General features: G+C 41.2%; 2 protein-coding genes across 2 annotated transcripts in view; both read right to left on the bottom strand.

Moving 5' to 3' along the window:
• Positions 1-70, bottom strand: part of irx4b (iroquois homeobox 4b) — a 7,471-nt gene extending 7,401 nt beyond the window's left edge. Inside the window, exon 1 of the mRNA XM_012870878.3 lies at positions 1-70. This exon is cut by the window's left edge and continues 456 nt beyond it. The gene's annotated coding sequence lies outside the window, so the exon portion shown is untranslated.
• A 37,216-nt stretch (positions 71-37,286) lies between these two features.
• irx1b (iroquois homeobox 1b) lies at positions 37,287-41,327 on the bottom strand. Its single transcript, XM_012870874.3, has 5 exons — positions 41,088-41,327; positions 39,536-39,781; positions 38,492-39,218; positions 38,150-38,210; positions 37,287-37,656 (listed from the first exon to the last, which is right to left on the bottom strand). Exons 1-5 carry the CDS (start codon positions 41,325-41,327, stop codon positions 37,608-37,610), a joined length of 1,323 nt encoding a protein of 440 aa, XP_012726328.2. The 3' UTR covers positions 37,287-37,607.
• Between the last annotated feature and the right edge of the window lie 30,762 nt (positions 41,328-72,089).

The raw sequence follows: 72,089 nt of genomic DNA, 5'->3' as shown, positions 1-72,089 counted from the left end.
AAACTCACCCAATTAATTCCCTCCCAGCTTCAATTCAGCCCTCATCCAAGAGGACAGCTCCATGCCACTCACACCCATTCCCCCAGGCGCAAATAGAGCGTGATCAATTCTCCAAATAAACACTCGCAGCTACATGTTTGCACGCATGCCCACATTTACAACTCTGCATGGCCAGAGGGGCGTGGGGGTGGGGGTGTTTTGGGGGGGGGGGGGGGATGGAGATCATGGACGTGATGCGTTGACACCACATTGACACAACATGATTGATGACTACAACCTGATATTAGCATAATCGTTTTGCCTCTGTAGTTTAGATAACTTGTCACCGCTATGAAATCTCGCTGTCACCCCCATATTCATGAGTGGGGGGAAATTTCAGGTCTCCCCCGAGCAAATTAATCAAACAATAAACAGTCTGTGCGTTCCCTTGAGTAAGCACCTTTAGCAGCTGAATGGCTTGTCATGTTTTTAATAACTCTTAAGATGTGCAGGGGAAGTGGAATTGCTCTTTCTTTAATCTGCTGCGTTTTAGTTTTACAGCGGTCTCTGTTGAACGGGAGAGCTAAATGGTCAAAGTGTGAGAGACTCAAAATGCACAAATGTTCATGTTCTGTGAAAAATTTTATAAAGTTATTGAAATATTGAGGATGCAGATTTTCAGCCAGCTGTTACTTCCACTTATTGAGTGCAGAAAATGGCAAGGCTGAAATATCTATTTTATATCAGTTGTATATGGCATTACTAACTTAACTAATTTAAAGATTTCAATCAATCTATCCAAAAAATCGCCCTTCAGCAATGCCACATTATTCTGAAGGATCCTTGGACATTCCAAAGCTGGAAAGACACTGTAGTCCCTTCAGGATGCTCTAGGTCTGCTTTCAGAGCGATGGAACACCTCAACCTTTTTCTAAGCCTGAACCCGACCGTCAGACGGAGGAAGCTCATGATCTTTCAGTCATAATCCAGTCAGAAACCAGGCTGGAACAGCAGAGACATGATTACCGACAATAACCAAATCTATCCATATCCCATTTCCTCAGGCCAACATTTTGGTTACAAGAAACCAAAATATGTGAACTACTTCATTTAAAGAGGAGACTGACCCCAGACCTGGAGGCAGCTATCAGCATCTTCATGTTGAGAAAAAGTGGTCTCAGAAGAATGGACTCCCAACTTGACTGCTACACACTCAAACAATTTTTTGTTTGTTTGTTTGTTTGCAAGCTGAGGGTTGGGACTTGAAGATGCCAACATGACCACTTCATCTGCATAAAGTAAAGCTCACCACCTGAGGTTACGAGAAACCCCATTCTCCCTGACTGCTTTTTCAGACCATTGCTTTCCTAAGACCTGTGTGAAAGCGAATCAGCTGCATTCTACAGGCTTGGCTTGTACATGACCTTAAAACGTTAGGGCTGCAGCCACAAAGCCCACGTTTCCGTCCTGGCTGGAGGCTTAGACTTGGGTAAATAGATCGTCTCCAAAGGTCTATGGCCGGTGACAAGCACAAAGTCTTTTCCATAGAGAAATACATGAAATTTCTTATATGACCATACAATAGCAAATGCTTCTCTTTCGGTTTGAGACTACACATTAACTGAGGCTCTGCTAGCATAGTAGACAGGTTTATGTGTTCCATCGTTTTGTTTCTGGCTCAGTATTGCTCCTAATCCCGCTGGCCTGGCATCCACCACCACATGTGTCTCTGCATCTTGTTTGAAATATGTTGCTGCATGGTTTTTCCTGAAAGAATCATGTCATCCAATGTGTTCTACAAGGGATGCCTTGTAGAACTAGTCCAATGATGTGTTGGTATGTCGCAGGTGCAAATGAGATACTAAAAATCAGTCTCTTATGATGCCATGGTCCTGTGTGTGTTACAAAAGTGGAGAGTAACCTGGACTCTGGCGCCAGCTCTATTTGATGGTATCCCTACTTCAGATCAGGTTTTGAGAATACAGTGGCTTCAGTCAGGTCCTCCAGTATTTCATCTATGACAGGAATAGGGTACCTTTCTTTCACTATGGCCTCGTTTACTCTTCACATGTCCACACACAGTCTAGGCTCTTTCTTACCATGCACCACAACTAGAAGTGATACCCACGGTTTACTATTTCAGTGACATCATCTCTCTCAAGTTGTTTCAGCTTCTCTTCTGCTTGTTTTCTCACACTGAAAGGTATCCTGCGAACAGGTGGTGCGACTGGCTGTATGCTATCGTCCACATGCAGCTTCAGCTAAAAATCCTTCAGTTTTCCTAAACCTTGAAAATAGTCTTTGTATTTGTCCTTTAGCTCGGCTGTGAAAGCCATCACGTGTTGTGCCTGGACTGTGTTCACCTGTTCGATGGGGCCAATATGTAAAAGTCCCAAATTATTAGCAGCGTGTCTGTCTAACACACAGATTTGTGCCTCTTCGGTCACTTGGATCGCTGCCGGGACTGTTTCCGATGTCTCACCGGCTTTGAATTCAGCAGTGAAAACACCTTTTACTTAATATGGAGTTGTAGATATGGACGATATGGATAGAATCTCTTTGTTGGGTGCTGTAGCTTGATGTCACCCTTTGACTTCAGCTGCTTAAACTTGGATTTCGTCACAATGATACATGAAGCTCCTGAATCTATCAACATATGTACTGGCTGGCCATTTGCTAATATGGAGAGCGTTTCTTCAGCAACACAATTGTCAACTGTAAACACATGGTCATCTTGTCACTGGGTCCTTGTTGTGTTACTGTGGTTGTGACTGTTTACTTTGTGTGTTCTCTTTGTCTTACACATCTTTGCAAAATGTTCTCTTTTTCCACAGGAATTACACTTTTTCTTCTTTGTCACTGTGCACTCATGGCTCATGTGTCCTGCACGTCCACACCTGTAACACTCGATGCATGGTTCATCAAGTGCTGACTGATTTTGTGTTTCAGGGAATCTGGGTCTTACAAGTGTACCTCTGTCTTCGTCACGTTTCTTTTCCACGGCAATAACTGTTAATTTCTTCATCCTTTCTGCCTGGTAATCTGCTGTCTCCATCACGCTTGCAGTTTCTTGGAGCACTGGGAGTTTTAAGTCTTTTTCTCTTCAACAGCCGTCTGCGCAGCGTGTTTGACGAGCATCTGTCAATTACTTGATCGTGTACGAAATCGTCTCTGTTGTCCCCAAACTCACATGTAGCTGCTAACTTCTTTAATCTACACAGAAAAGTGTCTACAGACTCTCCTTGCATTGGTTCTGGTCATTTGAACACGTCTTTCATAGGGGATATTTTTCTGCGGGGTAAAATAAGCATTCGACTTGTTTACTGCACCGTCATAGTCAGCCCCGTCTGCCGTTTCATCCATAGTGCAGAATATGTCCTTGGACCTCAGCTCCTGGTAGGTGTAGCAAAAAAATGTGTTGTCTCGAATTCACCATGTCACTAAATAGAGTTCAAAACTATTTAGTCACTTTTGCCACCAGACGGCGACATTAGCTGAGTCGCTCGAAACCTCAAAACAAGTTATCGGCGGTATTGCCATGCTAACTCCGTTCACTTCTCCTCTTCCTCCTCGTCAGATTGAACTTTGCGCAGCAACCGGTTGTCTTTTCCTCCTCGTTCCATTTTAGATCCTCGTCGCCATTAGTAATGTTTCCCTACTTCTGTTTAACATTAATAATCAGGCTCCAGTCAGACAGTCATTACCATGCTTTTTTATTATCTCATACTTGCTCACATACCTCTCACGTACCCGAAGTTATCATGAATATGTTCGTATTCCCAGACACTCTTAAGCCATATTGTGTTGTAAAGAATGGAACGGAAAACACAAACATTAATATCCCATCAGTTTATAAAACCCTTATGGAAATAAAGTGTGTTATAACCATAAAGCTCACCCAAAACACATCAGCAAAGCTTTGTTTCAAGAGCACAAGCGGGAGCTAGCCTGGAAGCTCCAGGTCTTTTTACTCGGTCAAACCTTAAAACAAAACAGTAAAAGCACATTAAAAGTAAACCATTCTTAATTATTATTCCCATACGACTATCCCTATAATTTCTCTGCCAAACCTCTGCCTTTATCGCTGGTTGTGGCAACAGCGCAGCTGGGGTGAAAGCAGAGCTGGGTTCTCCAGCTAAAAACTGTTCAGGCTGGTGGAGAGGAAGCTTGGCGCTGCAGGGAAACTGCAGGCTTTCCTAGCACGGCTGTGTTCGGTGCTGGGGAGGCTCCTAGCTTGGTCAAGCTGCAGGAAACCGCTTCACACAGTTTTGGCTCAGTTTTCCTGCAACAAGTGAGAAAAATCACAAAAGCTAGTTTAGGTAGAGGCTGGTTCCTTACTCCTGCCTCTGATTATGCAGGAGACAAACTGCAGACTTAGCTCCGTTCCCAGTTGAGCACATATTTGTGGATATCTGAACTCCATTCGGAGCACGGTGGCTGTCTCCGAACTCCATTCTGGTCCACCGCAGAGGAAGATGAGAGCGTCCCACCATGCTGCTTAAAGCAGCGGGTGAAAAGAGAGCATTTTTTCCGTGGCCAGGGGCCTTTATACATTGGGGCCCCTGCTGTGAAAAAAGTCACTTGGGAAGGGTGACTTCAGCAGTCCCTTACATTTATTGTGGCCTTAGATCAGCCTTAGAGACTGATCTTGTGTTACTTTCCTGTTGGCTGATTTCACAACAAATGTCTAACATTAAAAAGAACACTGACTGCACATGTTGGTCTTAATGTGTTGTTATTTCCATGTTGTACACAAAATTGCTGTTTATGAAAACTGCTTTTAACTAAAAATTCTTGTGGGGTGGACTGTAGTTACTTCAACTGTATTTACGTCACAATGTGCAGCTTTGGTTGTAATTTCAAAACTAAAGGAAATGTTTTTACTCTCAATCTTTTCTGTCAACTAATTTGAGTCATTTTACTAACCACAGCTGGGGAGGGAGCTAACAAGGGTTGTGGGGTTTAGTAAAAGGCTGAAATCAAATACTGTGACAACTATTATTCCAGATAAGCTTCATAAACAGCTCACTAACTAGAGAAAAACGCGCAGAGCGGCGTCAGAGGAAGGCAACGTTGGATGCTCTCCTGCAGGACTTCAAGCAACCCCTTCCCCACGTATCTAAATGTGATCCATTTGAAATGAGCCTCAACACAGAGGAAACTACCAACACTCTGGGTAGGTTATCTTTAAGTGTCCATTTTCCATCTACTACAATCAATGTCACAACTCGTACATCTGTCAGCACATCCAGCGCCTTGGCACAGTAGCTGGAAGATTTCCTTCATCCGTCAACTATTGAAAAACAAGAAAAAGCAGACTGTCATTTGCAGGATATAATTCAGATGGCTGTAGTTATCGATGGGAGCAAAGGAGCAAGAAACCTTCTCCCCACAACATCACCGATTTCAGTGACATTCATCTTGCAAAGTTTGAACGTTTCTGTAATAGCATCAGCCTCAAATTAATAACTGAAGATACATACTTTAAACTGAGAAAGAGGTTTGTGTTTCCGGTAACCAAAATATCAATTACAAAAGGATGGAGTTGAGCTCTGTGGAGATGTGTGGATCTCTGGGACCACTCAGCCAGATTCTGAACACACAAATTTTTAGATGTATAGAGTGTTGTGCCACCAGGCCATTGGCAGAATCCAGGTTGAATTGGGAACAACATGTAATCTGAGGATAAATCAAAATGGGTTGTAAGCAAAGGAATTTCACACATCCACGCAGAGACAGCCTCTCTCAGCAGGGTGCCATGAAGCCAGACTACATCTCACTATCTTTTTCTTCTTGCCGGTGGACTCTCAAGGAGAGGTTCTGTCCTGCCGACCAGCCGCCATGCGAGCTTCATGGGGCTCAAAGACTCACAAGCTGGGTAAAATGTGCTTTCTGTGAAACTTATTTCCCGTCGCTTCAATTGAGCGACAAAGGGGGGGAATTCTCGTTGTCCTCTGTGGAACGGAGGACCTGACTGGCATCGGAGAACTGACCGCCCAAGCAGACTGTTGCAGGAAACAGACTCCAGACGGAGCCAGAGCAGCCAGAACAGGACCCCTTTTCCAAAGCCGAGAGCAAAATCTGGACTGAAATCGCCTTCTGCATGCAGGGAACTCCAATACGACCCGCGGCCTGCTCAGACCGCGTTTCGGCTAGCTCAGAGCCGCCTACCCACTGTTGAAATAACCAACGTTACCTTGGAGTACTGCTTTCCCTTGGATGCCCAAAGTTAACCAAACTCACAAAGAGGCGGATCTAAAGTTTTTATTATTTTTTTAGAACATATGCGCGTACAACCTTCCTCAACCCTCCTCATCCCCCCACAGAACAAAAACCACAAACATAACTGATGAAAAAAAAAAATATATATATCCTTGTATTTCTGCTAAATATCCTGTAAGCAGAAACAACCACAAAAGACATAAATAATCACTCGTCAATACTTTCCAAGATAGCAGTTCATTAAAGCCATTTACTTATCCCAATATTGCAGGAGAGGAAATAGTTCCAAGATTTCTTAAAATGTTCTATGTCATTATGTAGCCTAGCCAGCATTTTCTCATATGACACTATTTCCAACATTAATTTCAACCAGTTTTTAACATTTGGAACAGTCGAAGATTTCCATAGTCTGAGGATTGTCCTGGCAACCGCAACCGTTCCCACCTGCACCACAATTTTTTGATGCTTTGACATCTTAGGCATCACTGTTTGATCCCCTAACAAGCAAAGTCTCAGTGACATGGGTATTCCCAAACCTATCCACTTTTCAATGTGTTGTAATACTGCTTTCCAGAATGGGGAAATGCATTTACATTCCCATATTGCATGTATAACAGTTCCTGATTCCGTTTTACATTTCCAACATAAGTTATCCGCAAGTAGGCCCATTCTATGTAGCCTAGATGGTGGAAAATAAAACGTATGTACCATCTCATAATGCGCAACTTTCCCTCTCGATTATTAATATATTTCCCATTATTTGAAAGTATTTTTAACCATTCTTCATCACTAAAAAAGCAGCCAAGGTCCCTCTGCTAGACAATCCCCAGACCTTTACATATATCTTTTTGCATGCTATTAAACAATTTATAAAATGGGGATGCCTTATACTTAACTTTACTTGAGCCCATAAATTCCTGTATTGGATTATCCTTATGTGTGAAATTATCTTTAGTAATACAGTCTCTAATTTGTAGATATGTTCAGAAACTATCATTTTTTAAATTATATTTCAGCATGACATTTGAAAAAGACATAAAAATCAATGATGATCTGCATACAAATCATCCACAATGCGTATTCCCTTCACAAGTCATTGTTCCCAGTAAACAGGTTTTCTTCTAATACAGATGGATGGATTAAGCCACAATGAAGAGTACAACTGTTTTAAATGCGATACCCTACATATTTTATGCATCTCCTTCCGTGCTAATTTGGAATGTGCTAATATTGGATTTGTGGGAATAAATTGTTTATTATAGGTTTTACCATGGGAAAGGACATCTATTGGTCTGAAAGGGTTCACTAATTCTTCCTCAATATTCATTCAACTCAGCTTTGTGTCTCCTTTTTAAAAATATTTAAACAACCTAGACATTGAAAAAGCGAGATTATATAGTCTTACATTAGGGAGGGCCATGCCCCCTATGTCCCTTGCACACCATAAATGATTTATTTAGAAGGTTTACGTAATGCAATCTTCGAACTATGTCATTGCCGATGTAATTTGAGTGTGTTTTTATCATTATAACAAATGTTATCTCCACAAGGGTTTTATATATGATGGGATATTGATGTTTTTGTTATCTGGTCCACTCATTATGACTAAAATAAAGTAGAAGCTTTTAAAGTTAGCGCTGAATGTCCGCTAGCATAAATGCTATTAGCTTTCGCTTTCCCAGATATACAAGTACGTGTCATGGTGCAGTTCTGCCTGCTGCACCATGGACATTTTTTGGCACCTTTCTCCTTTCATAGACTCCAGATTCCATGCTCCACTGATTAACTACACCTGTTATCCCCCAATCAAGCCAGAACTCAGCACACCTGTCATCCTCCTTCTTTAAGCTCCCTTCAGGGAGCTCTTCCCTGTTGGATCATCTGCTCATTACTGCTCATTATTGCTCACCTCTGCTCTCTTCACTCAGACCTCGTCCTGCCAGTGTTACCTTTGTCTACCTGCCCGCCTGCCGATAACTCTCTCTCTGCTGTGCTGCACTCTAAGAACTTTCTGCGGTGCTGCTGCTTCTGCTGCAATACCTGCACTCCAAGAACTCTCTCTGCTGTGCCACCAGCTCCACCTCAACCCCATTGCTACCTACCTGCTCTGTAGGCTTCCTGGCTCCACAGCGCAGCACCCGCAGTCCTATTGTCCTCTGCACACCCACCTGCTCCTGCCATCTCCTTCATCCTGCTCCAGTCCAGTATAGATTGTTGGTCTCATCCTCCATAACCATCTCTACAATAAAACCACCTTTAAACGCATCTCTGTTTGTGGTTGTGTTCAGGTTCGTTCACGCATTATTGACACTACGATTCGTTTTAAACATAAGGTTTGTTTTGTTCGCTCCATCATCGTTCGATACAATGAGTGTTATTACCACATTAATATGGAATGTTGATTTAGAGGTGTTTTGTTTAACTTTAGGATTAGCCGATTTTAGCGACCGATCGCTACAGCGACCCCTAGGCTCCTGGAGGTGTAATCGCATTCATAAAATTGAGTTATGGTAAGAGGGCTTCTGCGGCTGCCACCACTGAGGTGGGGCTTTGCCGTTGGCCGCTTCTTGTTTGGCCTGCCCCTGCTCCTGGTATGTGTGGACAGGTTCAGAGCTGGGTCCCCAGGTTGCTAGTGACCTGATCTGGGCCCCGGAGGGGTGGCTGCTTATGTGCCGGATGGGGGTTGCACTTGCCGCTGAATGAGACAGAGCCTCACCAAGCCCCAATGAGCATGACCCCATGATCATTGGGGCTTGGTGGGGTGGGGTTATGGGAGGGGCAGAATAGGGTCTGGAGTTAGATTTGTGTTATTCCCAAGTGGACTGTGGGGGCTTGAAAGATGGGTGCACCTACCAGGACCGCTGCTGCCTGGTGTCCAGGCTGCACCGCCGGTGGACTCACTTTGCTTACCTGGCCAGGGTTCTCCCAAACAGCCACTGCCTAGAGGAAGTAATATAAGGAATCCCCCTGGTGTCTTTGGGGATCTCAGTGGGTTGCCTGACCTTAGTCGGCACTTTCTTGGTGTGGGTGGGACTAGCAGGGCCCCATAGCATATTTAGCACCACACATCAACAGGTTCTTGAGTTTTGGGATGATGGCCCTTGCAGGCATGGGGAGAGCACCATGCTGTGCCCCACCACTAACAACAACACAATTGCAAGAAAACCTATACTGCTGTTCATCTAGTCAGCTGGGCACTTTCATGAACGCCGCTGACGTCACCGGGCTCTTGGGACTTGCAGTCCTGACGTTACTGAAACATACCCTGTCTCTCTCCAGGCCCAGGATGAAAAATGTGGATTGGAGTTTATCTTCTCAGACCTGTTAAAAATACAAGGCTGTATCTCATTGTAAAATAGAATTGTGTAGTTCAGAGACAAATTTCTCCTCTGTGGGACTGTAAAGGAAAACATTTATTAACAATAAGAGAATTATTTGCAATCAACAGCAGTGAATCTCATGTTTTAACTTTTACTGACGTGAATGTTTTTGTAGCAATGAAAAAATTGTGTCAGTACAAGTTGTTTATCTAGTCCAGAGGTCTGCCACCTGCGGCTCTGGTGCCTAAACTAGCTCTTTGGACCTTCCACTACGACTCTATAATCTAGATATTATAACAAATTTAGGTCTTAGCAGTTTTGCTTGACACTAAAAACACCAGTAATATTTTTTATACTTTTTGTCATTAGGTTGGAAACTATTAACCTGACTCCGCCAGATGGATTTGCTCCGCATATCCATCTGGAAACCGTCCATTGAAGTAATTTTGGGAAGGGGCGAAAATACTGGTTAGCTGATTGGCCTATGTTGGTGATAGACAGGCCAAATAAACCAATCAGATCAACGAAGCATATGACGTACTAACAGCGACGACGAAAACACAACCACAAGCTCTTGCCGAAACCAGTCGGGAGAAGAGCAAAAACACCTTTTCCTCTGAGAAAAGCCTCCAGAGCAGTGTTTTTCTCTTCTTTCAGTGAAGAAATACTCTGTAATTCCGATAAAACTTGCTCGATAGCCACGCTAACGCTAGTTTCATCGGCTGAAGCCGCCATGTTCTTTAGACTGAACTGTCACGCTTCTCGTTGCGTCACACCTCAACCCGCCTAAAAGCCAACGCTGATTGGACGTTCGTTTGGTGAACTGCTCCAAATTTTCTTTAACGGAAAGTAGCCAGACTGATCTGCGAGTGAAACCTTGAAAGCTCGCGAGATCATGATGGTCTCACGAGGCTAGGAAACTATGTGCTTTTTAAACATTATTTTCCACCGACATCAGCAACCCATAGAAGAACATGTGTACATCCTGTTAGAATTGACCTTTGTGGTTAATTGTGTTTAAAGCTATACTAGTCATTTACTTGTTATAAACTGTGGTATAATTAATATTAGACATGATTTTTAACTGTGTTTGAATAGATAACAGATATATACTGGTTAGTCTGTGGTTAGACTTCCATTGTATTCAACATTGTATTTTTTTGTGTTCAGACACTATTCATTGGCCTGGGGTGAAGAGTAGGAATGTTGAAGGTCTCCTCTCTAACTGTAAGTCTGTTGCAATTAGATACACACTTGAGACCAATACACCCACATACTTTTCTTGTATATTCCCCTGAATGATTGTGTGCAAATACTGGCCTGCCTACACCATTTGCACAGAGCCAATTAGATCGCATTGCATCCCTAAGTCTAGCATATTGTATGGGGCGCACTGGGACCAAGAAGATAAATATGTGTTGTATTCTCATTAAGATACTTTTTCCATGGATAGAGTCCAGCGCTTTATATGTGCCAAAAAAAAATTAGACTTTGACTTCTGAGAACTTAAGACTTTACCCTTTCCTGGGGTTGACAACTAAAAGAACTGGGCAGTAGATAAAGCTAAAAATCCTCTTTTTCAAATGTTTTATGTTGTTTTAAAAATAATAATAGAAGTAAAAGTGTGCTTCTTTTAAAAATATGTCCTGCTGTAGAAAGAGATGCCTTTTTATCCCGAAAGATCCGGTAACAGTTGTGGCTCTAAACAAGCTTTGTATAGCTGGACTGAGGGGAATATTTGCTCTCTTGGTTGTAAAGGTTACAGACCTCTGGTCTTGTCTGCCTATCTTTGATTCAGAAACTACCAAACCAGGTTTAGTAGATAATGAGGTAAGTCACAGAATTTGCTGTAGAACTGCTAAACAAGGTAATGGACTTCCTGCCTACCAATTTTATTGATCCGCCATTTTTATTTCTCTGACATTTTGTAGTCCAATCTGAAGGACGCCGAAGGGACAACTGAAAAAGTCCAAATGTTTGGTTGTTCATTACGCTTTCCCCCAGCATTCTACAAAATATGTCCAAAAGGGGTGAAGTGGAACACTCTGCAACCTGGAGGGGGGCGCGGAGTAACGTGACTTTAGATTTAAAAAGACAGCTCCAAAACGAGTTGGTCTCAGACGCACCTCAGACCAGGGGGGGGGAAAGGGGGAAATGTGGGTCTAAATTAACAAGGAATTCAGACCAAAGTTTTGCAGTTTCACTTTATATAGACTACAGCAGAATTATTTCAATGTGAAAAAGAATAACTCAAAAGCATATGTCCCCTTTACATTCTACTGTAATTTTATTGATGGTGAGGTTTGGAATCGCTGTCATATTAAGGACCCTGTTTGAGCAAAGCTTCGACTTCAATTTTGACTTCAGAGTACTTTGACATACAGAGGAATTAATGACCACCTCAATGACTGCAAAGTACCCAAATTACCCCACCACCGCAATGCTTGACTGTTTGTATTAGCTGATGGTGATGTTATGCTCTGCTTTGTTTTAGGGCACCTTGATGTTATAAATGTAATGTGCCAGACAGAGGACCCAAAATTTCAGTAAGGCACCGGTTTTTTTTGAAGGTTTATTTTAATAGAACCACTGGTGGGAAGGAGGAAACTGCCGGCGGCCCATTCAGGAACCACTGCAGTGAAAGCAAAGTGGTTAGTAGATGCTTAGGAGTCATTTTTGCAAGCAGAAAATTTAGAACAAAAGCAACTAACCTTTTCAGAAGCCAGGCAGGGATTGTAGTTCTGTGAAGGGGTTCCTTAGACGCCAGGTGAATCTGGCACACAGTTGCTGTGAGAGTGAGAACATTAAAACAGGCTTTGTAGCACTGTAGCAGCATCAGGCAGACTCCGTAAGACAGGCTTGGGTCATAGACAGGAGGATGGAGACATGCAGGTAAATTGTTAGGCAAGGAGCATTGGTCAAGGACAAGACAAGACAGGAAAATCCAAAATAGGTGAACTTGATCGTTTTCAGGCAGCGAGGACTGCTGGACATCTACTATCACAGGTCTTTCAACAATCAGGTGCTGTCTCCGTGTTGATTCTGGTATATAAAGGCGGAGGAACAGTTGGAGGTGATGAGCTTGACTGTGGTGCTGCCAGAGGTGGGTCACATCTTAATCAGATGAACGTTAATGATATGGAGAGGGGAAACATGGAAGCATACTGACAGACAAACCAGAATCATAACAATAATTTGTGGCCAAACATCTTTACTTTTGTCTCATCTGTCCAAATGGCATCAGAACTCCTGTAGTTCGCTTAGATAGCGCTGCGCAAGCTCTTTGGTGTAAAGATCAATTAGAAAGGGGATAAACAAAATGGGGAATTGTTGAGAAGTTACAGAGAAACAGACGAAACATGAAAACAAAGGGGAGTTGAGCAAGAAGCTTTTCGTGCAAGGCTGCAGCGTTAAAAAGTGGATGAGGAGAAAAGGCTGCGTCTAAAGAGACAAACTTGGGGAGCCAAAGAAGTCGTTAAGAGCCGGGGGGATCTGAAATGGAGCGAAGGGATGTGGAAAGGTAAAAGGACAAAATATTCCCAGTGCACCCAGAGTGAGGCTGGAACAACAGAGCTGCATCACCAGAAAGCATCTCAGTCCCCACCGGGGACGGTGCATCTGTGTACCAGTCCTTGATTGACATTCCATTTGTCCCGTGAAAGGTGCTCAAATACCGAACATGGACTCACTGTCTTCCCCCTCATCTGTGTTCAAAGCTCGGAAATGAAGTTATCTCCGCGCACTGGCGTTGCACGTCTTCACACAAAACATATGTCATTCAAAGAAAATGGCAATTTGTTTAGCCGCTGACAATGAACATGATTAGTTTATTCTTGGTCTGCTGGTGTTTTTACGGCAAAATAACTTGTGAGGTTTACGGAGATGAATAGTCTGCAGATGGAGTTTATCTTCCACGTTTTTTTTTTTCTTTCAGGTTACTACTACCCAAGGATGGAATATACTGCTCACATTGCACACAGAGGTGCACAGATAATGTTATTTCCCTCTTTTTGAATATTCAATAAACTACTTATATATTAAAATATGGTCTGTTTATAAATTTATGGCATTCCTCCTGTATATATTTCTTAAGGCTCTGCGTTCGTTAGACCGTGATTATTTCTTTCTGATCCGGCTCCCCTCACATCAATCATTCATTCTAGATGCTCCGCAGGAAAAAAAAAAAAAAAAAAGAAAGAGGGGAAACACATTCTTTATTTTCTTCCTTCCTGCATCCAGCTCCAGCTATTATACAGAGGGTGGGGGTTAATGATAGAAGCGTGTTAATGTGAGCGGCAGAGGAGGGATAGGAGCGCTGAAGAAAGTGTTTGCAGGAAGGAGCCAAACAACTCCAATCACAAGTTCCTTCAATCACAGCATGTCTGCGTTTGGGCATTTTCTACCTTAACTCTGAAATCTATGCAATTTTAATCTGTTTAACATGTAGATGCTTTTTCAGCCTCTGTCTTGTTCCTAGCTATTTCACCTTAAAAAAAAAAAAAGGGACCGGGTACAGCCTAAACTAGAGGGAGACAGCATCTTGGAATTTGCGTGAATGGTTGATTTCATTTCGGGTGGGGGTTATTTGTTTGTTTCTTGGTTGTTTTCTAGGATGAAACCAAGTACAATGATTTCTCTTCATGTCTAAAATCATGCAAGTTAAGTTCATTTTAAATTCTAAAATGACCCTTGGATGTGAGTGCGTGCATGAATGGTTGTTTAATATGTCTGTGTTATCCCTGTGTTGGACAGCAAACCTGTCCAGGCCAAAGTCCTGCCACTTGCCCGTTAAAACCCTAGGAAGAACAGATGGAAGTTTTTTTGTTTTTATAATTTGTAACGCTATGTATTGGGTTTCATCTCCTCATTCTGAGCTGGAGATGAGAAATAATTTTTCAAAATCCCAATTGAAAAACTTTCTTCTCAATGCTTAGCGGTAAAGATGTTCGAATTTAAGATATAAATCACAACATAATGGGTGAGATAAAGTATAGGTAAATGTGGGTAAAGTGACAAAGTTAAGGGGCAACCTCTCCAATTTAACTCTGTCTATTTTGCCATCAATTCTGGCCAGCTTTCCTTTCTCTGCTATACTGAAGCATCACCATACCATGTCACAATCATATTTCATTGTAGGGATGATGTGTTCACGGTGATGAATGGTGTTAGGTTTTTCTTTTTTTTTTATAACAGCATCAGACATGTTACCATTTACTGTTTTGTAGCGAAGGAGACGCACAGCGTAACGTTATTATATGTTGACGTTGGCTGTAATAAACAGGAAGTAGAGGTTGCTAACTACCATGGACCACAGATCAGTAACGGAGCGAGGCTTAAATGAATGTGGCGAGTTTTTTATTTTTTTTTATTTTTTAACGGTTGTGACTTAGGAATGCTCTCTTCGTTACTCCGCACATACCTGTCGTTGCTCCCAGACCTGTTTTCGAGTGTTATGGGAATATCCAAGAAGACCCCAGCAGCGGAAACAGCTGATCAGTCATGTGGGCTAAACGTCCGCTATGTCAGAACTGATTTGACAAATGTGTTTCCATCTCCCCTGTAGCGTATTTACTGTTTTTCGAAAAAGGCAAAAACCTCCTCAGGTGAGCGTAAAAACTTTTTTTTGCCAAATTTTATGAGTTAATTCGAATTTTGCTATTTTCATCAACCCCTCCTGATGGCGGGTATACGCTATACGATATTTTCAGTCGTTCTACTCAGATACATCTCAAACTGTACAACGAAACCGCAGGGTTTGAAAGTTCACTGCTCACGATATCTGTTCTTACACTGTGTGGCCTGATGCGATCTGACTGCTCACACTGTACGTCCAAAAAACACACTCTGCCCCGTAGAGAGATGGCGCTACTCAGACTTGTCTATCCTGAAGCCAAATGTAGACAGTAGAAGAAGAAAAACAAGGAAGTGTCAGTGCTCAATGTTAAATATAAGGCTCACAAGAACGAAATGCGCTGCCTTGGCAATTCTACGAGTTGCTCCTCCGTAGTTTGACTCCATGTCACACGTACCACCACCATGCTTCTCTCCACTTGTTAGGATGCGATCAGAATTACCTCATGAGGGCCGACTGAATTTCAAATATGTTTAATTTTCATCCGATTGGTCGTGAGAGGCTAATCGCCTCTTATTACCCCCTCAATACCCCCCGTATACTGCATGACGCAAGACGCACGATGAAGCAGAAAATTCTTGCACGACTGAAGAATCAGCCCAAAAAGGGCAAAAAAATCGTACAGTGTATGCCCAGTTTAATGCGATACAAAATGCACATTAAAAACGGGAGGGAGTGACGGTATCTACCTACGTCACCAAGTTGCTCAGAGATTCTGGTACATAAAAAACAACATTTGAGTAAAACATCTGCAGCTATATGCATTTTGATGACATTTCTAGCAAACGTGTGCATAATTTTTTCCTATTATTCTTTCAGGAAGTGTAGATAATATTTTGTTTAGTAGTTTTCCTAACCCCATTCCTTACCCATTTGTTATGGTTGTTTCAATGGAGGCTGCTATGTTTTTTGTCTCCAAAGCTTTTATGGAAAATTATAAGAAATACAGACCAAGAGTCTGTTCATAAGTCATCAAGAATGTTAATCAACACACATTTGTAAAACAGACTGCCGGGGAGGGGGGGATACATAACTCAGTATTTATTGTTTTTTTTTTTAAAGAGATACATCTTCTTTCTTTTGCCATTATTTATGTTGCATGTAAATCAGAGGTTCTGATAAACAAAAACTGATGTGCAGAATCAACAGGCAAGTGAGTATGTAATTGAAATATTTTTTAAAGGAATAAAGGTCACATAACTTGATACATTTATAGCTATGGGGTGGTCAAGGGTTCTGTTCTTTGTGAACCACACATCAGTCTCTCACTCGTGCAGTCCTTGATGGGACGATCTTACCATTACACTTTCCCTGACAAAAAAGCAGTTTAAAGTTCATTTGTGTACAGTGTCTACAAACAGGGACAAAGCAGACAGAACATCTTGAAGAAGCGTAGATCCTTTAGTGTCTGTAGCATGATGCTGGAGATCTGTGATGTTGTGTAGTGTGTTATCTCTTCTGCCATTATCTGTTGGGGCAGCATCAGATGCAATTGGCTTGAAGCATTAGAGTAACTGACTTTAAGAAAACTTCTTGCACTTCTAAAAACGAAATCCGGCTATTATCTGGGGACTCATCTAGAACCTCTGGAGATGACTTTAAATGGAAATATTCTTTATAAAACGAAGAACATTAAGGACAACGCTGAGCAATCTTCATCAGATTGTCATACAACAACAGAGTGTCTTCAGTGAAGAGGGTTGTCCAGATCCCCTGTAAGGCAGACCGCTATAGGAGATCATTCCTGCATGCAGCCATGCACAGCCTACTAAAGAAACTCCAATAACATGAGTTATACCAACATTTTATTTCCCTTGTATATTAAAAATATATGTTTTATTAAATTTAATCAAAACAAATTAATAAGTAAATACACATTACAGTGATAATGCCATTTTCACACAATAAATGATTAAAACTTGCCCTTAATTCAAAAGGACCATGCAAAAGTGTTGAGCACAGATTGATCTGTTGTGGAGTTGACTGCATTTTCACTTGTGAAAGGAAAACATTTTCACAACAATTGTAAGGTGAGGCCTGCACATGCTCATTTTTGCTTTAGTATTGTGTAATTCATGTGTGATTAGTTCAAACGAATGAGTCATTTTTGTGAACAAAATAAACGGACGGACGAATGTGATTTGGGATAGATAATAGTGATTGATGTTACAGATTTTCTTTCTAACATAATCTGGAATTTTATATCTTTTTCATAAATTCGTTTTATCCAAAAGCCATATTTAGAGTTGTATTTTTGTTCCCTTTTCAATTTTAGCTGGCTGACTTCCAATTGCTAAAACTTTAAAATAAGGTAAGGAGAGAGCCTGAAATGTCAGTCTGATTATTACCCGTTTTAACAGTAAAGAAACAAAATAGGCAATTCAAGGTCTACAAATAGCACTCTTAGTGTCACTAAAGCCTTGCTTATTGCCTCTTTTACATGTAATGGAAATGCAGGTAAAGCTCTATAAAAAGCTAACTAAATGTGATCTAAACCATGTGTATTGCCTATTTCGATTCAGTACACTTAAAAGAACAGCTGCTCCTTTGACTTGATCAAATGTAAAATAGTGCCTAAACTTCCAGCTTCCGAACATGTTTGAATTTGCAAGGCTCTCCTCCCTGCGAAGTCGCTCTCCCTTGCTACTATGTCTGTGTGTACAATGCATGTGGAAGATCCGCTCACTTCAAGGAGCTTTAAGAGAGATGCTTACTCTAAAATCAACCTAAATCATTCTCATTTGTCACCTGGGATGGTAGTAACTAGTGTTGCGCCGATGCCATATTTTGGCCCCGATACCTGGCTGTGCATTATCGGCCGATACCGATTCCATACCGATACCATCTGTTTGATATTGATGTGTGTGTGTGTATATGAAGTTCTGCATACTACTTGGCTGTAAAATAATTACCATTGTGGCTTTGTCAAGCTGCTACCTTTGTGAAGCAGGAAAAAGACAAATACAAAGTGAATCCAGTAGAACTAGTGAGTGTCGGGGGAGAGAAGGCTGCGTGACATACAAATATCAGTGCCCTGTTTGTTGGTACTCGCCGATACCGATACCACCATTTTAGTGCGGTATCGGGGCCCCGGCCAATACTGGGATCGGTATCGGTGCAACACTAGTAGTAACATTCCCTATAAACAACTGGACCTCTCCATCAACCATGTCTTAGTCAACGGCAAACAGGCTTATATCAGAGGCAACTGGACTTTCGTTTAGTTCCTTCTGAAAACGTTTCAACACCTATCCAGGAGTCTTTGTCAATTCTGGTGGCTCGCACTTGAGCAACCTGTAGTTGGGATGCTGCTGTTTCAAAGCACATAGAGGTCCATCCTCCAAGGCGCATTCCAAGTCAGAGGCAAATCAACGACCCATCCGCCACTATCCTGGGTCGCTAGAAGCTATTGCCTCTTTCAATCCTTCTGTTCTCCCAGTCCAAAATCTGTACGCCATTGTCGTCAAAAGAGTGTCCTTTGTTCTTGGGGTGCAAGCGGACTCCTGAGTCTTGCCCCAAGCTGCTGGCCCTCCTGTTCTGTGCCATGTGTTTTTCTAGCTGTTGTTGAGTTTCTCCAGTGAGACTGAGCAGTCCTCCCTGCATTGAACCGCATACACAACGCCGCTCAGCTTTGGTTTGAGTGTTCTGTCTTTGGAATGGACCAGTTTTTTCTGCAAGCTGCAAGCTTGTGGTTACCCAGACTGGGCCTTTTGTCAATTCAGCCAACATAGCTGGTTGAAAAAAAACAAAAAAACAACAACAACACAGCTTCGAACACATAGGATAGAACAGAGAAACGCAAGAACATTGACATTCCGTATGTGTCAGGCATTTCTGAGAAACTCGGGAGAATTTTCTCCAAACACAAACAAACCGAATAACACCCTCAGACAAAAACAAATTATGGCATAAGGCTTTAAAGTCTTTCAATCTGTATTATAAATTGTATGTGCTGTATGTGCCGTTGTCAACAGAATTATGTCTGCTTGTGTACCAGAAACAAATAAAATGTGCACAATGTATCTGGCTTTTGTCCCAATTTATGACCACTCATATGAGCAGAATCGGCCTTAATACCAGGAAGTGGAGAGGTAACATGAGGTAAGCACAGTTTTCGTCGTGAGAATGATGCTGAAAAAGAAAGACAGGGGACAGCAAGCAATGAATGCATCATGAGGGATGAAAGTAGCCCCGTTCCTTTCGACCACAATGCACTGCCTGCAGTGACGGCCTCTTGTTAACCACAAACGCACCACCTGAGAACAAGTGCAAAGATGCCTAGACAACACAAACAAGCCTGCCAACACCGAGCAACCTGTCTGACCACCAAGCAGTGGCCATGCCACATATGCATTGCTCTCCCCCCCTCGTCTAATAAGAGCCTCGTGGCGGAGCCGTCCAACTCAGAGCGAGAGGCTATAAATGCCCTGGCCTTCCTCATCAATGATGCAGGACACTGGAACAGAGACAAGCTAATCCTCTTAGCCGCTGCGCAGTGTGTGCGCTGGTGTCTGCGTGTGTTAAAAGAAGCAGATGCAGAATAACGTTGAGGCAGAGAGGGAGGCAGGTTTAGGCTACAGGCAGCTCTTAAGAGTGTGCACAGTTTGGAGTTGAGCCCTGGGAGGCCAGCAGTATTCCTCCCCATCACTTCCACTTCATTACTCCGGGAGCGGACATGCATTATTCAGCTCCGCAAGCCTCAGTCCATGGGGACCGATAGAGTCTTCAACAAACACTTTAACTTACCTTCATTTGCTCATAGATGCTCTCTGATTGTTTGGCCATTAGTGTCTCTTGAAAAGTATTCACACCCTCTGAACCACTTTCATAGCTCCTAACGTTACAGCCACAAACGTTGGTGTGTGTTACTGCGGTCTGATGTAACAGACCAACACAAAGTAGTGAATCATTGAAGTGGGCGGAAAAAGGTACCTGGTTTCCAAAATTTCATACAAATAAAAATCAGAAAGGTGTGCAATTTGTTTACTTTACCTCTGAGCCAAATTCGTACATCTTTCACTGCAAATACCAACAATAGTGTTTCAGAATTGGTTTCTAAAGACCAAACTACTGGTGTTAAATGTAGAGCATCTGTAAACATCCCTTTCCAAGTCTTATCACAGATTCTGCAATAGATTTAGGTCTGGACCTGGACTGGGCAATCTAAACGATTCCATTTGAGCTCTGCCTTTATGTTTAGCATCATTGGCCGGCTTGAAGGCAAACCAGTGTCAAGGCTTTTTCAGACTCTTGAAATGTTTTGTTTGTTTATTCCCCCACGGGGTGGATGGTCTGTTCAGGGTGACATGCGACGATTGGTGTCTGCCACGCAAAGTTAAAGGTTGCATCTGGTCAGAGCACCTTCTTCCACAGGATTGCTGTGTTCCCTGCATGTAATAACCAATGTGCAATGACTAATGTGCAATAATCTAATTAATACACTGGGCCACAACCCGTGCAATAATCCTGATGTAGTGACTTCTGCTGCTATCACCACCTGAACATATGTCAGTACACATGTATGTATGTATGTACAAATGTATACACGAATGTATATGCACATATATACGTGTAGGCACGTATGTATGTAGGCATATATATATATATATATATATATATATATATATATATATATATATATATATATATATATATTTATATACATATAGATCACTATGTATGTAAATAAGACGTCATATGCCCATTCGTATTTCTTTTTGTATTTTTTGTATCCTTTTTGATCCATTGTATATATGAAGATTCACTGTATATAACTGAATGCACCTTTCCTACTCTGCACCTTCTTGTATAAACCGATGTGGCAAGTGAATATCTCCATTGTGAGATCAATAAAGCCTATCTTATCTTATCTTATCTTATCTTATGACTTGTGACAAACTAAAGACAGGACTTAGCCTGGTATTCTAACAATCTTTTTTTTTTACGCTTAAAAGATTGAATTATTTTGTTTATTAATAATGTTAAACTATGTGTTTAAATTTTCTTTTACATAAAAACTTTGTTTATTGTTTTGTTTGCCAAAAACGTGCAGGCCTGTATTTACCTCTATCCATCTTCCAATCACCTCTGACCAGCTACCCTGTCCCTAATGCAAGAAAAGCATCCCCACAGCATGATACAACAACCACTATGTTGTACTATGGGGATTGTATGTTCAGCATAAGGTTAAATGTTACTTTTTTCTCATACATAGCATTTTGCATGTAGTTAGGCAATGTTTAGTCTCACTTGACTGGCGAACCTTCTTCCAAGCTCCCTACATGCAATAAGAGAGAGTGCAAAGAACCGGTTCTATGTGAGCTTCCTTTAAACAATGTTTAATATGTTCTGCTTACCACTGTTACACGAAGGTCAGATATGTGGACAGAGTCTTCCACCTGAGCAGTGGATCTCTACAGCTCCTCCGTAGATACCATTATCCCATTGTTGATTAGTGCTTTCCTTTCTCAAGTCAGCTGCGATGGATTTTAAAGTCTTCATAGGTTTCCAGTTGTTCCAATCTCTTTCTTATTTCAGATGACAGATTGAACAGGGCTCTGTGAGCCGTTTGAACCGTGGGAAATTGTTTCAGACTCTAACCCTACTTTAACGTATCCATGTCTTTATCCATGACCTGTCTGTTGTTTTCTTTGGTCTTCATGATGCTGTTTGTTCACCATAACTCTCTAAATATCTTCTGAGGACTTTACAGAACAGATTACTTTACACACAGACTGACTCAGTTTATTTTATTAGGGATATCAGAGTAAAGGAGAGTAAATGCAGATAGGTGTCCCACATTTACTGTATGCTAATGAACAAGATTTTAATCCACCTCAACTATACTATTTTTAATATTGATGTTTATTTTAATAATTTGTTTAATGTATTATGTGTAATATGCCCAATAGGGAATGTTAACAGTTGCATAATCAGTATTTTTGTATGCAAAAAAAGAAGTTACTTTATTTTTGGCTCAAAATTAAACACTTTTAAATTAACCTTATCTTTTAAGAATAACCATTTTTTAAGGCTAAAAATATAGACAGATCTATAATGCAGGATGCAAGTTAATCACAAACTATATAGTCTATGAATGCACATTTAACCACAGACAATTTGGGTCTGCTTTACCATTAACACAGGGAAACCTTGCCTCGGTTTCAGCGGCACACCACTGCCTAGACCTGAGGTGCCATCCTCTGGTGTCTTGGAGGTACTGCAACTAAAAACTGAGGCGGGGGTGTGTTGGTGTTACCCTGAGGGTGCAGAGGGCTCAGCTTGCAGCGGTTATTGACCGGGGTTAAAGGATCAGCCACAGTGTGGTGACCAAACCAAAGACAACAAAGTGGGCCTGTCTGCATGCATAGTTACACTTAGGTGTGGTTGCAGATTTCATGTCCCATGTCTGCTGGACCTCCCAGGATTTGAGGCCACCAACAATGTCGGGCTTAATTGAATTTACACCATTTTAATCTTTTCCATTTCCAATTTTTTTTGTTAGTTTAGTCACAAAGATACTTTGCTGAATGTCTCACAAGCATTGACTCAACCAGAAAAGGCAGTAAACACAGAAGAACCTAATTATTATATAAATCCTAATTTTACAGAGGTCCTAGCTGTGTGATATTCAAAGGGAATACTGCTGATTTTCCAATTTAATTATACAACAAAACAGAAAGCCAAGGGAGCTCTATTTTTCAAACGCAAGAACTGATCGGGCCTTTGAGGAATTAATCCAGAGCAAATGCTCCAGAAGTCAACACTGCACAGTTGACAGAGAAGTTGCATGTGATAGCAGCCCGTTAAGTGCTTCTTTCTAGTGTGCTGACATTCCCCTGAGAAAAGCCGGGCAATAATTTCCTCCGATAGCCCCTTTGGGAGGGAGGCTGCTGGTTTTCTGTGTCCACTCCAATCACGTCGCTAATGGAGAGGCGGGTTAGCATCTGTGACAGTGGGAAACCAGATCTTCGCTCCCCTCCAGAGTGTATGTCTCTTGCAGATAAACAGTTGGCAGGTTTCCCCTTTCCCCGTGAGCGTGCACAAACACACATACACACGCATGCACGCACGCACAAGCAGATACACTTTTAAGGGGGGAAACGCAAGCTGGACAGGGTTAATACACTCCATTAGGCTCTATTACCCTAAACGACTTGGGCAAATGAATGAGGACTCACATTGCACCGCGACTGTTTCAGTGCGTGCACGCACATGCACACATTTCATGTGTAATTACACTGTGAAGATATGTGACCCATGAGTCATATCTCATTATCCACAAAGTGAAAGACAGCAGAGGGAGGGTTGGGGGGAGGGAGGGGGGGTTGAGTGTGCTGTCTAACTACTGTACACTGGCTAAATCCACCTCTTCTAAGATCATTTTTGTCTAATTCTCATACAAGCCAGCAGAAAGTATCTCTCCAAAAGGTGTTTAAATGTTTATTTCTGCCGGAGGTTACAAACTATTCCAAAGTGCAGACGGAGAGAGGAAAAGACAAAGTATAAGATTACTGCTTGCATTGAAATTGACTTCATATTAGTTATGCGCTAAAAATGTGTTTTAAAAGAATAGCAAGAGGAAAGCCATTGTTGAAAGAGGGGACACGTGCATGGAGTACGCCCTGGAGGGCGCACAGCAAACATGTGCCAGAAGGTGATCTGCTCAAATGATACAAAAACGATACTTTTCGGCTTGCCGTGTGTGGCAGAAAACTAACCCTGCACCTCACCCTGAACAAAGCATCTGAGATGTGACACACACACGGCAGCATCATGCTGTGGGGGGATGGGTTTTTTCCAGTCAGAGTTGATGGGGGGATGGAGTATAGAGTAATCCTCAAAAATAAACATTTTACAGCTGTAAAAGACTTGAAGTTGTGGCAGAGTCATCACTTTCTGACAGGACAACGACACTCAGCATGTTTCAGAATATCACATCCAAACTCTGGAACTAAAACTAATTGAGAATCTGTTCCAAGGCTGCACACATTCAAGACTTGATGTACACAGACACACTCCATCCAGCATGACTCAGCTTAAGCCATTAGGCTTAAGGCTCCACACGTCCCAACCAGTTAGAGACATACACCAAAAACCCTGCAGCTGTAAATAAAGGGAAAGGTGGGTTTTGGAGACAAATGCATGGCCCACTTTTCAGATTATTTCAGTCAATCTTTGCTTCCTTTATGTATCATTATTACATGCAATAGTGTGACCAAAGTGATTCACAGTTAAACTAAGATAATAAGAGGGTAGAAGCAATAACCAATGCAAACACAGTGTCCCAGTTAGGATAACATCAAACAATAAAAGCAAAACAATTGAGTAAAATCATAAAAACCAATGGCCTAACGCTCAAATTCCCCAGAATTAAAGGTTGATGAAAACAGAACATTTTTAAAAAGTGAATTGTTGTTTGTAACAAATCTTTTAAAAAACATGTATTTCTTTTCTTTCACTTTACTTCTTTAGCACTTTATTTTGGTTTATCATATAAATGTCAGTAAAATAGATTGAAGTTTGCAGTTGTACTTAGAATGGTAAAAATGTTGAAAATCTAACAAACATAGCTTCTCCAATTACACACCGGTCTCCTTACTGTCACCATTTTCAAACATATTAGAGAAACTATTTGTTACCAGGCCAGACAAATTGATTGACATAGAGCAGGGGTATCAAACTAATTTCTATCTAGGGCCACTTTGGCGTCATGAAGTCATTAAAAGGGCCGGTTGTACGTGTATAGATGATACTTTTCATTTCATAATTTCATTCCAGTTCACATAGAAGTATAAAAAATGCACAGTAACATAAAAGTAGCACCTTAGGCCCAGTTTATACAGTTTATCTGCAAAAAAAGTTGATATTGGTGTGAGTTACACTTACAGGAGGCACAGTTTCAGCCACTTTATACACTTTAAAAGGATACATGCCTCTACTTTATGACATGAAGTGCCTTTTTTTTGGCTCTTGAGGGCCGGATAATTTACCTTGACGGGCCGGATTCGGCCCGCGGGCCTTGAGTTTGACATCTGTGACATAGAGAATATTTCGAGCAGTAGTCAGTATGGCTTTAGGGTAAACCAATCAACATCGGTGACTCCAATGGATTTAATAGGTGAAATATCCACCGCTATGAATAATAAAAACTATTTTATTAGCATCTTTATTGATCTGAAAAAGCATTTGATACCAAAGATCAGCATGTTCTCCTTAAGATATTGACTAAATACAGAGTCAGAGGGGTGTCATTCCACTGGGTCTCAGGTTATTTAAAGAACAGAAGGCAGTATGTTCAAATATATAAAATCAGATAGATGTAATATAACATGTTGGGTACCTCAGGGATCTGTTATGGACCTATGTTGTTTATTTTATATATTAATGATATTATCAATGTATCAAAACTGTCTATTTGCAGATGATACAACGTTTTTCTTATGTGGGAGACAATATAGAACATATAAAAGAAGTGGTCGGAGTAGAACTGAAAAATTAAGCAGTGGTTTAGTGTAAATAAATTATCCCTTAATCTTGATAAATCATACTATATAGTATTTGGTGATAGTGGTACAAATACTGAATTATCATTGGATACAGAAGTCACTAAGATTGAAAGACTGGCAAACCGTGTAAGAAGATGGATGGATGGATGGATGGATGGATGGATGGATGGATGGATGGATGGATGGATGGATGGATGGATGGATGGATGGATGGATGGATGGATGGATGGATGGATGGATGGATGGATGGATGGATGGATTGTTTTCTAACATCTTAAAAGTTAAACTTAGATTGGACCATGATGGTATGTCGAAAAGCTCCTTATAAAGGTTTTCTTCGTGTGGGAGAACTGTATTTTATTGCCAGAGGAAAAGACACTGTGTAATGTAAAAAAAAGAAAAATATCAATTAATCCTGCACTCCTGGGTAGGATGCTGATTAAGAGTTCCCGTTCAGTCTCATTCACAGCAAAGCACGCAGTGTAGAATACCCTTGGCAGAAGTTACCTCTAATTATTCCTGCACACAGATGATGCCTGATGATGTGTGTTTGGCCACCCTACCATATCAACAAACACTCATCACCATCACCATTCCTAGATCTCCTCATCTTAACCTTGCTAAGAACAGCTTCTTTGTAACAGTGACTTGGTGATGCTAGTGTTGTGCAACGATTGGTGGGGTTTGGCTATGAATAAGGGCCAAAGGCAACTATTAACAAAGTTGGTAATTTGAATCAAAATTACCAAACCGGGGCACCACCTGATCATCAGGAAATAATAGCCAAAATGTATCAGTCTCTGCCAAATCTTGTTATATGACTGTCTGTCTGCTGAGGTGTGGTATTATAGATCAACAGATGAAGAAGTGAATTTGTAACCTGACTCTTGCCAGAGGGATTTTGTTCTGCAGAGCTCCACACGGCTCCACACATCCATCTGGAATCGCTGCCATTGGGAGAGATTTCAATACCACATAAAATAGACGAGCCAATCAGGATCGCTGGGCGGGGTTTAAATGTCTTTGTGAGACTGCTGGTTTCTATTTTTACTATTATATAGTAATAGTACAGTACTTAATCTTGGAATATTATTTTTGATTTTTGGTTATTTATTTGTCCAGTATGACTTAAAATTGAGCTGTTATTGTTACAATTTAATTTCCTAAAACAATCTTTAGTGGACTCATTATTATCATTATTTATTCTAGAAATTTTAAAGTCCTTTTTCTTTTACTTGTTGGCGTATGAAAACCGATCTGAAGTTTGCTATTTACCAAATCTTTCTAAGAAGGCCTGCTATAAATATGTTTAAAATCATAAGCCTTGTTTAAGTAAACAGAATATCGTTAAAGTGTCTAACGGCTGCATCAAGTGTCCACTGTTTTTGCAATTCAAAACCTGGTCACCCTACATTATGCAAACATATTATGCTGTTTAGTGATACAACATGAAGCGGACAAAAACAAATAAAATGAACCGTGCTCACATGACCAACGGTTTTTATTTAGAGTGAATACTAAAATATACTTTGTTTAAACTTTAAGAGCACGCCCCAAACACCACTTCCAAAGTAAAAACAGATTATAAAATATGTATAAATGTTATCCTAAATAACAACAACAGCACTTTGAATGTCTTGTTACTGAAAAGTGCTGTATAAATAAACTTACCTTACCTTACACCCTTTCTACTCTTGTTCTCCTTAAAGTGGAGAACATGGGATGAGGAGAGTACACCCAAGTTTCAAGGTGCTTACACAGCCAGTTTCAGGCGGCTAGTCCGGGACATGATCAGCAGTTGCTCAGGTGGCAGATGGTACTTATTTTGGATTCAGGGTATCTTCGAAGATGCAGTCTTTTACTCGGCCAGCGAGATCAAGATGTTCATCTGTGTCCTACCTATGCAGTCTTGTGGATCTGCTGGAGAAGAGACAGACCCCATGCTAATGCTTTTTCACCTCTATGATGTCAGGAGGATTCCAGCTGTGAAACGCCTCCTTCATGGAAGCTGTTATGGATACAGGTTAATGCTCTGCATTCTGGGATTTGGAGTTTTCAGCAGTGTCTTATTTGTTGCCGTATTTCAGTCTTTTTTTGTTCGCATGGGTCTCAACACCATTTAGCTCTGTTTTCCCTTAGCCTACAGCCAATTCCAATTTAGCTTAATTGCTTTTCTGGATTTTTGGTCACTGCTACTTGCACACCTGCTCATAGGCTGTTTTTTTTTTGTGTCCAGTAGTAAACTGTGCTGCTTAATATTTCCAGATGAGCACCAAGCTGGGAACGTTGAAATCAAAGTCTTCCGTTAATCGCAGTCTTCAAAGATGCAGCTTTTACTTTGCAGCTAGGAGCAGAAAGAAACAGGTCCAGTGTGTCTGGAGACCTTCCTCACCAAATCTCTGCTAATGGAGCATGAGATTTAAGAGTCTTGTTAGTTTGTTAGTCTCTTACCTCATTATAATGCCAACATTAAGTCTCCCTCATTTATTTTGTGGGATCTTTACATTTGCACAGAAATTGAGTCTTTCCTAGCAGTCACCAGGCACAGAGTGGACAGATGCAGTCCTTTGCAGATTTCACACAAAGCCCGAGTTGTTGAGGTGGAAACCAAAGATTTATCGTTTTAGGAAGACAGTGCTCTTGATTTCCTTACTGTGCTACATTCTCCTACTACTCTCCAACTTTGCATTATTTGTTATTATTACAGCTTTGGACTTTATGTTCTCTTGTTTTTCTTTCTTTTCATAGAAACTACATCTGGCCAGGTGTTCTGTTTAAATGTGACACATTCCTGGAGGCGGGAATCGGTTGAGCTGCTGCTGCCAACAATTTCATCATCTTCCTCGTCTTCTTCTGTAGGTGATACGCTTCACCCTGTCTTTTAGTGTTTAACCCCGTCTATCTCCTAGACATTGCCATTGGCTGAGCTTTAATTGCATCTGATCTGACAGAACCGAGTTTTTGTGTGCGGAAAGTTCCTTGAAACAACAATGTGTTGTTAATTTGTACAGTATCTATAAAGTACTAATAAACAATAAATTTTATTTTGTTTGCAAGAGTATTGAACTTTTAACTCTGCAGGTTTAGTGTAACAAAAATGCTGCTGGCTACCTAAAATTTCAACCAACAGTTTAATACTTCCTCCACCTTACAACCTATGGTTGGGTAAACTCCTTAAAAGCATTTTTCTTGGTTCTCAGACATTTTAGAACTGGGGAGAAACCTACAGAAATAGCAGCGACTGCATATGCATTCATCCTTCGCAGCTTCCCTGCCCAACACTAACACACCCGCATTTCTGAATGGATTCCTAACAAAGACGCAGCGAGTCCTCAGCCCCTTCAGGACTGTCGCAGCAGCACACCAAGCTACGTTGCTGCACTAGAACAAACCGGTGGATAAACATTGTTTCAAAATGGCTGAAAGGAGCCAGCGATGCGAACACCCAAACACAAACCCTCCCTCCATGCTAATCTGTCTCTTCCCTCAGATTATTGCCATGAATAGGCGCACAAAAGAAAGGAATTATCACTCCTCTCTTTTATTGCATTTGTTGTGTGTATGTTCCCTGTATATTAAATTTGTCTTCTTTAAAAGAGAGTGACAATGTTTGCTATTTGTCTGTACGCTACTCGCAGCTGCAACGACACAATAAACGGAGGCTGAGCAGCAGCACTGGGTAAACTCTATATTGTGGAGCTTGTTGAATTACCCATGAGTTTTGATACTTTGCCTTTGTGCGAATGGCTAATTCCACTAATCCCTATGGAAGAACAGTGAATAGCGTAAATTCCCTATGATATCTTGTTCAGGCTAAACATTTGCTCACTTACGTATACACTGAGTACAAAAAATTATTCTATTCACAACATTACAACAGATTTAACCCCTGCGCCCTGCTTATCCAGCAGTCACAAGCTTTAGCTTCTCTACGTCGTGGAAGTACATTTCCATTTCAAATTATGGCTCAGCAGCCGGCGCTCAAATGCATCCAGCATCATTTCTTTAAATGTAGGTTCTTTGAATGAGCTTCAACAGTAAAAACCATTCCTATCGACTTAAATCCAACCAGATATAGAATTTTCTCTTGAGGCTGTCCAGCCTTTTCATTTGAACACCCATCGAGGTCAGTTTCGCCACAGACATTGAAACAGTGACCTGTCTTCTCGCGCTCCCTGCTTTTTTTTTTTCTACACCTTTGTTGCCCCCTTTCATCTCTCTGTGCTCCTTGTCTCATTGTCCCCCGTTTTTTTTTTTTTCACCAGCCCTACCCACATCTCTTTCAGTCCGACTGGACCTCTCAGCGGGGCCATAGAGCCCTAACTTGTCTACATTTACCCCCTGAGTTGGCCGGCCCGTAGGCCATCGAGAAGGGAGTCCCCCCCTTTAGCGCCTTACCATTCTCCCCGAGTCAGCTCACGCTCACTGTTTTCACGACCTCCGACCCCAGGCCATGGCAACATTGGCAGGAATGTCAGGAGTGATTGGCAGGATAAAGAGGACAGGCCCTCTCTCCTGCACAAGCGGATTTGAGGCACTTTGAGGGGTGAACAATGGCAGAATTGGGCTTGATTGGATCACTGATGAGCTGATGACTGTCAAAAGAGCACGTCGTCTTTACATAAGCCTGATTATCTCTGCGTGGCGGAGGAGCAGAGAGGAGCAGGCGAGCCAGTCACTGTGGGATGAGGTGGGGTGTGGAGGTGAGGGACAGGCGGGGAACTTGCCCCCATGGAGAGTACCTCGAAAGAGGAGAAAAGACCCACACGAGGGCCAGGCTACAGGGCTCGGACCTCTCTCATCCACTGGGGGCCTTTAACAAATCTATTCATGGGACAGCAGACCCTTACACATGTGGGCATGACCGCAGGAGGATAGTTTAAGGGTGAGGATGTTAGGGGGATGGCACATCTTGCCGATTATTGTTCCATCTCCGAGCACAGCAGTGAGACAAAAACAGGAGGAGTGAAAACTAGAGTACATGTGGTGGGTGAGACGCTGTAAGAAAGGAGCTCTGGGATAGGCAAAACAAAGCCAAATAATCCATAATCTTCCCTCTTTAACAAGGATTAGAGCCCATCAAAGAGCTTGTGTCACAATGTGAAAGTGGCGTATAAGACACTGTTCGCAAGGGGCAAATATGGCTCTAAATTATCTACAGATATTAAATCAGCAGTCTGTCAATGTTTCATAAAACCATCCCAACAACAATGGTTTTAATTTTCTTAGATAATGATTGCCATTAAGAAATTGTTCTTCCAAGCTGTGCTAAATGGGACAGATAACACATACAAATACAGCTGGAAGTTTACCACTTCTCATCAAATGAGTAACGTTCACATACATTTTCGAGTTTTAATACATTGTTCAGGTGCTTTTTACGTGGGCTGGAATGATGATACAACACACAACTTCAATGATTTTTAAAAATATACAAATTTGGTGAGCAGGTTTAAAGTTATTGTGGATTTTTCTCTAATCCACAAACTAATAATTAAATAAATGCTTTTGCAGAGAAATAACACACCTTTTACAGCCATAAATAAGGATTCTGGCTGAAAATCTTATGCTTTTTAATCAGAAACGGTAGAACTGTACTAAACTGGTCAGTTCGCTGGCATTGAGTTGGCATTTAAAGGATTTCCAAGAGGATTTGAGGTTTGGTTTAATCTAGAACCTTACTGTTAGCATGTTTTGTTGATTCTTAAACCGGTTATGAAGTGTTTAGCATAACTGTCCTGTAAGAACACCCAACCGCGAGCAACTTAAATCGCTTGGCAGCGAATCTGAAGTAAAGCTGAACATTCTTAAATATTCCAACCACTTTGTACAGTGCAGCAGTACTGCTGGCACTGAAGACAGTCCTGCAACATGATGCTACCGCCACCATGCTTGACTGTTGGTGCAGTGTCCTTAGTTTTGACTTATCACCTTGACTCATTCAATCCGTGGCTGAATAGCTCAGTCTTGGCCTCGTCTGTCCATCAAGGTGATTTAATTAAGAGCAACTCTTTCTGATAAGATGAGTTGAACAACCAGAATGATGCTGGGACATAGTCTATATGGCAAGAAAAACTGGGCTGTTGAGCTGCAAATTGCAACAGATATAGGAGTGTATGTTTATATTTAAGCCTGATTGCTTTATTAGACAGTTCAATAATGATATTTCCCTTTATAGTCCCTCAGAGTGGAAACTTGTCTTCATTTACCCCATCTCTTAGGGAGCAGTGTGCTGCCGACACTGAGGGGCACCCGGGAGCAATCTGTGGACAAGAGTCTGGGTCAGATTGAGATTGAGTTTCAAACCAGCAACCTGTGCAGCCTCCCCAAACCCAGACTCCCTATCCACAAGGCCATCACTCCCACAACGTTTACACATTATTTCATATTACTCCTCAACAACTAAATCTGTGTGATGATCTTTCTTCCCTCTAACTTGTCAACTGTTTTTAGTTGTAAACTGTTCTGTGTCTAATAAAGTTTTCTGCCCGTTAAAACATTAGAACTTAATATCTCAGAAGACATTTATAGCAACACTAGCCAGAAAGAGCATCTCACAGTTTGAAATGATTTCCTTCCTTTTTCCTTTGCTCCATTTTTTTTTTTTTTTTTTAATAAAAAAACATATTTAGGACACTCTGTGGAACTGGTTAAAAAGCTGTTTGAAGTCATTTTCATCCGCACCATGCTAGGCTCACTGGTTTCCAACTTTGAAAGAATACCATATTGTTTGGGCACATGGAAGATCGGCCATGCGGTCTGGCTGGGACGAAGTGCAGAAGAAGGGAAGCGTGTAAGAGTGCCTAATAATTTCCTCCGCGCAGCTGATGGCAGTCTGTCAGAGCTGGCAGAGGAAGTGAAAATGGCCTCAAGTATCTGGCGTCCTTCCACACTGCTCTCACATCAATGAAAACACTCTTCATCATCATCTCTCCCTTTCTCTCTTTAGATTCAAAATTGGTCCCACTCGCCATGAAAAGATGGGCGGATTGAATGATAGAAGTATAAAACCTTTTCTCCCACCACACATACAGTATTAAGTGTTTCGCAAAAGTATTTAGCTTCATTATATTTCACTGGGATTTTATTTGATAGTCCTGTGCATGCAGTACATAATTGCAAGAAGAAGGGAAAGGATTCATTGTTTTCTACTTTTTTTTACTAATCTCAAAAGTGCGGTATACATTAGTAATTGATTGCCCTTTAATTGGATTTATCAAAATAATCAGCTATAGCCACCTAAGTAGGAAGTAGAGCATTTATGTTGTTCTTAGTATAACTCCAGCTGTTCTGTGAAGGCTGCAGAGTTTTGTTAAAGATTATTAGTGATCAAGTTGCAAGAAGGAAACAATTTTTGGAAGCAATCTGTAAGGGTTTCTTTAAAGTGTTTGTCACGAGCCATGTAAGGCACATAGCAAACATGTGGTGGCAGCACCATGCTGTGGGATTTCTGGTCAGGGTTGACTGAAAGATCAATGGTTCTAAAGGTTCACATGAAGGTGACATGCAACTGTTTCACCTTTTAGCAGGATGAAGACTAAAAAAAAAACCAACAACCCCAAGGTGCTTTACTCTACATTCACACCCTGACAGTGGTGAGCTATGTTAGTGGCAGTTAGAAGCGAGGCTGCCATACATTGGTGTCACCTGGCCCTCTGACCACCACCAGGAGGCAATTCGGGCAAAGTGTCTTGCCCAAGGACACACAACGACTGAGACAGTCAGAGCAGTCGATTGAACCAGCAACCCAACAGTTACGGGTTGAACTCCCTAACACCTGTGCTGTCACTGTCGCCCCAGTCAAAGTCAAGCCCAGGCAAATAATCTGTGATAAGACTGGAGACTTGGTCTCCATCCAATCTGATTGGCCAAAAGGTTTCTAGATGTGCCGATCTTATAGGAAAACAACCCAGAACATATAACATAAAGTTCTAACATAGCACGTGGAAGTTTGCGTCCGTAATGTGGCAAAATGTGAAATAGTGGAAGGGGTATAAATATTTCCAAGACAACCTTTGAGGTTTTGTCTCACCTAACAAGAAAGCAAAGGTTAAAGCTGGTATTAAGGTATTATTAAAGTAAAATGACTAATGCCTTAATATAATTTTAATATTATATTTGATACTTCCAGTTATGATCAATTTTAAAAAACTATCAATTTCTCATTCATTTGTATTGTTTCTGGAAGGTGGTGTTAGTAAGTGTCTAAAACCAAAAAATGATCATATCAGATATGAAGTAAAGATTTTAAAATTGTGATATTTTGATAAACTGATTGCTCAGCTATTTAAAATAAGTGCTTTATAATAGCGACTATAACAGACTCCTCAGTGCCTAATTAACCTGAGGGTCAGGTTGCAGCACTGAGTCGCCGCTCTAGGTCCAGAAACCGGGCGGCTCCGGCTCTTTGTCTCTGCTCAATGTTATCTACGTACCTGAATTTACATAATATCCTAATGAGAGTATCCAAACGCATCAGGGCAAACACTTCACTGGCACTAGTTATCAGCTAATGAGATGAAGTCATCAGATAAGCTAAAGCGGGTGTTAATCTTTAGGTACTCTTTTACATTTGAGTCTGTTTTTTTTTTTTAGCATAAATCCACACATTCTTCAAGTTCTGCAGGGCTTCGTCTGAATGGGAACCTGCAGAGGACAATCCACAGTCCAAAAAGACGTTAACATCAGAACTACTTGTCTATTAACGGTGGACTGTCACAATAAAAGCTTAACCTAAGAGCTGCAAAGGGTGATGTGTTTTTAAACCAGGCACAGGGGGCCACAGCTTTGAGAAATACTTGCCATTAGCAGCCCTGCGACCCCCCACCATCCAGGCTCTTTCACTCTGAGCCTCCTCTCCTCAGGCCTTTGACCATCACAAGGATGCCACACAAACCCCAGCCCACCCAGCCCCTCCCCTCGCATCCCTCTCCCCATGAGCTGCCGCCCCCATACTGGCTGCTGGCCTTTTCCCGGTCTTCTGATCCACATTTCAGAGGCGGCAGCGGTGACACCGAGGGGGTATAATCCAACATTAAAGAACTGAGGCCTGGGCTGTGAACACACAGGCACAGGTTCACAAGGTCCTCGAAATCTTCAATTTTGATTTCCGCAGCGTCTGCAGTCACTTGCAAGGCGCTGGGCTGAGGATTTCAGGTGGAGGGGAGGTGTTGGACGATTCAGCAGGAAAGAAGACCACGATGAATAAAGCACACAGTCAAAAGTGTCAGTTTTTGGTTGGCTGCATAGAAAAGTACATTTTATATTTATATAAAATGATCTTTCAATAAAAAGATTTTTCTATTGTCACTTAAAATGATAAATGTTAAACTAATCAAATATACAGACGTCAAAGTTTTTCAAAGTCTCAAGACCACACACTATTTCTGACATTATCGTTGAAATGATTTAGGGCTTTGTTGACTTTGGTCCGAATCAGCTGATGAATTTGTGAATTTGTTACTATTTCCAGTGGTTTGGTTTGTTGTCACACAGAGAAAACTCCAAGCGCACAATAACCTGTCACCACAACCAACGTGAGAACATCCAGTGTCCGGGACGGAGGAAGCATGTATGCTGCGTCGAGAAAAAAAAAAACACATGAACAGTCATGGAATGACGTTTAAGGGACCACCAACCAGTGCTCTTATTTGCTGTTTTAAAGCTACAGATGGTACATAATGAGCTGCATACCAAGGTTTTCAAACTCACAGTTTCGAAACCGCTCAAATTTCATTTCCGACATACCGTTGCTATGGTTTAGGGTTCTCGTAATGAGACGCCGGAGAATGTGATTGAGTGACCGGGTTTCCTGTGGCTCTATGGAGCGTACGATAAAGCTCCGCGCATATTCTGCAAAAACAAAGAACTGGGTCGATTTAGTGGAGGTGGCACAAACAGGAACGAAGTTCTCCCTGGCCAAAACATTTCAAAACTTCACAAAAAGTCAAGCGCAGAACAACCAGGAAGTCCTCGTAGGACTGTAGTAACCATGCCATCTTTAAATGTGTGACCAATCACGCAACCCCACATATGATAAAAGGCTGTTCCTATAACATGTAGCACAAACCACAGGAGATAACACATTAATCTCCTCTTGTAGAGTTTGTCCTGGCCAAAATATCGTCCTATCCCTCCCCCAAATGTCGCTGCATTCATCAGTCAGCTAGCAAAAGTAGGGCTACCATCTACTAGCCATACATTGTTTTGTGAAGAATTTACACTTATTGAGCCAGTGAATTAAATTAGTAGAAGCCTACAATGAAGAGAACACATAAACAGGGTTTATGTTTAAAGAGAAACACTAAGGGCCAGGAAAGAGCATGGACTAGCATCCTGCTCCGCTCCCTTTACGGTCAGCTGGCTGGTTTGAAAATTCCTACTCAACGTATGACTCCTATTAATGGCACGCTGCTCTAAAACTATTGCTGGGGACACAAGCAGCCTATATGGATTTGTCCAGACAGGATGGGTACAATTAGGACTGGGCTCAGAATGAGTTTCTAAACAATTTTTATAAGCGAGGCCAGTTGGGCACCCTAGCTGGGTCTCAAATTTGAAAAACGAGCCTGGCGCCCCCCATGGTTCCTACGTTTTACCTGCAATTGTCCTGCAGCACATGTTTTGGCCAGTAACATGGGGCCACCACCCCATTCCCATGCCTTGTAGGGCAAACTTTCAGGAAATCTTCTCCCCAGATGGGCCCCATATTTAAATGCTGGCAAAGCAGTACAAGAGGCATATCAATGAAGATGGAGGAGTGGCGTCCTAGTGGCTAAGCAGGGCGCCTGCATCCTGGAAAGGGCGAAAGTGTGAGGGATTGCTGCAAAGCCATCGACAATATAGACAACTGTCCGCTGTGGCTCTACGTTCTTTCATGAGGAGTGAATGCTGCTTGGAGAGACTTGATGCAATCTACTGGGTTTCCTTAGATAGGAAACTTTCTGACCAATCTGTATGATTTGATTGAATTTGACTTTGTAAAGTGCCTTGAGATGACATGTGTTTTCACGTCATGAATTGGTGCTATATGAATAACATTGAATTGAATTAAATTGAAAGTTCTCCGGTTCGAATCCCACAGACTGCCACTCTGCGTCCTTGAGCCTGGCTCCTTTGCCCAAGAATGCTCCCCGGGTGCCACACGGTGGCGGCCAACCGCTCCCTAAAAAAGGAATAGGTTAAGCAATGACATACAGTATATTGCTGATTATTATTGTTATTGTTAAAGCAGCCAGCCAACTCCAAGTTCCACCCCAGCGGAGAGCTCGGATAGCGAACATCGACTGGCTATAATTGTGTTACTCTACAAAAAGCAGAAGAAAGTGTAATATTCAGTGCATGAAGTACCACCATGGTGACCAACTCTAACAGGTGTCTGTTCATTATGCTCCCTTAAGTCTGTTTACAGACTCAAAATAATGATGAATAGGTGACATTATTATACCTGCGATCATAAACGTCCTGTAATATTTTAGGACCAGATCAAAAAACTGTCTGAAGAAATGGAACTGAATTAATTAAGACATTTTTGATCTGAATGTAAATACGAGGCTGAGGTCGAGGCGGCCCCTGCCCCGTCAGATTTAATAACCCCAAAAAGGTGGAGGTGGGAGTTTTCAATAATAAACGTTTATACTGACATTTATTTAGGTTCCAAAAAATATACTCTTTAAAGACAAATTCATATTGTGTATTTACAAATTTCTGAGGTTTTTCATTCACAATAGAAGAGCAGAACAAACAGAAAAAAAACACGTAAAAGGGGGATAAAAACAAGCAAATCTCTGACATCTCTTTTGCATGTAGAAGCTAATACTATAACTGGTCAAGCTTTCAGAAAAATAGCCTTCATTTAACCGTTCTCCATTAAATAAAATTATGCTTTTTCTTCCTTTTTCTTTGTTTGTTTTTTTTTTTTATATAGAAAATTTTTGCGTCGTCTTCTCATAGCGTTGTTGTCAGAACTCGCTGTGGTGTCGTTCCATGGTGAGCTCTGAGGAGAGGAAACCAGAAAAGATCTGAAATCAGTCGACTTGTTAAAAACCAGCAAAAAATAAATGTTAATCATTTTAAAATAACCCTTTTCATTCATTCCCATGCCTTTTTTCATGTCAATCTCTGCATATATATAGAAATGAAATAAATGGGTTTGTGTCTCACTCCACTTCATTGCCTGATGTTGCTATCACATACATTAGCCTCATTGGCAGGGGAGCAGGGGTAGGGGGTGTGAGGGGCGGGGGGGTGTTTGAATAAATAGAGGCGCATTATTTAAATGACATTAGGTGGTGATAAACAGGGGTCAGAAGCAGGAGGGCTGATATCTTGCTCTGCTGCCTGGTGAGGCGTTTAAGTGCTAAATCACATGATTTATGGGCCTCCCGCCCAGTCAGATGGGACTCTGTTTACCTTTGCTTTGAGCTTCATTTAGCAGCAGCCCCGTGGAATTAGAGCTGATAGTGTCATAATGCAGTGGGAATGATCACCTGTCAGTGATGAGCTGAAAGGGGGACTTCAGGGAATCAGGTCTGCGCTCGCTGTCCTCATCTGCAAAGGAAAAAGAAAATCAGGCCTCACTAATAATGCAGATGTTTAACTAAATATCTCATTTATTAGAATTTTTATCTTGAATATCATATATATATATATATATATATATATATATATATATATATATATATATATATATATATATATATATATATATATATTAGTAATGCATATTTGTTTTTTGTGTTTCTATGACTTTCTCTTCAAACGGGGTTGGGTTGAATTAAATAAGCTACTGAAGCGTTTCCTACACCTGACGTGCGTTAGAGAAACCCTACCATCTCTTTTTGGGCTGAAGCTCCCCGATGACTCCACGTCGCTCTCGTCCTCCGAGCCCGACGTCCCCGCGCCGGCCGCCGCGGCGGGCGCCGGTACCGCTCCGTGCAGCGGCAGGTGTCCGGGCGGCGCGCCGCCAAGCAGCGACCTCATGTTCAGAATAGAGTTGGCGTTAATCAGAGCCGCGTTGGCCCAGTTGTGCAGCTTGCCGATCTGGCATGTGTATATTCCGTGACCGGGCAGCAAGGCCGGGTGGCCGGCCGAGGCCAAAGCCGCCTGTTGCGCGAAGGCCGCGGGGGGAGTGGTTTTGTGCGCGCTGTCGGGCGCCGTGGCGGTCTCGGCCAGGGACCAGATTTTCGGTTTGCTCTGCGGCGCTCTCTGGCACTCCTGTATGCTCGGCGAGCGCTCCGCCGCAAGTTTGTCCCCGGCGCCCGCCGACAGCGTCCTGCCGCTCTCCGTGGAGCCCTGCTCCCGGACGGAGAGGCCCGCGTCTCCCTCTCCCTTCCCGGCGCCCGGCTCCCCAGCTCGCTGCTCCTCCGGCCTCTCGATGTCGACGGTCTCCAAATCGATCTCCTCTTCCTCGTCGTCGTCGTCGCTGCCGTTTTTGCCGTGGTCGTCCTCGTTGTCGCTGCTGAAGATGCGGCCGTCCCGGTCCTCGGCGCTGCGGCCCCAGGTCACCTTGTTCTCCTTCTTCAGGCGCCTGCGAGCGTTCGCGAACCACGTGGAGACCTAGGAGATGAGATTTTTTTTGTTAAATATTTTTCTAAAGTTTTAATAAATTCAAGACCCAAACCGTTTTCTTAGAATTACTCTTATATTTAATTTTTGCTGCTGGATTGGGAGCAGAAACCCATGCGTATTTTCCTCTGCAGCCAACATAACTAACTCCTAATTTATACAACAATAAATACAAAGTATATTTAATAAAAAAAAATAGATAAAACACCCTAAAACCTACCCTTTGAGCTTAATGCTAACTATTATTGCGCACCAAAAATATGAAAAGCACTTCCCAGACACCCCCTCCTCCCATCATGCTTGCCAACCTGTGTGAGCGTCATCCTTGTGATGATCGCCAGCATGATCTTCTCGCCCTTGGTGGGGTACGGGTTCTTCTGGTGCTCCTGGAGCCAGGCCTTCAGGGTGCTGGTGGTCTCCCGGGTGGCCGTTTTGGCCCTCGAAGGGTCCCCGTATGGGTACTGGCCGTACGGGTAGAAGCCCTGAGCGGGGTGGACGGGCAGCGAGGCCGCCGGGTGGGAACCCGGGCTGTCCTTCAGCTCGTACTGGGAGCCCTGGGGACAGCGGCGGAGAGAAGAAGGCAACTTGTTGAGCGAGTTCTACACTGCAAAACGAGGATTTTTCGAGAGGAATAAATATATGCAAGATTATTTAAATATTTTTAAAGGCGCATTAGAGTGGGGACGTGCAGTCCAATAATGACATTTTGGCTACAAATAAAATCTAATCATTTCCACTAGAATTGAAGACCTGTGGCACTCAACGTTGAACAGCACCGGATATTTGCTGATCTGAGTTCTACTATGAATCAATGTTTGGTAAAAGTTACGGATTATTCTGAGACCCGAATCTGGGAATGTTTCTATGTTGGAGGGTTTAAAATAGTTTAGTGCTAGCGTCAGTGCTAAAGTCAAAACTTCCAAGCAAGCTCAGTTTCTGAACCCTGAGGGCTCAGCTGCCAGTGAACGGCACCTATTAGCTGTGGCTGTCAGGGGAAAGGTTTGTTAGAGTAGATTTTAAAAGTTTTATTACTCTTTCAGTAATATTGTATGCAACGATGAACTACAAACCAAATCTTGATTTGTGTCTCTTTTTGACACGAGAGGACAATCCAGATGAGCAGAATGAGCCCAGAATATTTTTTGAAAGATTAACTAATAAAGTTGAGTTATTGGATTTGAACTAATTTGATAAAGGAACTTTTTGCTGTTGATCTTAGCCTTATTAACTAAAGAGAAATATTGAATGCAATGTACCACAGGCAAGCTGTTTGATTTTTATTGGTTAAATTGCAACTTTGTTTTTATTAGTGTGTTAAATATTGCTTAGCCAAAGTCCACCTCAAAAAATATATTTAGATCTCTTTCTTGGAGCTGGATTTATTGGTGTTTCTATGGAAATAACTATTAATTTCTTCAGACTAAAATTATAATAAATTACTTTACTACAAAGCAACTAATTATGTACAGAATTTTAATTTTAAATTATTTTGCGCACACGTGTTTTTGAAGTACAAAAAATGTCCATATTTTATAGGATTATATTTTCTTAACGTGCGAAATTGTCAGAAATAATTACCATTTTTGTTACTTTTGAAGAGAAAAAAAAATCTATCAAAAATATTCACATAAAACTTTCAAATATCGTTTAAGATTTCAGAAAATTTGAGTAAAGAAAAACTGATGGTTAAAAAAATATATAGTTAATTTAACTTCCGTGGAACAAGCATGCAGAAACAATGCTCTTTCTGTTAAAAGTTTACTTGGTAAGTGTTTAGATGCGCAGAAACGAAAAAACACACGAGGGTCTGCGCATGGACCTGTCCTCTAACACCTGAGCATCCAGAGGACCAGCTCTTACCATCTGGGATATGAGGGCGAGGTCCGCCGCTCCGCTGTACGGCAGAAAGGCACTGTAGTTCGGAGCCGCCCACGGGCTCCCGTACATCCCCAGCATAGAACCGACGGCCGCGGCCGTAGCGGAGGAGCTCACCGCGCCCTCCGTGCCTCCGTCCCGGGCAGCAGAGGCCGGCCGATCGCTCCCGTATACCTCATGGGAGGCACTGAGGAACTGGGGAAACCCCAGCTGAGGGAAAGACATGTCCGGGGGATAACAAAAAAAAAGTCCGTGCAGTAAAGAGCTCCACAAAAGTCAAAAGAAGAATACAGAAAGAAAAAAAAAAAAAAAGAAAGTAAGAATCCTCAGAAATAAGAAAAAGGGAGGAGGATGAGGGAGGGAGGGAGGGAGGGGGGGTGCTGTCTAAACCTAAAGATACCCCCTTTAATTCAGAAACTGCCAAGCGTCTCCTCCTCTCCGCTGCCACGGAGTAGCTAATGTCAGAGCCGCAGTTTGGCACCTCGAGAGCGGAGTGATGCGAGCGTCTGGCCGCGGGAGCTTTGCGGATGTGGAGCTGACGGACTGATTGGCAGCCTACTTAAGCACCAAGCTCCTCCTATGCCCGGGGCAGGCGATTAGTGCATTGGTTAGCCTAGGTCGCGCGTATGTGTGTGTGTTGGCGAGTATGTGTTGAAGTGTGTGGCTTCATTTCTGCAGTGTGCACGTCTGAGAGTGTGTGCGCGCAGGCCTGGTTAAATTATTATTATTATTATTATTATTATTATTATTATTATTATTATTATTATTATTATTATTATTATTATTATTATTATTATTATTATTATTACCTTTTAATTTGGACAGATATTTCTGAAGGGTGTTTGGAGATATTCCTGCCCCAGATGGGACCCACAGTCACCAGTGCGCAGTCGGGTCCCCAAGGGACGTCCGTGATAATAGACAGAAGTCAGCGGAGCATATTGTTTTCATGGCTATGATAAAGAACGCTCATGGTAACGTTAGAAGAGGATACGAGCTGGCAGAGAGATAGGGAGCACGGCACACAGGGGTTGTGGAGTTAAAAATGACTAACACGGCCAGCCCCAGGTTGGACAAGGCCCTAAGCAGAATTTTGTTTGGGGCCCCACTTCCGGCTAAGCCTGTAGGAACGGGTTGGTATGAAGACTTTAAGAAAAAAATACCACGGCATCTCAAACACACACACACATATAGAATATGGCCTAATTCAGTTTGACATACCAATTGGGGCATCTATATTATCTTTTGAATGTATTTACTATTAATACTTTTGGGTTTTGATATTACAAGTCAGTATTAAAAATAGCTAACTTTGAGTCCTCTACTTAGTAACAGCGCTCACACTGAAGAGTGATGACCTGGTAGTGCTTAGGATGCTGTAAAAATCAGACTGGCCAATTTTCTACCTAAAAAATCCGTAAATTTTTTTTTTTTCTTTCGCCAACTTTCTGGTGAATCTCAATACGTCAGCAGTATTTATCAAGTGCTCGTTTCACTCAGTGTTACAGATGTTATACTCAATGTTTAAAACAAATATAATAAATCGTTTTAGCTGGTGTGTGGGCATAGCTAGCTGCTTTGCAGTTGCTTGCTTCACCAGCCTGCCGTTTGTTGTTGCAAACTGCAGTTTTAATGGAAACGATGGGAGCGCTCTGGTAGATGTCTGTTTCTGCCAGCTTACTGGTGCAGAAATAGGTGGGGGAGGGGCAGCTATATGCAACTCTATTCTAAATAAAGCTAAACGTATTCAATGGTATTTTATTCAAAGGACTTTAAAGACCACTCTGATTATTTATTTATTTTGCAGTTTTGAAGCCGTATCCCTGTTCACCATTGACCCACCTGAGGTTATTTCATCCCCGTTTCTTATTTGGGATGAATTGGTTGGGATGTGAGAAACAAACATTTTTTTTTTGTCCACATGAAATTATAGGGGGAAAAAAAGGCTAAACATTGTGATCTTCTTTACTATGTCATCTCCAGCTTAGACACAACCAGCAGATTTGTGTTAATGAACAATAAAATAGTACTCTAATTTACTGTTAAAAGCGTGATATAAGAAAAATTGAATGAAACGTCTGATTTTTAAAAACTGAACTGTTAATTCCATGTTTCTGACAAACAAACATATTGCATGCTTGAAACATCACCTGGTTGTCTGCATTCTCTTGCACCATATTTACTGTATTATGCTTTAGCCGTCTTGTAATTATCAAGAACAAAAAGATCAAACTTAATATATTTATCAACCTATTGATCAACAGTAAGTTTTTTTTTTTTTTTTATTTTTTTTTAGAAATGTGGGAACTTTGTAAAAGAGGGGGAGGTCTCTACAGTACTTTTATAAAAAATTCTATAGTTATCGTTGAGGTATAAGTACGTGTATCCTAAGTCCGACTCTGCCGAGAAGAAGAAGCTTCTGTAAGAAGAAGCTCCTGGTGCTGGAGAGAAAGGTAAAAAGTAACATTTGAGAAATCCGAAAAACAGGTTGTTTCCTCATTGAGTCTCAGCCATCACAACAGGCACTCTACTTCAGTTTGATCCATTAAAACACAAACACACACACACACACACACGTTGCGCCACACACTCTGTCACACTCACACTTGGGCAGTGCTAATGAGGTCGAGCACCCTGCACCCTGCTCAGAGGCCCCGCGGCCCTCCCGGGCTCCCTCAGAGGTTAGCTGTGTAATTACTCCATCCCCATAAATACAGATTCATCATTTCACACTCTGAGCCTCTGATGAGCTTGGCTGAGCTGAGAGTGAGCGAGAGAGAGGGAGGGACGAGGGGAGGGTGTCTGTGTGTGTGTGTTTGTATGTGTGTTGGGGGGGGGGGGGGGGGGGGGGGGTGGTTTAATGATTTAATTACAGTGCTTAAAGCCCACTCTGGCTAAGTGATGGTCTGCTCTTCAGTGTCTTCTTCCTCTGTTTCCTCTCCCTCTTCGATGCTGGCACCTAGAGGGCTTTACTCATGAATCTCAAAGCTGTTTTTTCCTAAACACACATTATGATGAGCGCTGCCACCATTGCTGCTATACGTGTGTATGTGTGTGTGTCTGAGTGTGTGTGTGTGAGAGAGAGAGAGAGAGCGAGAGAGAGAGAGAGAGAGAGGGAAACAGAGGGAGAGGGAGAGAGGATGCTTAATCTCCATGGCATTTTAAATGGCATTCATGGAGGGCGGCTCGATCCTCATTGCCAAGGTAAATGGAGCCAGGGGACTCTCCATTTCAGCTCGATAAAAGAGCAATGTTAAAGACCCTCACCGTTACTCCCCACGCCCCCACCCACCCACCTCCCTCTTCCCCCCCTCTCTCTGCCTCCCTGCTCACTTAAAATTAATGTTTTTCTCATGACAGGGGAGGGAAACGAGACATATCCACCATCTAATAGGATAATATAGCCCCCATTCACCGCCGTCACCGCCGCCGCCCCTCCCTCCTCGCTCCCTCTCTGCCTTTGTAGCTGCCTGATTTCCATAGTGTCTCTGTGGAGAGGCAGTTAATGAATTCCTCTGAGCTGGAGAAAGGGGGAGAATGGTTTGGCGGTTTAGAGAGAGAAAGAGGCAGGGGTAGGGGGAGGAAAGCTTTGAGCTATGCCATTCAACTTCACAGCCTCGGCCTGTTTGTGCATTCACTGTGTGTGTGCGTCCCTGTGTGTGTGTGTATGTGTCTTTTAACATGAACCTGCTAAGACTACCAAATATTTAGACTGGCCTCGGACCTCTCTCTGTTTTTTTTTTAAATAGTGACGGTGGATTGAGGGATCTCTGGAGGCAGCTTGACTCTATTTGAATCCAATTCCCTGCTATTAGCTCGGCCTAGACAAAGGAATAACTTACTACAGAAAACCCTTCAAATAAAGTCCCACAATCCAGTTCCTCCTGGGCAATTCATACTGAGGTAAATGAAGACACCCCAAAAATATCAGAAAACTTAGTCCTTTTCTCTCTCTACCTGCTATAGTAGAGGCGACAGTGGTGAAGTAATAGGTTTGCAAGGTGTGCTAACTTCACTTCGCTGCAGTTATGGTAGATCTAAGGCAATAATTGTACAGTGCCTAGCAAACGTATTCAAATTTTCTCCACACTACAACTGCAAACTTTAACGCATTTTATTTGGACTCTATTTGATAAACCAATTCAAAATACTGAATTAATGTGAAATGGAAGGAAATCTGTTATCTAATATATATATATAAACCCCTCTTACTCCTGGTCAGGCTTCATCTCATGTTTCTCCAGGTATCTGTTGGAGCCACTTCTCCAGAGTGGGGGTTACTGCTCCGAGTCCTCCGATGACCACAGGCACCACTGTTGTCTTCACCTTCCAGGCTCTTTCTAGTTCTTCCCTGAGCCCTTGGTATTTCTCCAGTTTCTCTTTCTTTCATGATGTTTCCATCACTCGAGTTGACCACATCAATCACAACGGCTGTCCTCTGCTGCTAATCAATGATCACAATGTCCAGTGGTTGGCCCTTACCATTTTGTTTGTATCTGGAAGTCCTAAAGGATCTTAGCTCTGTCTTTCTCCACCACCTTGGGAGGGGACCCCCATTTTGACCTGGGGGTCTCCCACATAGATATCCATAATAAAGGCTAGATGTCTCGTCCGCGCTGCTGGCCAATGGGGGTCGACGTCCGCACGTGGCGGCCATCTTGCCACAGGCAGCTCGCTCATTCGTAACATTGTGTTTCAATGGCGCATGTACTTAAATAACCATAACTTCCTCAATTGTCTAACGATTCTCAAACTGTTTGGTTTGTTAAACAAAAATCAGACATGTAGTTATGACACTGCACACTTATGAATAATTATAACCATGGAATTTCATATGAAAAGAACTGAATAGAACATACAGGTGCAAAAAATATACACATGCACAAGGTATTTATGTTTATACACACATATATATATATATATATATATATATATATATATAAAACACACATATATATATATAAAACACATATATATATATATATATATAACACACACATATATATATATATATATATATATAAAACACTTTTATTTGGGTAAGATAAATAATTACACAGTCCTAATTTATGTATATTTACATACAGGATTAAAAGATGTCGGACATCTATGGGTCAGTCCGCCTTCTCAGTGAAAGCATCACATTTATGGAACTCTTTGCCTCTGGAGCTTAAGTCACAGACTGATGTTCGACTATTCTGCACAAGATTGAAAAAATGGTTCAAAGACAATCAAAAGTGTGAAAACTAAACTGGCTTGTACTATATTGTTTCTTTTAACTTTTCTTGTTTTTTATGTATTTGTGTGTTTTTACTAACCTCCCTCCCCCGTAATGCTTACACCTTTTAAAAGCCTAACCAGGGACGAAGGCTGCAAATTAGCCCATGGCTACAAGCCTTATGTACTTGGACATCGGCCACCTGTTTGGTTGCAATGTTTAATTGTACTGTCCCTGTCAAATAATAAAATAAATAAAATAAAATAAAACATACTTTTATAATATGAATATTACTGTTATAATAAAATATGAAATACTGACAAAAAAGGCTTATTGCGTGGCAACCTCTTGGTGTAGAAGCATAATCCAGGTTTCAAATTAAAGGTAACACTTAGAAGTTTCATGTAGACTATTCGGGTTATATATCAGGGGTAATTACACAAAAGTTCCTATTTTTAAACCATTATAAAAGTGACATTTATTTGCTATTAAAATTGGTACAATAGTCCCCTTCACAAGTATATATAGATGTAGCATGTTAAAATCCCCACCTGTGATGGTATACACATGGTATACTGTGATGGTATACACATGAAAGACAGAGATTTAAAAAATGACCCAAAAAACATAGCTTGGCTAATACCCTTTGAAAAGGACGGTTTTATTGAGCTTCTGTCGCATGTTGTTGCTCTGTAAGCTAAGGTTAGTTATTTTGGCAATGTGGTGCAGCCTTAACTTAAAAAACAAGGACACAACCAATGTTAACAGCGTATGGTGGTGGCTGTCTATGCCATACTGTGTTTCTCCGATGTGCTCTCTGAGCACAAACACATCCTCTGACCCTGTCCTCTTCCGTACAATGTACACAACCTCTAGCACTTTGATGGGCTGTGATCGTCTGGTACATGAGGTCTGACGAATGACCCACTCTGCTGCCCTGACTACCATCACTGTGCCTTCTGATGGAATCACCAGATTTCCATTGTTTTTTAACTTAAGCAGGTGGTAGCTCTGGTCCTTGATGGCAGATGCAGCTTCTGTTACCAAGCTGGCACGGCAGACATCACAAGACAGCTTTTTCAGAGCCCGTCGCACAACAAATCCTGAAATAAGAGTTGGTATATTAAAATAATTTAATAATTAATAATTTAATAATAACTACAACCACATCCACAAAGATTGTAATTTATGCCAAAGATTAATTGTCATACAATCGTTATTGGTGTCAGTAAAACCTATATAATTGACTAGTGGTCTCAGCCTTGATAACTTGCGCAAGTAGCCGTGATGCACAACTATGCTGCACGATTAAGTCATTTTTCAACAAGAAAATCTGCAATTTCGACATGTTCAAGCGTCAAGAATTATAGCCACGTTCATAACGTTTGTAAGAAACCAAACTGTTTGTAAATCCGTCAAGAATTAAATGAGATAAGAGTATTTGTGTTCGTGCTGATCACTCACCTTACATTAGGTACCACAGAGCACGCCAGAAAGCTTGCCTGAGGCAAGATGGCCGCCGGTGATGACGTTTGAGACTCCGCCGTAAGACATCTAGCCTTTATTATGGATATCTATGGTCTCCCATTGGTATTCTGAACTTTTTGTACACTATACCAGCCACTTGGTTAAGGCGTTCCATGTATTCCTTCCCTGCTTACACCCTGTTGTGAGAGGCTGGATGGTTTCTGGGGTCTCTTTGCTTAGCCTGCACCGGGTACCTTACCTGGTGATATATGAAAGAATTATTTTTGTTCTTTGACAATGTATTTTAGGAAAAACTGGTAAGTTTTAAACTAAGAGCAACATATATGCTCGTGTCTGTTATGTTGCTCACATAAAACTAAGAACCACATGTGTTATTTTGTCATAACTTGTTTTAACTTGTGGTGGGAACCTATGACAATATGTTGTGGGAAAGACTGATTCTGTATTCCTTATTTTGCTTATATTTGTGCTATTATCTGAGTTTGCAATATTATTTTGCTTCACACACTGCTGAGATGCTGGGAACGGTTTTTGTTTTGGAAACGGGACGAATAGCTCAGATGGGAGGGAGAAGTGGCCACTTTCCCCTCCCATCTGATACTTTGTTTATTGGTATAAAAAGGAGGGGACCGCCCTCAGTCGTTGAAGTCAGCCGTTGGTTGCATGGACACCCGGCCGCGTGGATTGTGCTCTAACCGGACTGACCGACTTCACAGTCCTATCCATGGTAAGAGATGGAACAACACGCCTGTTTGAAAGCTTGTCGGCTTTAAGTGCTTGCTACTTTGCGTGTGCAAAGTGCTTGCTGTTTTGTGTTGCTGTGTTCTGTGGGGAATAATAAATGTGGGCCTTATATTCTAACAGAAACAGTGTTTGAGTCCTTATTTGTGTTTGCCGATCTCTCCCGATCCTGAAATAAACATTTCATAAAACACCTGGTATGGTAGATATGGGCCTCTCAAGGCCTGTTCCTGTGCTGCCATGATTAGTGTTCAGTGCTGTCCTTGGTAGGATTTGGTTATATTACCCACTTCAGCCATCTGTTGGTGGTACACCCCATGCAGGAGTTTTTCCTCCTATGATGGTTCAGTTCCCTTTCTTCGCGCTTCCATCATCTGAGACATTCACTGAGCGCTTCATCCCTCAAGGCCATCTTCCTGGTATATATCACATCTTTGTGATATATACATCAAGTGCAGTGAAAAAGTATTTTGGCAAAGAAATTATTTGCTATTTTTGTTATTCTTAAAGCCCCTGTTTGTAAGATTTTCACACTGGAGGACTATCTAATGGTATAAGCACATAGTAACTACTACAGAAGCCGTTGAGTATCAGAAATATGACAATGGCAACATATCCTCCACATATTAGCTACTGCTAATAGCTACGGTCATTGTGTGAAGTTACCTACCTAGACCTAGACCGCTTATTTTTTTCTAAAGTTGCTGGTAAATTCTGTTTTTTGGGCTTATTTCTGAACGTGAAGTTGCTTATTTGGGGTCTGATATAAGTGACTATAAACACCAGTAAAGGGACCGTCTTTTGTGCTACAGAAAGCATTAACTGGCTAGCTGAAACATCCCTCCGCTGCGCAGCGTAGACACAAACAAGAGAGCGAGAGACGAACAAACAAACCGTCTCCACTGGGAGCACAGAGTAGATGCTGCTCTACACTATTTCTTACATAAAGCCAAAATAAACTTCACTGTTAAATTGAATTAACTTACCTGTCGAGCAGAAAGCCTGAAACCTACTCATCCATTTTAAATTACCGCTCCCACATCAGTTATCTTCACCTGGTAATATTAGCTCATATAGACTTTCGTTTTCTCCTGGTTATTAATTATTTTTCTTTTCTCTTCCCTTTTGCTGGACAGAGAGCATGGATGGTCCTCCATTTCAACAGAAAACATCAAATAGAATGTTCTACAGTTGACTTTGCTTGTTTATACTCCTCCTCCATCGACAGCACTTCTTCATATAGAAGCAGGATAAGGGAAAAAAAATTGACCCCTTTCGGCTGCGGATATCAGAAATAGCGAAGCAACATGGCTCCTTTCAGTGGATGTACCGACACCTATTTATTTATAAACTACCAATTCTAAGTTATGAGAAAGCTTTAATGTTTGCAAGAATATGTATTTCTAAAAGCAATACTTGATTTTTGCTAACTAAAAGCCTAATTAGTTACACACGGTCCCTTTAAATATTTCAGAAATTTTAAGATCAGATAAACACAAGTAAATACTACAGTATTAGACAATGCTTTCATTTAACCAAGCTAAAGTAATTACCCTCTGAATCAAATGCCACCCTTGATAAGAGCTTCCTTCATTGACTCCTTTGAACAACTGTGGAGGAAGTCTGGACCACACTTTTTTACAGCATTAGCCCCTTTCCCACTGAAATTCCTGGGATTTTTATTTGCCCTGGTAATTTGCATGCTTTCTATTTTCATTGCTCTGAAAGGGGACAGTTTATTTTAATTATTTTGAGGATGCACGGGCTAGTTGTAAGGGCACTACTCCTCCAGTCCAGCGGGTGACAGTTATTGGAAATTATGCCAACCAAGCAAAACCCAACTTTATTGCATCATTGATAAGATGCAATAAAGTTGTTATAACAAATTTATTGTTTAAACATTTATACGTACAAACTAAGAAAGCTAGTGGGTCAAGAGTCTTGACCCATTTTAGAAAAAGTCATGAAGTGAGAGAAACCAGGGTATATTTTAACAAAGATACAAGCATTTGAATATCAAATTGTAAAAAATCACCCCCTATGCGGTTTCAGTGTTAAAGATATTTATTGGACTTAGCCCCATCACTGCACCTTTTTCATAAACCAATTTTAATCCAGTCAAGTACGTAATAAAACTCAGTGGAACCATATTATCACGTTCCATCACTAAACACAGTCATTCATCATGTCGAAATACACATCTGTGCTCCCTGCATAACAGCATAACATCATATCTGGATGCTAGCAGGGACCAGAGTTAGCAAGAATAACGAAAAAAGTAATAAACTTGGTGGGGACACAAGCGTTGTCATCCTTCATGACAGTTATGTTTACACTTAGGGCGTAGACCACTATCTACCAGATAAACGTTATATTGTTTTATAGTCTGATCTCTTACTGCTGTGCTCTGGCTCCCGCAGTGAATGAGCCGATGTGAGCTGCTGCGGGTCGGGCTGCGCACCAATGTCCTGTGCTGTCAAAGTGCCAATATGGAGTGCACCGCACACGCATCTTAGGGACTGAACCCCTACACACAAATGAGCGCGTGCGGGGCTGACACTCTGAGACAGATTTGGACCAGACCAATTGTGAGCTCCCCTTTTTGGTACAGTTTGCACATATTGAGAATGATCTTTTAACTATAATAATAGAAAAAAGACACAAAAAAGATCCAGGACTTTTGAAAAAACATTCCAGGCTTGAGCCCCCAAAGCCAACCCTCCGCTCCGCCATTGGGCAGCACATAACCCTGCCTCTCAGCAATCCCTGGCTAACCTGATTGTCCTACCCACAGACCAGGGCCTTTTGTCAGGGAATGTGTGATCCCTGGAAATTGAAATTACTTGGGTAGCACAGATGGTTTTTAAAATCCCTGTTAATGGCTGAGAGTCCCTGCAATGAAAAAGGGTTTATTGTTTTTACACATGCATACTTTGAGCTATTTAAGGTCATCCCATGACATCCCAACTGAATTTGAATACAGTCGTTTACCGTGACACATCCAAAACCTTAATTTAATTTTCTTGTGTGTGTCATTGAAAAGACTCGCTGGTATATTTTGGATTACTGTCCTGCTGCATAATCTAAGAGTTTAAGTTAAAAGTCACAAACTGATGGCTGGATTTATGGAATTTAGGGTTCCATCAATTTTGTCAAGTCATCAGAGTCCTAAAGCAGCAAAGCAGCCCCAAATCACACTACCACCATTCTTTTTGATTGAATATATGTTTTTTTTCTGAAATGCTGTGTTAGTTTTCAGCCAGAGGTAATGAGACACACACTTTCCAGGGAATTAAATTTTTGTCAGTCCATGTGTGTGATGAGCCTTTTACCCTGTTTACACTACCATTTTCTAACTGTGCCAAGAACGGTCCGAGCTCGGTAACTGAGATAACTTTCGAGTGTAAATGGATTATAAACTGAACCGTTCCAGACACAACCGGACCGTGCTAAATCTAGACCAGTTCGACGGGTGGGCTCGGCCCGGTTTTTCAGTGGCACCGTTCTCGGATTACAAAGAGCGCATGAGCAGAACGCGTCATCTCCTTACAGTCAGCTGACTAGTTTTGCGGTTTCAGACATTCATAAAAATACTAGCTTCCTTACCGTGCGACAGGGTTTCCAGTGATGATTCTGCTTAGCAGTGTGATGAACCTCGATGTCTGTCGTTGTTTCCTGCGTCTGTAAGCCCTGATTAGACGTTCGTTTGTCTTATCCACGTCCCAAATGCCGACTCCGTCAAGTAAATTCACCAAATGTTGCCTTCTGCGCCTGACTTTCCACAAACAACGAAGTATCACAATCATAACTTCCTGAATGTTATGGCCACCGCCATTTTGATTTACATGATTCCCTGCTTCAATCTTAGAGAGCACTAGTACCGCAGATCGTCATTAGGAGGCAAGGAACCGTGCTAGCGTGATGTGTAAATGGTCATAAGAACCAAGCTCGGCACGGTTAACTGATCCAAGCTCGGTCCGAGCTCGGCATGGATTGGTTTTTACAAGGGTAGTGTAAATAGGGCTTATGTGTTGTGTCTTTTGGTCAGCAGTGGTTTGGGCTTTGAAACTTTCTTATGGATGGCAATTTTTTTTATTATTGTTAAACATAAAAACTGACATCAGCTGACTAAAGGCCAAGCAGTTCTTGGGAGGAGAGCATCAACTGTGACAGCTTTTGGCACCAAGCAGCGGCGGGAGTCGTCTAAGAGTTCAGTGTGACTCCTTGGTCATAAATAGTCTCCTCTCCAGTTTTCGTTTAGCATTCATGGCGACCAGTTGTTTTACAGACAGATTGATGGCAATGATTTTCAACAACAGTATTTAAATCATTCTCCGGAGCACCAGGGCATATGTTTCACAGCAAACCGATTGTTAGTCTGAATGGAAAGGTTTTTGTTGTCAGCCCGCTTGTACATCCAGCTGGATTCAGAAAGAGTTGCTATAGAAAGAGTCAAAAACAAAAACACAGCAGCTCCTTACACGTAGGTGTACACCCAATCGGCTACAGTTGGTGTAATGAAGAGGTCTTCATTACCTCTTCATTACAGTTGGTAATCCTGTTCAGAAACACTTTTTGTTATACTGGGTAAAATGGTCCTTCCATCCTGAAAGTACTCAATACATTATGTTTTCAGAAAAAAAAGAGGTTAAAAAAATCAATCTCTGTGGGAGCTGCAGGCCTGTAAAAACTGACCAACCACTGCCTTTTGCACCAAAGAGCACGGATTGGTCTCAGTTTTGATTCTTCCCACCCCCCTCTGTCCCTGGAGCCTATAAAAACTCTTACCAATCCCTTCTGTTTGGTCAGGTGTAGGGATTGGTGAGAGTTTTAGATCTGCCCTCACCCATCTCTATCCCTCAAGTTCTGGGGGAATCACCTTATATATTGGTTGTCCTACATGCCAATCATTCTGACAAGCTCACGTAACGGCAGTGTGCGTGCTCGTTCCTTGTTAGTTTCCGCTTGCTGGCTGCGCGTGCACACTTTTAGTGTTTATCTATCCAGTTAGCTTAACGGTTAGCCATTCATTGTAGCTCCGCTGCTCTCAGCGTAGACTTTGAACATGGCTGAGAGTCGCAAGAAGCAAAACACTGCAAGTTTATGAGAAGAGCAGGAGGGCCCAGTAGAAAGAAGTAAGATCGGAGCAGATTTGGGAGAGTTTTTTTCCACACAATCCCCCCAAGGAGCAGAAGAACAAGGTAAGACAGTCTTGCGAATGCGCAGTTATTCAAAAAGAGACTTGGGGAAACTTTCGGAAAAATCGCCAACCCTACCTTTAATAATCTGGTTATTTGAACTGTGAACGTTAGTCGTATGAAATACAGGGATAAGTTATTTCCTGGAGACAGAGTTGTGCTCAGCTAACAGTCCTGCTAAACAGTTTTAGTCTCAGAGCACACCACATTCCATCTGTCCTCACTTTGTCACGTGGGTTCTTCCTCCACATTGGGTTTAGCAGCTTCTCTTCCAAAACAAGATAGCCATACATCATTGAAATGTATCGTCAGTTCCATCAACAACCCTGTGAAGACCTATTTCAACATGGATGGTCAAAAAAGTAAGCAACATTTTCTTAGAGTAACACAGGCCAGTGCCAGTAGACTCTCTCCCATTTTTCAATGTCAGAATGTGTATTGTTTTTCTTTCTGCATGCGGTTGTTGTTTGTCCCCACTGAGTATTTGGTGTGTTTTGAAGGCATTTTAATCAAAAGATGCAGCCAAGAAAAACCACCAAGCATTGCTTGAACAAAAATATGCAACAACATTCAATTTCTTTTAGATGTGACAACTTCAAATGACTTTTTTGAAATTAACATTTGTCAGTGCGTGTAGTTTGGAGAGCATTGGTGGTTTAGAATTCAGGTTTAGAATTAGAAATAAAGATTTGTCCATCCCAGCTTGTTATTTTAGCCCTACAACTCAAAATTTTCAAGGTCCTGCAATTCGTTTCCAGAATGCAACAGATTGAAGAGGAGTTAGCAGGAAGCAAGGACAAGCAGCAGGGGGATGAAGAAAAACCTGTCCTCACCTACTTGACAGCAAAGATAAGCAGTGATGGATTCAGCTCTGACCTGATGTTAAAACAGACAGATCACTCTGATGCATATCAGATAAGCCTGTCAGCCTGAAGTAATGCATCCAGCTATCCAATCAGTGATCCCTTAAAACTGAGATCCTTCTTATTCTTTCACTGAGTGGCATGGCTATGTCTGACATTTTCTAATGGCTTAGATCGCCCGTTAGACCAGAGGCGGCGTGACCTGAAAAGCCACTTGGCTGTCAGATAGATCATTTTGGTTGAACATTTTGACCCAGAGGAGGAAAACGGGACAAAGGGGCCGTCATTAGCAATTAACGGGCGAGCCGGCGTTTGTTTGGTAACAGCTCCTTTAGAAGTCCAGCGGGGCTCATTTACAGTGAATGAGGGCAGATAACAAACCCCGACCTCCGGCGAGCTGGGTCACTTTCCAAATGCTCACCCCGACTGTGAGACAGAACCGCGGTGGGCATTTTTTTTTTCCACCGACTTCGGCCAAGTGCTGCCGTTAAAAACCGTTCCATCATTCCCCATTGAGAGCGCGATAAAAACAAGCAATGTTCAACAAGATTGCTGATTGGAGAAAGAAAAAAAACGGTGACTTCACTCCTCCTTTTCTCCACAGAAAGACTTAGCAGGGGTCTTTTCTCATGGCCAGGGGATCTGATTGTTTTCTAAACGGATTATTAACTCTTTTGTTACAGTAGGGGTCACTTTAATGCTTCTTAGTCTCCATTAGCATTGCTTTAAAGAGCGCGCACACACACACACACACACACACAAACACACGCACACACAAAGATTGCTGTGTTCTAGGATTTGGCGTTTCGTGTCTTTGTTGCTCACGGTGGGAGTGGAATGATACCGTTATAATGCTGTTAAAGACAATACTTCAACTTAAAAGGAGGAGTGCGAGGGATAAGGGAGGGTGTGTGTGTGTTGCTCATGATGAAAAGGTGCCCTTAGGAAGACCAGTGAGCTTAATGCAATAGTGCTGACTTCAATGGATACCTCAAAGAAAGTGGCATTACGCAGCCCTCTCCTCTGAAAATCCCTAACAAGTCCCTGAATGAGAGAAGGATCAGTTCAGTCTTCATGGGTGAAAGCACTGGATCATCAAATTTGGGGAGTCAGCAAGGACTCAGAACACCTACTAAATGATGAGTATATTCAACTGTACTTCACCCGTGCAGAAATGTGCTTTGTAGTTTGAAAAAGAGGTCATAACTGAAAGGAAAAGTAAGCTACCCCTGAGAAAAGTTGCGGGTATTGACCACATGAATGTGACGCTTGTGGTAGGGGGACCCCTGAGACCACTGGATTCTGGCAGGGTGCTTCCCCCACCTTTGAGCTGTCGTTCCTGGGGAAGGATAGAGAGGGTATCCCTTACATGTCTGACCCCGAGCCACCCTTTCCATCAGAGCGAGAGGTCAAAGGTCAGATCAATCGGGTCCCCATGTCTGTAACCGGACTTAGCTCTCACCTCCAGAACCGCAGGTGAAGAGGTTGATGATGAAAGTTCGGGATTCTCTTTCATCTTGCTGAAACAGAAGCTTCTTTTATGCATACTTCAAATAACATTGCACTGCTGATTTTTTTTTTATTCTGTGTATACTGCAGTATGTTTCATAATGTGCAATTAGCATGTGCTGATATATTTTGTAAAGAGGATGGCACAACTAAATACTGTCTCCTTTCAGTGCAAAAGAGGATGATAGCCAGACAAAGGCTTTCTTAGCATTTTAGTCCGGCCAAGAGGCAGACGAATGTTCATAAAGTAGTTAATTTATTACTTAAACAATTTCTCAGTAATAGTAATTTGAAATTCAATCATAGACCGGGATTAGGAATGAATGGGAATGAAACAAAATATATGTACACTCCTTTGACTTGGGTATTTTTTTGTTGTTAGTCTGAGTAAAGGACAATTTTTATGACAGACCACACAGTAAATAGCTAAACTAGATCATTGAAACATTTTATTACAATTTCCAATTTTACTTGTAAATATAGTTTCTGGTCATTCTTTCTGACAAAAGTTGCTCTCAAACCATCAGAAACTTTGCTCACTCAGTGTACCCCTCTTCTCATCTCCCTGAAGTTCCTCTTAACATCTTATAGTCCCGTCAAAGTGCTCCACTCCTCAGCTTCTGTGTCCCTCCATTACAACATGAGAGAGACGCGTTTTTAGAGTGCTCAAACTCTAACTTGATTTTTCTTTTCACATCTTGGCCATAATATTAGATCCTAAAGACAAAAACAAAATTCATAATTTTTGTCTTATCAGTATTGTTTTGTTTTTTAGATTTCTATATGTTACATATATGTATTTATACCTTTGATATGTTTATGTTATCTTTATCATTATCATTCCTTCAATCGTTGTTGTTTTTTTTTTTTTTTTGTTTTTTGCTGCTGATTCTATCACCTGACTCTGACTTATTAATCACAGAGAGACACAAAGTGCATAAATAAACAGAGACAATCAACAGATTGATGCTTTTGGCTTCTCGGGTCCTCTCTCTGTTTTTTTCCCCCATCTATTTCTGGATTTTTAGTGCCAACTTTTCTTTGGTTTTACATTAACTTATTTGCTTTACTTATATTTAAAGCTTACACAAACCAATTTTCTCCTTAAATACAAATCAAACAGTTCAGCTCATTTTATGAAATATGGACAGATTTTCTAATCCAGAGATATGAATTGGACCAAAAATATAATACCAGGACTGGACAGTCAATGAGCAGCGGAAGACCAAAGAAAAACTTGCAAAACTTGCACTTTGCCAGATTGTCAGATAGTCTGTCTCATTGAAAGCAGATAATACATTTAAGACTGCATTTGTTTTTGATTGTATAGCTATTTTGTCTTATTGCACATTGATAATTTGTTTTTTATTTTCTTTATTCACCAGAAGAAATAATGACAGTTTTCTTACATACAGGAATGTTTCATAACAGCTTCTTAAATTGGTGAGGTGGACAAAACCCATCCAATCAGATCCTGTGGAGAAATCAGCGCAGCTCAGCTCTGCTATTACTGAAGCAACAGGAAGAGGCATTTTCTCCACAGTGGTACAACATGTGCACAAATTACCTGTTATTGTTGTTTGTTTTTGTTTTTTTCTTTTAGAGTTGATAGTGACAGTTTTTTTGGCTGTGGACTGACTGTGTAAAATAAAGAAGGATGGCAAAGAAATTTGCTTATCAATTATATTTTCAGTGCTACATGCAGGTTTTTAATGAATATGTCTTAAATTTCTTTATTATATAATCTGGAGCTATTCAAAAAATATCTTAGGTCTTAGAACCGAGAGCCAAAATCTGATTATGCCTATGGAGCCAGAGATGTCTTTAAAAAAAGTGTAGCATTATGATAACTGAACTCAAACAAACATAGCAATACACAGACAGAAACACTTCACTACTCTGACTAACCCTGTTAAAAAGTCTTTGAGGTTCATCAACATTGAGAAGCATGCAAAGTTTACTGTTTATTTATTTATATATATATATATATATATATATATATATATATATATATATATATATAGATAGATAGATAGATAGATAGATAGATAGATAGATAGATAGATAGATAGATAGATAGATAGATAGATAGATAGATAGATAGATAGATAGGTAGATAGATAGATAGATAGATAGATAGATAGATAGATAGATAGATAGATAGATAGATAGATAGATAGATAGATAGATAGATAGATAGATAGATAGATAGATAGATAGATAGTCTTAATTTAAATACCAATGTTCTGTGGCACACAAAATCTACTTAGTTACTCAAGTGCCACACATTGTCTGTAGCAAAAAATTTTACACTTTTCATCACCTTGAACACATCATCCCTGTGATGAAATATGATTGTGGCAGTGTCATGGCATGGGGATGCTTTATTCTAGCAGAGAGAGGAAAGATGGTCTGAATTGATGGCACAATAGAGGAAACTATATATTGAAATTCAACCCCCACATACACACGCATACTATATAATAAGCATTAGTTTGTGGTTGTAACATAAGATGTTTGAATGCAAGTTTCTGCAAAAATGTAAAGGTGAAAATTGTGAAAACGCATTTTTTTTTTACTCATAAAACCCCCAAATAATTAGCTTTATTTCTTAAAGCCCACACACTCACTTTTCAAAAATATTCATATCCTCCGAACCACCAATACTTTCTTGATAAACGTTATACAGTAAAGTAAACAGATAAAATAACTTGCAATAACTGCACAGGTATGCTGGTGGGTGTGCATCCTGCTCCTAAGCTCTGTCAACTTCCTTTTAAAACCCTACACTCATTGGAAGTATCTCCACCCTGCCATGGGGTTGGTCTGACTGTGAGGATAAAAAAAAAAAAGACATAAAACAAATGTGCTCACTGAAGAAGAAATCACTCTTCATATCTGAAAATTGTTTTGGTATTTTGCAACTAAATATGGCTAATGGTAAAGATAAAAATGGTAAAAAATAATATTAGATAATTGTGGAAAAAAAGTAAAAAATAATTGATTACATTTATCTTAGATGTTGGTTTATAAACCTTTTAATCAGGTAACGTAGTTAGTTTATAGTTTTCCTCTGCAAACTTTAGCAGACAGAAAATAATAGACTTTGTTTACTTCATTTGTTTAAAAAATGAGTTTTAAAACTAAGTTTGTGTGAATTATTAATCCAATTCTATTCCTATAATCATGTACTATTGAATGTTTTTTCATTGCTGCTATTACCCCTGGATCTGATCTCCATTTTCAGACCTTGAAATCAACATACACACAGTTTTATCAACCTTGAGATCAAGGTTTGTCTTACATAATCTGTCAGAGCTCTTTATAATTACCGCTAACAGGTTTTTGCATGTAAATATACAACAGTGTCATCTGCATACATTATAATGTCAGGAAATTCATAAATACACAAGCTAAAATGCAAAGGACCCAGAATGAAGCCCTGAGGTGCATCATCAGGTACACTGTTGTCTATTACTCAAATTTAATTGTATATATTTATTTGTGTTGGCTGTAAACTTTAACTTTAATGACTTGGCAAGAAAACCCCTGAAGGTTAATGGGATTAAAGGTTTTCTTAAAGTCAGGAAAGCTAAATCTTACTACACCATAGCTTTGAGATTTTCCAGAACACAAAAGCTTACGCTTTCAAACTGAGTTTCTGTAACCCAAATTTGCAAGGGATTTGTATTAAGATTTTGAATTATTTATTTAGAAACCCCAAAATCTTTAATGCAATTAGAAGAAAACTGATGGGCTACAATGTATTTGCTATAATCTGAGCATATGCTGAGATTGCTAAGGGTTGTTAGCATCAATAGAGGAAACTTGTAAAAGAAGAGGTACACCTACAGTGTCAAAGATGCCCACATGACATCACCGAAACTTTTCACAAGACTACCACAATTACCACAATCCTTTGATTGACAGAGAGCACGGTGAACATTTTTTGTGAAATTTAAAGCCCAAATCAGTCAATGCCAGCAAAATAAATAAACCATTAAAAACACAGTGACTGTGAAGAAGTACACAGAGAAGCCCAACACAAGGCCAGACTGTCACATATCTGTGCAAAGACTCAATAACCGAGAGTGTGCACTGCTGCTGTCTGTCAAGCCTGTGAGAAGCAACAGTGGAGGTGGGGAGCAAGCATTCCTCACAGCGGCTCCATGCAGCTCAGCCAATTAGCAGCTGAGTGGTTTGTTTAAGTCCAAGTGATGATGAGATGTTGTGCTGGGAGGCAGCCTAGTTCATTAAGCCCACTGTTGTCTCTGGTTTACTCAGCTTGCCTGGCCTTAACAGCCTCTCTGTGCTTGTTTACCAGCTGCAAATATGACAGACTGTGTGTCTATTTGACCGTCTGTTTGTGTGAGCGTGTGTGTGTGTGTGTGTGTGTGTGTGTGTGTAAAGGAGGTGATGCCGAAGGTGGCGAGATTTTGTCTGTTTGCATGTGGGGGTGATTCTGCAATTTTAGGTGCTGGTTCTGCATACGGGTTACAGTAAAGACACCTGGACATATGTAGGCAGTTATGAAAATTCAACAATAACATCTTACAAAAGTAGAATTTCAAACCAGTGTTGCGCTACTGTATAAAAAGAGCAATAGAAAGTGACTCTGGCATTATACTTATTGTTCTTGTTTGAAGGAACATTTTTTTGATTATTTTAATACTTGTGAGATCAAGTTCCTCTACTGTATATGGCAAAAGTGCACGACAGAGATTAATTAATTGTATTTTGCAAGAAAGTACTGCTGTGCTCCATCTAATTGGTCAGAACCAGAACTTTCACAGTTTCTTTGCCGCTTTAAAAAACACAAACCTCTTGTTTTACTGGAATTTCGACGGAATAAGTGAACACAAAATAGCGGATGGTTATGAACAGAAAGAAAAAGAATTCATAATTTGCAGACTTTAACACAAATGTAGACACCAAACGTGCAAAAACGTGCGCCTGTCAGATGATGGGTAAAATTAAAGTCTTTGGCCTATATGCAAAATACAATTTGCAAATAACACTGCACATCATCCCAAATATCTTCCCTGAAATAACGTGGTGGTAGCATCATGCTGTGGAGATGCTTTCCTTCAACAGAGACAGCAATGCTGGTTGGAGTTGGTGGATTGATGAGGTAATAGGGGCAACTGCAGGTCAATAGGCTGGAGTAATGCCTACCGATCCACATGTCAGGGTATGGATATATGTGTGTTTGTGCACGCAAATATGCGAATGGGGCTTTAGTGAAAAGTGCTTTAAGTTAAGTTATATAAATTCAGTTTGTTTACCATTTAATTAAAGGGCAATCCAGGAAGAAATGCCGTTAGGGGTTGCAAAAGACTTGAGACTGGGTCAGATGTTCACTTTCCTCCAGGACAACAGAGCTAGAGCTCCGATGGAATGGTTTGGAATAAAGCAAATTCATATGTTGGAATGGCCGAGTAAAAGAACAGACCTACAGGGGGTCTTAATACAAACACACGCACACTTCAGATATTTTTCAATATTTATCCCCTACATATTGAACATTGTAGTTTTAACATAGCAAAATTAGGCGATTTAAATAGTTTTGCAAACAATTTTAAATGCTAAAAGTTGTAATATGGGTTGTTTGGACATTTGACTAGTTCATCAGGAACTCGTACAAATGCTGAATTATACTGAGATCTGGTGATTTTGGAGGCCAAGTCCGAACTAAAAACCTGTCTTTTTTTTGCATAGTTTTTGAAGAGTGGCAAGGTACAATTATATCAATAGGTATTTGAAACCTGGGAGCATTGTTACCACCACAAAGATCATTGGTCTGTAACAGTAATCTGGTGGCATTTGCCGATGTACTATCCACCAATACTTCAGGATTGAAGGTTTTCCAGCACACAATTGACCAAGCAGCAACTCAATGGACTGCTTTCTTTCAAAATGACTTGCTCGTTCCCAGGTGAGTAGCACGTGTAGAACTGAAGATTTACATATTGTAATAGAACATTGAATATACTGGACTGAGCAAGGTTTTTACTTTACTTCGTGGTCTAATTCTGATGCTCACAAGACTATTCTGGAAAGACATAAGCTTTTTTCCCACTATAGTTCTGTGGCATTCATAACAATATGTTTTTTTGTTACAGCTGGAGGACAGCAGCACCACTGGTTAGACTGGAGCCCACAAGTTCACACTTATTCACCAACTCAACCCTAGGACTATCTCCAATACCAACTCAGAGACGTAGATGTTGTAGATCAACTTCAGATCTCCATTTCTGCCTTAATTGATGTAATGATTGAAGGTAGAAAGCATCTTACCTCTGCACTGTTTTTGGAAGAGACTATAATGGTTGTATTGGTCAAACTGGTTTTGTGGAGACAGAGTTTGTTTTGGTTCAACAAATTTATTTGCTGGAGGGTCAAAGTATTCAATTGACTTGGTAACAAGATGGGCTCTTTCCACCAGAAAACAAAAAAAGGGCTGCATACAGAAGACAAAAATGTCCCTTAAAGTCCTGTTATGACTCATCCAGGAGCTCACTAAAGAACCCAAAACAACATCTAAAGCATTGTAAGCCTCTCTCTCTTCATTGAAGTTTATCGTTAGAAAAATATACTAGCAAAAAAGGTCATCTATGGGAGAGTTACAAAATAGAAAAAAAGAACACAAATGTCTGTCTCACATTTGCCAAAAAAACAATAACATATTGATGATTAGCAAGACTTTGAATAAATATTCTGTTGACTTGATAAAAGAAGCATCCCATTATGTATGGTGTAAAACTAACGCAGCATTTCAGCCCAACATGGTGGTGGCTTCATTACCTACTCTCTACCAAAAACAAATCCTCAAGCTGAATGTCTGTCAATCATTTTATGACTTTTAGCAGGAGAACCATTTGGTTATTCAGCAGGATAATGAGCTAATACACACTACCAGTCAAAGGTTTGGACTCATCTTTGTCATCCAATGGCCTTTCCTTATTTTTATGACATTCTTCATTGCAAATACATAGTGACGACATCAAAACTGGAATTTCAAATATATATATATATATATATATATATATATATATATATATATATATATATATATATATATATATATATATATATTTATCAAAAACAAAATTGTGAAATAGTTAAAAACATCTTGGAAATTTGAGCTATGAGCTATGTGGCTGAACTAAAACAATTCTGCAAAGGACAGTGGTGGGCCAGATTTCCACCAAAGTGATATAAAAGACCGATTACCGGTTATTGCAAAAGGTCAACGGCAGTTGTTGTCGCGTAGGGTGGCACAATCAGTCACTAGATTTAGGATGCAATATTTAGGTACATAGATATATGACACACAGAACCAGAGTGGTTTGGACAGGTTTTTCCCCTGAAGAAATGAAATAATCCCTTCCATTTTAAAAAAATGCTCTTCATATTTAAACTTGTTTTTTTTTTGTCTAATGTTAAAATTTGTTTGATTATCTCAATAATTTAAATGTAACAACATGAAGAAAATAGAAGAAATCTGTAAAGGGGCAAATGCTTTTTCATGGTAGGTGCAAGTGACTTTGCTCTAATTAGGGTGCGTTCCATCACCTCAGGGTCAATTCTTAAAGATTACCTGCAAGTAAAGTAACAAGTAACCTTAAACCTTGCAAGTGAACAACTATTTTTTAGCATCTTTAAAAACATTTCAGGTCAACTAAACAACGTATAATGTCTCCTTTCACCACTTGGACAAATATTAGTCTTACAGTGACACTGAAAGAGTACTTATACTTCTTCTTTCTCCCTTTGTTTTCTCATTCAACACAAGGCATCAAGTCAAATAAGCCAAAGTGTAATAGCCGAGGTCACTGCTCTGTTAGTGCCCGGGCCCTCTCTACTATTACTGATAAAACAGCGTCACACACTCACTCATCTAAACTTTCCTTGCAGCGACTCCTCCCTGCGCACAGACGGTCTCCACGTGGATCTTCTTCCATATTTCCCCTTTCTGTGAAAAGCAGTTTATTCAAGATGTCACAGCTGCCTGCTTCTTTGTTGGGGCGTTAAGCGGGGGTCACAGCTTTGTGACGGTCTAGTGTACGTCAGAGAAAGTGTGTGTGTGTGTGTGTGTTTGTTTGCGAGAGCGATACCTAAGGCGGCAATGCAACGGGCGCTGACAGATCTCTTCATACGCCCAAGACGAGGGCAATTACTTCAACCGTGACAGATTGCCTCACCAGAAGTGAGTTTAGGATAAAACCTTTCTCCCTTCAAATCTCCCTCTGTCCTCTTCTTCCACCGTTCAATAAGGAAGCTTGTGGTTCTCCCAGCTAATGACTTCCTCCTCACTGTTGAACCATTTTGTGTGTGTGTGTGTGTGTGTGTGTGTGCGCACGCAAGAGAGAGAGAGAGAAACGAAAGAGCAGGGGGTGACAGTACCATCTGTCTGACTGCTGTAGCCCTTGCCCCTGCCCAGCTGGTGGGCATCGAGTAATGGGAGAGGACTTCCTCATCTCACCCCCCTGAGACACTCACCACATTAGTATGCAACACCTACTGTCAGAATGAACCAGAGAGGAGGCAGAGAGAGAAGGCTTTTTTTTTTTTTTTTTTTTTTTTTTTCTGGAAACCCGAGCAACTGGAAGTGTCAAGTGATGGGAACTGAATGCTCCGAGTCCTGAAAAACTGGCACATGCAGCACAAACTACTCTGTGTGCATCTGGCTGTGACTGGCAGTTGGAGAAATGTAAATGAGCATATACTAAACAAATGGATTTCTCTGGGAGGCAGAGATGAAATGAGGGAAGCGGAGAAAGAGAGGGGGTATGTGCTGTGCGCACGATTCCAGTTACCAGTTGGCTGAAGTATTGCACTTCTCACATCAAATATTGCATCTTGTGCCACAAAACTTTGAAGACCGTTAGTGTTTGCGCTCAGAATTGGCAAAAGGTGACTTACGGGGAAAAAAAACAAAACCTGGGAAATATGCCGCCACTGTCCGCCGTACAATGTGCAGGAACATGAAAAGAGTGTGAAAGAGAAAGGGAAATGGACTGTTTTGTAGATCTACTGTTTGTAAACCCATTTGAAATCACACTTTTTTTGCAGATCTATCTATAGCGTTTAGCTGTGTCACCCTCTTCTCTTAGAAACTTTGCAACACACACTGATAAAATAAACGACTAAAATGAAATAACACCCATTGAACAGTTTTCATGTAGTTTTTGTGGGTTGATTTTGGCTTTAGTTACTGTCTTCTAAAATGGTTTCCAAACTGTCTCACTGGGAGAAGCCAAAAAAAACAACAACAACAACAACTCTGCAGCTTTAGAGGGGAATTTGGGTGTTCCACAAGGGTCAGTCATGGGACAATGACCATTGTGTTTTTTTTTATTTATATTTGTGTGTATAAAGTTGGGATTAATCTAGATCTTGCCATGGTTCACTCCTATTCAGATGAAAAAATATTACAGTCCAGTAGTGAAGTTCAAATCCACACGTATGCAAAGAATGCTACCTTGTTTTTAAAAAATCTTTTTTATTAGTTTTATGTAATAAGATAAGTAATGCAAATTTTCTGAGAAATAATTGTATGCATTAAATGACAAGAAATGAACGCTTGAAATATTTAATTTTCTATATAATGAATATATATAATATTAGTTCAATATTCTTTTTTTCTTTTTCACTAGTTACTAAGTTTTTGGCCTGTGCTTGTATTGCTCTCAGTCAATGAATAAAAAAGCATGAGACTGCCTCTCCAATCCCTACATTTAGGGTTTTAAGTATGAAACAATGTGGCTAAATTAAAACAGTTCTTCAAAGCAGAGCACTGAAATTTGCCCAAACTGAGGTAAAAGATTCATTGTCAATTAACAGAAACACAGTTCTTGGGTGGAACACCCAATTTTAAGGTTTAGTGAGAAGTTTATTTTTCACATAGGGCCAGGTTGGTTTGGATGGACCGTTTTCTTAAAGAAATATATAAAAAAAATTATTCAGGTTATATTTGTCTGATTTTTCTGTTTGATGATCTAAAACATTTAAAATTGTTGATTTTTTTTTCCTTTTGTTGTTCGAATGGTAAATGGACTGAACTTAAATAGCGCTTTTTCCAGACATGCTGACCACCCAAAGCGCTGTACACTATCGCCACATTCACCCAGTCACTCTCACTGACGCACACACATTCATACACCGAGACTTAGGGTTAAGTGCCTTGCCCAGGGGCACATTGACATGTGGCAGGGGGAAGCTGAAATTGAACCCACAACCCTCAGATTGCCAGACAACTACTCAACCCACTAAGCCACAGTCGCCCAACTAATCCTCGTTCGAAGAGGAGTTCATGATACCTCCATACACCTTTTTAGATAATGGTGAATTGATTTACATCACCGGAAAAAAAAGTTAATTGTGTTATCCCACACTGTTAATGGTACAGAGATAACTTTCCAAAGCCAAAATAAATGCAAAATAGTGACATGCCTATGCACGTTCTCGGTTATCCAGCTCAAGGCAACAACAAGCAGGATTAAAGGTAGTTAAAAGTCCCTTTTTGAATAACTGTGCATGTGCAACACCATCTTACCTGCCACCTTCCGCTCCTCAAGGGGAACACGGGATAAAACTCTGATCTTCTTTCTTTCTGCTGAGTCCTTCCCTCTTCTTCTCATGGTTTGCTTCTTACGACTCCATGTTCAAAGTATTCAGTGAGAGCAGCAGAGCTACAATGAACGGCTAACACCGAAGCTAGCCGCTAGGCTAACCGGATACATAAACACTAGAAGTGCGCATGCGCAGCCAACAAGGAACAAGCATGGATACTGGCGTCACGTGAGCGCGTCAGAATGATGACATGTGGGACAACCAATAGATAAGGTGATAGCCCCAGAACTCGAGGGACAGAGGGGGGGTGGGAAGAATCAAAACTAAGACCAATCCCTGCTCTTTGGTGCAAAAGGCAGTGGTTGGTCAAAGCTTATCTCTTTTTTCTGAATACATAATGTATTCACTACTTTCAAGACGGAAGGACCATCTTACCCAGTATAACAAAAACATTTCTGAACAGGATTACCTACTATAGCTTTAAATTGGAGGCAACCAGACTTTTTCTCAGTTCTCTCTGAAAATGTTTTGACGCCTAACGAGTCATAATTGCATATTAGCCAGCAAAACAAGTAAGCATTATACCTACGACCTTCATTTTGTATTCAATGTAAATTCCGCTTACGAATGGGTTTAGACGATGTAAATGTGCAACACAACAAAACAAGCCTGTTTATTTTCACAGTGATGTAATGAGACAGTTCATGTTAAAATCTAGTAGCTACGGTAGATGTGAACGGTCTTGTGAAAAAATAAATGAGAGCAACACAGACCCTTCACTAATTACACGCTCAGGAAGTGAACGATGTTTCAGTTGTTGAACCCAAGGCAACCCGTAAGCCTTTAAAGCTCCCCTGAAATGCAAAGAAAAAAGGACGGCGGTACCTGGAAGGTCATAATGGTCTTCAGCTGCAAAAATGTCCAAAGAAAATAGATATCGCTCACGATACTATACATGTTTCTCTTCTAATTCCCACAAAGATACCTCCAGTTTAGGGTTAAACCAATATGTAAATATAACCAGACATCAATTGATTCTTTCTCAAACCTATTTCATTATGGGTGATTGAAGATTCTCCTAGTCACCTTCAGAGTGAGATAAAAAAAGAGGTGAGCCAACAGAATGATGCCTCATTAGAACAGGTAACTGTGAGAATTTAAAGCATATTGTGTGGTTATAACATGCAAATTATCATTATCAGGTTCTAAAATAATTTTAATTTAGCCTCAAGTGTACAGATCATTGATTCCCAATAGTTCCAGTCACCCCCCCCCCCCCCCCCCCCCCCCAAACCTCAGGGCAAGTCAAAGTATTCAATTGACCTAACCTTTTTGTGCTGGGAGACCAAGTCGGAAAAGGGTTAGAACAGAGAACATGCTGACTCCATATAGAAAGACCCCAGACTGGGGGTTTGAACCCGGGACCTTCTCACTGCAGGGCAACAGTGCTAATAACTGTGTAGCCATTCATCATTAGAAAGATACTAAAACAAGTAAAACCCTGGAACTGGTGGATTTTCATTGTGTCATGAGCCTGAATGAACATTTATTTCTCATTCTATTATGTGGTGAACAATTTCAGAATTCATTCTTGTTATGTAGGCATTCATTTGCAAGTCACATCTTGACCTGACAGCCTCTGTCCACTCAGCCTTACAAAAGGTTCTGTCAGATTTAGTTCTGGACTCTCATTTGGCTATGTCAGACCTTTTCAGGTGAAGTAAGTTTTCTGTTGTTGATTTGGATGTATGCTTTGACTCTTCTTTTTCACTGATGCCTGAAGGTTTTAGATCAAAACTGACTGTAATATAGAACTTTTCATATTTTTATCCATCTCTGCAAAAAAAAAAAAAAACAATTCAAGAGAAGTAACCCCAGATCATCATGCTGCCCCCACCATGTTTCACCGTGGTTACAATGTGTTTTTGGTGATGTGTGGTGGTACTTTTGTTCCAAAGCCACTACTTGAAATTGTGGCGTAATGTTTTGGTCTCACCAGATAATAACACTCTCTGCCGACCTGGACGTTTCCTTGGGAAGAAAAGGCTTCTGTCTTGCAGCCCTACTCCTTAGTCCTGTTATGTGGAAAATATGAAACTGTTGTCACATCCAGAACATTATTGTAGTTGGCAGACACTCCTGCAGCTCCTTCGACATTGCCGTTAACTTCTAAAATGCCTCCTCGACAAGTTTCTGTCTTGTTTTTGTTTTTTTAGTTGGGGAGAAACAGCTTCTGTGGTGTGACTGTTGTCTCATTTTTTCCACTTGGTGGTAACTGTCTTCACTTTACCATGACACAGTATGCATATGACGGGATCTTTTCTTTATTTCTTTATTTATTTTTGTGTTCCTCTCCTGGTCCTTTGTAACCTTTCTGTAAACTAAGGCTTTAGCTAAAGGATGCAAACCAGCAAATGTCAAGAACGTCCCACACTGCAAAAAGGGAACTAAAAGTAAGCAAAATTCCCTTAAAATTTGTTTACTTTTCCTTGATTTGAGCAGCTAAATAAAACTATTTGTCAATGGAATGAGAATTTCTACCCATAAAATAAGATGATTAGATATCCTGCACTTCAAATAAGATGATGAAGATGAGTTGTTCCTATATTTTAAGAACAAAAATCTTATTCAATTGGCAAATAGTCTGGTTTATCAGCTCAAATCAATGAAAAATACACTAGTCTCAAGAGGATTTTACCTACTTTTAGTTCCCTTTTTACAGTGCACTGGGATAGCTAAACAAGAATGAGTATAATTGGCATTAGGTGTGCACAAAAAGAAAACTAAATACTAAAATTAAATCAAAAGGTGCAAGTGTTAAGGGTGTAAAATCGGTTTTGAAAGCGGAGGATTAGCGGGTGTGAATACTTGCAGTGGGATGAGTGTTGGTTTCAGGAGGTCAACAAAGTGTTGTGGATGACATATTGTGACCCAAATTGGTAGGTGCTGACTGGGTTGCCCAAGTTCTGCGCCTCATTTGGTAACGCTGCTGTCATCAACAATGCTGTACATCCAGAGGACAGCACGGACTGACCAGCTGGGATCCAGGCTGACCCCAGGCGGAGGCGAAGTACTGCTTCATAGCCACGTTTTTTCGGTTGGGTTGTACAGGATCGATTTTACGTTAAATGTGGTAAAAGGTTTTTGAAGTCATTTACACATGCTCTTATTTTCCACATCAGAAAACACAGCATTTTAGCAGGGGTGTGGGGACTCTCTTCCGGAGCCTCTGCATACGGCTCATATACACAATAAACAGAAAGTAAAGGGGATGCCAAACGCAGAGGAGCAACGCGGCATTGCGTCTGTGCCGCCTTTCAGGCAGACAGAACCTTGATTATCGTGGCGCTGCTGTCTCGGACCACAAACACCAGATCAAAAATAAAGGTAAGGAACAACTGGAAGCTGGAGTCGAGCGCGTTTGTTTGGCGGTTGAAAGTCGGGAACTCTTCAGGCGCGGCTGACTAATGATGTTTCTTTATCTGTTGCCCTGCTGCAGGCTGCCTTTGGAGCCGCAGTGTGTGTAGGACAACAGAGGCTGATAGCGTCCCACACTGTGGCAAAGACTTCTCTCTGAATCTACGTCACTCTGTTCCACACAATCTCCTCCTGCATGCATCTCTGCCTCACCCTCTCCCCCCCCCTACCCCCCCCCCCCCCCCTCTTCTTTCTCTCTCTGTGTTTCTTTCTCCTTTCAAGCGTGGAATCATTTAATTATCGCCTATAGCTCTCTTGGCAGGCTGTTGAATGCCCACCTCTCAAAGCCTAGAGGAAACAATTTACCCAGGGATATAACACACACACACACACACACACACACACACACGAGCACAGAATCTTCAAGGAAAGGATTTATTACACCAAGTCCATCTGTGCTTCATAGAAATTCACCTCCTATTTCAGATTGAAAAGGAAAAGTGAAAAATATAAAAACGACAGCTAAACCAAAACAATATTTCAATACTACTCAGATGTTTGAACATTTTTTTCTTGCATATATCCATAGCGTGCTTTAAATAGGGAGCAGTCTGAAGTAAAAGCGAGCAAATAATTAAATGTTGTGCGCGTTTAACTCCTCACTATGGGAGCAGCAGGAGGTGATTCATTAGGGATGCCTGACTTGTCCTCCGTGCGAGTGTCTTTTTGTGTCTTTATTTGGACCTCCGAGGGGCACCGATAGCCCGGCACCCACGTAGTAGAGAAGCGTAACTTAGAAAGCAAAAAAAAAAAAAAAGGCGGGAAGTTGGGAGATGAGGGGGGGAAACAGCAGGGATCCATTGAGAGGAAAGTAATGACCCATCTTGTACTGTCAGCTTTCTTAGGTGGCCAAGGAGGGAGAAGGACGCTTTAAAACCATGTCCGTTGTGTGGAAGAAAAAAAAAAAGAAAGAAAACACTAAAATTGGAAGACAAGGCCGAGAGAAGGATGAAAGGGAGAAGAGGGGCGAGGGGCTGTAAATTTTCGACGGAGCTCTCACTTCATTACAGGCTGATCAGAGGCGAGGCAGGGCGAGACAAAGGGCCCCAGTGTTGTCGACCCGCTCCTTCGGTGTTACGCCGGGGTCAGCCCTTTAACTCGCCTGCAATGAATAACTGGGCTTTCATCCACGACAATGGCCGCCCAGCTTTGCTCAAATCTGGGTAGGACCTGCCTATTGTCCGGGAGTGGAACCGGGGAAGTCACCAATCTGTAGGAAACGCTGAGAAGCCGAGAGACGTTTTGGGAAAAAAGGAGCTGATTTAGATGTTTGTGTGTGTGTGTGTGTGTGTGTGTGTGTGTGTGTGTGTGTGTGTGTGTGTGTGTGTGTGTGTGTGTGTGTGTGTGTGTGCCAGTGTGCAATGTAGAGGTCAAGAGTACTCTATCAACACTATGTCATTAAAGATTAAAGCATGTGCTGCATAAGGGGGCTGTACAAATTCCATGGCCTTTCTATGTGTGTGTGTGTGTGTGTGTGTGTGTGTGTGTGTGTGTGTGTGTGTGTGTGTGTGTGTGTGTGTGTGTGTGTGTGTGTGTGTGTGTGTGAGGGTGAGGCTTTGGTTTTTCTTGCAGGTATGTGTTTAATTTTGACTAAATCTACCATAAAAAACACATGAATGAGTCTGTTACCTTTGGGGCCTGTAACTGCTAAAACTACAGCCATGGATACATTTGTTGGGACCCTGGAAAAAGGTTGGGGAAAATGTTATAAGAAATGAAGCTTTTATTAGAGTAGGATAATATAACACTGAATAATTTTAAAAAATGCACAGTTTACTTTGAAAACATAGGAAGAGAATATACATTTTCTGTTTACCAGTAGAGTCCACCAGAGTTTTATTTCAATTGCTCCTCTACCAAGGATCGCGGAGCTTTTTGTAGGAGAAACAGGCTCACAGCATCCACAGGTTCTCCATTG

This window comes from Fundulus heteroclitus, chromosome 13 (genome assembly GCF_011125445.2).
Source record: "Fundulus heteroclitus isolate FHET01 chromosome 13, MU-UCD_Fhet_4.1, whole genome shotgun sequence".
In the NCBI taxonomy this organism is placed as follows: domain Eukaryota; kingdom Metazoa; phylum Chordata; class Actinopteri; order Cyprinodontiformes; family Fundulidae; genus Fundulus; species Fundulus heteroclitus.
Note: the sequence above shows the minus strand (reverse complement) of the source record. Positions and strands in the feature narration are given on the sequence as shown.

Excerpts from the sequence above, each read along its gene's own strand:
- irx1b (XM_012870874.3), bottom strand. The coding sequence starts at position 41,327 with ATGTCTTTCCCTCAGCTGGGGTTTCCCCAGTTCCTCAGTGCCTCCCAT. Across the intron at positions 39,782-41,087 it reads TCGCCCTCATATCCCAGATG|GGCTCCCAGTACGAGCTGAA; the intron begins GTAAGAGCTGGT and ends CGCTGTCCCCAG. Across the intron at positions 37,657-38,149 it reads TTTCAGCTCATCACTGACAG|AGCTCACCATGGAACGACAC; the intron begins GTGATCATTCCC and ends TCCTCTCCTCAG.